The 69,474-nt window shown below is 55.0% G+C and overlaps 1 protein-coding gene and 1 non-coding gene across 6 annotated transcripts; one reads left to right on the top strand and one right to left on the bottom strand.

Moving 5' to 3' along the window:
- The first annotated feature begins 12,159 nt into the window (after positions 1-12,159).
- On the top strand, positions 12,160-67,294 carry CD82 (CD82 molecule). Of its 5 annotated transcripts, none has more exons than XM_065944075.1 (9): positions 12,160-12,278; positions 42,932-43,063; positions 48,032-48,104; positions 52,977-53,101; positions 53,251-53,325; positions 62,569-62,670; positions 65,478-65,684; positions 65,988-66,071; positions 66,371-67,294. In XM_065944075.1, the coding sequence occupies exons 2-9, from the start codon at positions 43,001-43,003 to the stop codon at positions 66,446-66,448; spliced, it is 807 nt and encodes a 268-aa protein (XP_065800147.1). In that variant the 5' UTR covers positions 12,160-12,278; positions 42,932-43,000; the 3' UTR covers positions 66,449-67,294. The 5 variants fall into 5 exon arrangements, with proteins under 5 accessions (XP_065800147.1, XP_065800146.1, XP_065800149.1 ...); XM_065944074.1 differs by lacking the exon at positions 12,160-12,278 and adding an exon at positions 12,538-12,699 and having other exon boundaries at positions 42,981-43,063; XM_065944077.1 differs by lacking the exon at positions 12,160-12,278 and adding an exon at positions 12,538-12,699 and having other exon boundaries at positions 42,937-43,063.
- Positions 15,319-15,441, bottom strand: LOC136176141 (small nucleolar RNA SNORA61). Its single transcript, XR_010664517.1, has one exon. It is a non-coding gene; the product is annotated as a small nucleolar RNA SNORA61 (small nucleolar RNA).
- Positions 67,295-69,474: the final 2,180 nt, after the last annotated feature.

Below are 69,474 nucleotides of genomic sequence, written 5' to 3'. Positions count from 1 at the left end.
AAGACGCTCCAAGAAGGCAGGACCCATGACTCTCCTCTCAGTGCTAGAATATTGCCCATCACATAGTCTACGCTCAAACATGTATGGAATGAAAGAATGAATGATCATTAAATGTGAATTAGTGTTAGGTGTGATTTTTGGCATTCGGTTGCTTTGCAACTGGTTCACATGTTAACTCTGCTTCCTAGAATGCAGTTCTCAGTGCTAGGAGAGCTGGTGGTAGAGGGTATTTTTGTTCTTAATTATCCTTATTGCAAAATTCAGACTGAAATCTAAGAAAGTAGGGAAAACCACTAGGCCACTCAGCCATGACCTAAATCATATCCCTTACAATTATACAGTGGAAGTGACAAATAGATTCAAGGGTTTAGGTCTGATAGACAGAATGCCTGAAGAACTATTGACGGAGGTTGGTGACATTGTACAGGAGGTGGGGATCAAAACCATCCCCCAATAAAAGAAGTGCAAAAAGGCAAAATGACTGTCTGAGGAGCTGAGAAAAGAAAAGTGAAAGTCAAAGGAGAAAAGGAAAGATATATTCATCTGAATGCAGAGTTTCAAAGAATAGCAGGAGAGATAAGAGAGCCTTCCTCAGTGATCAATGCAAAGAAATAGAGGAAAACAATAGAATGGGATAGACTAGAGATCTCTTCAAGACAATTAGAGATACCAAGGAAACATTTCACGCAAAGATGGGCACAATAAAGGATGGAAATGGTATGGACCTAACAGAAGCAGAAGATATTAAGAAGAGGTGGCAAGAATACACAGAGGAACTGTACAAAAAAGATCTTCACGACCCAGATAATCATGATGGTGTAATCACTCACCTAGAGCCAGACATCCTGCAGTGAGAAGTCAAGAGGGTCTTAGGAAGCACCACTATGAACAAAGTTGATGCAGGTGATGGAATTCCAGTTGAGCTCTTTCAAACCCTAAAAAATGATGCTGTGAAAGTGCTGCACTCAATATGCCAGCAAATTTGGAAAACTCAGCAGTGGCCACAGGACTGGAAAAGGTCAGTTTTCATTCCAATCCCCAAGAAAGGCAATGCCAAAGAATGTTCAAACTACCACGCAATTGCACTCATCTCATATGCCAGCAAACTGAAACTCAAACTGAAGTCACTCAGTCATGTCCGACTCTGTGACCCCATGGACATGAGGCTCCTCCATCCGTGGGATTTTCCAGGCAAGAGTACTGGAGTGGGGTGCCATTTCCACCAGCAAAGTAATGCTCAGGATTCTCCAAGTCAGGCTTCAGCAGTACGTGAACCAAGAACTTCCAGATGTTCAAACAGGATTTAGAAAAGGCAGAGGAACCAGAGATTAAATTGCTGACATCCACTGGATCATAGAAAAAGCATGAGAATTCTAGAAAAACATCTACTTCTGCTTCAATGATTATGCTAAAGCCTTTGACTGTGGGATCACAACAAACTGTGGAACATTCTTCAAAAGATGTGAATACCAGACCACCTCAATTGCCTCCTGCAAAACCGGTATGCAAGTTAAGAAGCAACAGATAGAACCAGACATGGAACAACGGGCTGGTTCAAAATTGGGAAAGGAGTACATCAAGGCTGTATATAGTCACCCTGCTTATTTAACTTATATGTAGAGTACATCATGAGAAACGCTGGACTGGATGAAGCACAAGCTGAAATCAAGATTGCCGGGAGAAATATCAATAACCTCAGATACGTAGACGACACCACCCTTATGGCAGAAAGTGAAGAGGAACTAAAGAGCCTCTTGATGAAGGTGAAAGAGGAGAAAAAACTGGCTTAAAATTCAACATTCAAAAAACTAATATCATGACATACTGTCCCATCACTTCATGGCAAATAGATGGGAAAACAATGGAAACAGTGACAGACTTTATTTTCTTGGGATCCAAAATTACTGCATATGGTGACTGTAGACTAGATAGCATATTAAAAAGCAGAAACATTACTTTGCCAACAAAGGTCCCTACAGTCAAAGCTATGGTTTTTCCAGTAGTCATGTTTGGATGTGAGAATTGGACTATAAAGAAAGCTGAGTGTTGAAGAATTGATGCTTTTGAACTGTGGTGTTGGAGAAGACACTTGAGAGTCCCTTGGACTGCAAGGAGATCCAATAAGTCCATCCTAAAGGAAATCAATCCTGAATATTCATTGGAGAGACTGATGTTGAAGCTGAGACTCCAGTACTTTGGCCATCTGATGCAAAGAACTGACTCATTGGAAAAGACCCTGATGCTGGACAAGATTGAAGGTGGGAGAAGTGGACAACAGAGGATGAGATGGTTGGATGGCATCACCAACTCAACGGATGTGAGTTTGAGCAAGCTCTGAGGTTGGTGATGGACAGGGAAGCCTGGTGTGCTGCAGTCCATGGGGTCGCAAAGAGTTAGACACAACTGAGTGACTGAACTGAGCTGAACTGATCTTGACTTGTTCCTGGCTTTGCCACTCGCAGCTGCGAGATCTTATTTATTACATGTAATTAAACACACGAGCCTTAGTTTCTGTCTCCATAAAACAGGGGTGGTAATTGTCCCTACCTCTGAGGGTGAGTGTGAAGATAAGATGAGATAATGTCCGGAGCTTGGTATGTGGTACACCCTACATGAGCAGGAGCTGCAGTGGACACTTGTCATATTCACAGCCACCCTGTATCATTTGGATAATCTTTCTATACTGGAAGAATTTCCCACATTACAGGTTCTGCCTCCCAGAGTGAACATCAGAACTCTTAATTCCCAGCCTTTCTGGAAGCCTGCAGGCCAATGGCCTTCGGGCCTTAGGTCTGACACTCACTCATAGACTTGCATTCGGAGGGAACAGGCTCCGCGAGGAGCTTCTGTATTTCGCTGTTGTGATGGAGGTGGTGGGCTCCCAAGGGCCTGCAGTTCCTGGGGCAGAGGGGTATCAGGTGGAGGATGCGATGGTGACAGTTGCCTTATTAGGCCAGTGCTGCTGCATGGTCTGGGCTTCCCTGATGGCTGGGTGGGTAAAGAATTCACCTGCAGCGCATGCAGGAGACACAGGAGATGCGGGTTAGGTCCCTGGATCAGGAAGATCTCCCGGAGGGGCATACGGCAATCCACTCCAGTAATTCTCACCTGAAAAAAATCCATGGACAGTGGAGCCTGTCAGGCTGTGGTCCACAGGGTCACAAAGAGTCAGATACGACTGAGCAACTAAGCAAGCAGAAGCACGCAGTGTAGTTTGAGGCCTTATTCCTGGAAACTGAGCTTAATTAAGCCTGAATCTCTAGCTAAGCCCAAATCCACTCAACAATTTAGGGGGATTTGCAAGTGCTGTTTAGTAAATTTTTCTGCGTGAACAACTAGACTTGACTTCCTGTGCCTTCAATGCCTCAGTCGGTAGGTCAGTTCAGTCGCTCAGTCGTGTCCGACTCTTTGCAACTCCATGGACTGCAGCACGCCAGGCCTCCCTGTCCATCACCATCTACCGGAATTTACTCAAACTCATGTCCATCACATCGGTGATGCCATCCAACCATCTCATCCTCTGTCGTCCCCTTCTCCTCCTGCCTTCAATCTTTCCCAGCATCAGGGTCTTTTCCAGTGAGTCAGCTCTTAGCATCAGGTGGCCACAGTATTGGAGTTTCAGCTTCAACATCAGTCCTTCCAATGAACACCCAGGACTGATCTCCTTTAGGATGGACTGGTTGGATCTCCTTGCAGTCCAAGGGTTCTCCAACACCACAGTTCAAAAGCATCAATTCTTCGGTGCTCAGATTTCTTTATAGTCCAACTCTCACATCCATACATGACCACTGGAAAAACCATAGCCTTGACTAGACGGACCTTTGTTGGCAAAGTAAAGTTTCTGCTTTTTAATATGCTATCTAGGTTGGTCATAACTTTCCTTCCTAGGAGTAAACGTCTTTTAATTTCATGGCTGCAGTCACCATCTGCAGTGATTTTGGAGCCCCAAAAATAAAGTCTGACACTGTTTCCACTGTCTCCCCATCTATTTGCCATGAAGTGATGGGACCGGATGCCATGATCTTAGTTTTCTGAATGTTGAGATTTAAGCCAACTTTTTCACTGTCCTCTTTCACTTTCATCAAGACGCTTTTTAGTTCTTCACTTTCTGCCATAAGGGTGGTGTCATCTGCATAACTGAGGTTATTGATATTTCTCCCGACAATCTTGATTCCAGTTTGTGCATCATCCAGCCCAGCGTTTCTCATGATGTACTCTGCATATAAGTTAAACAAGCAGGGTGACAACATATAACCTTGACGTACTCCTTTTCCTATTTGAAACCAGTCTGTTGTTCTGTGTCTAGTTCTAACTGTTGCTTCCTGACCTGCGTACAGGTTTTGCAGGAGGCAGGCCATGTGGTCTGGTATTCCCATCTCTTTCAGAATTTTCCTCCACGGAAGACACTTAAACAGTGCTGTCTCGGTCTCTGTGGGGTCTCTGGGTCCTGTGCGCACACGGTTTGTTTGAGCCTCTGAGCCTCTCCGTCGGGTATGGGGTTTGATTCTAAATGTGATTTCACCCCTCCTACTGTCTTGCTGGAGCTTCTCTGCTCTTGGACGTGGGGTATCTCCCCCATACAATGCCTACTGTGATATTATTTCATTGCCTACTCAATATCATTTCAATGCCTACCAAATATTTTTTCATCACCATTATTAAACAAGAGTCATCGATCTTCAGGGCCTTCAGACACCCGGAGGCACTGCAGGCCAGCTGACACTGGCTCCCACATCCCACGCGAGTTTCTGCGTCTGCGCTGGGTGAGGAATCTGCAGCTGGAACCTCCTAAGGAGCCTGATTCCACACCCGCCCTTGCCTGGCCCTCATGTCGGGCCTCCACTCTGCTCCTGGGAGCCTGAACTGACCGGAGGCCCAGGGTGGAGGCTGGGGACCCTAGCCTCTCACCGCACCCCCAGCCTTTCCTCTCCAAGCGTCTCTTGATTGGTTGCACTGAGAGCTACAGACACCAGAGGGCGCTAAATGCTCGTTTCAGAGGGAAGCCTGGGGAAGTGTTTTTGTTTTGTTTTCGTTTTAATTCCTACGTGGCTGCTAGTGAAAGCAATGACTTGGAGACGACTAACGAGTCCATCTTAACGCCCTACTGTAGCAAATGTTGCATGAACCTTGTCTGCAGCTTACAGATGAGGGAACAGACCCAGACAAGTGAAGATGCATGCTTAAGGTCATCTGGTGAGAAAGTTATCAGGGCAGGGATCCGAGCTTAAACAATCTCTCACAGAGGAGCAGTGTGCTAACACTGCAGCCTTCGTAGGAGGGTCCTGGAGTGAAGGGAAGAAAGTCCGTGGTGTCTTCTGGCAGAGGTCTGTGAGGCGGTGCTAGTACTCAGCTCTCGGTACGAACAGAGATTCCACCAGCCTGTGTTGAGCCCAGGCCTTGCAAGCTCAGCTGCCCACAGCAACCAGGCAGCTCACAGAAATGAGGCGAGCAAGTCAGGTAGGCAATAGGGAGAGGTGGGGACTGTGGTCAGCTGGGGGTGTACGTTACAAACAAAGGGGGTGTCATACTCAGGTCCACTAGCTATTGCCCTATCAGAAGGCACATCAGGGTGCTCTGGACTTTTCTGTTTCTTTCATCAGAAGTTGTACATCTAAATATTGTGAAATCCCCAATGATGAAATGTTCATGACAAATGCAAATTTTTTTTTCTCAATTCAATTCTCTGAGCTTTGGTGTCCTCAGCTTTACAATGGAGGAGACTCTCTACACCCTTGGCTTTTGAGGGGCACGGGAGTATTCTTTTTGGCCTTGCACCTACTTTAGGGAAGGATCTCACACTGGTCTTGTGCAGCTCCACCCAATGGCAGGTGAGAGCTGCCATTTCTGGTCCCCTTTTGGTAGTAGTTCCCCATCCATCTCCCCATCCAGGGGTGGAGGCATATTTAAAGACACTGAAATAGGGTTGTCCAGAGGAGCCTTCTCCGTTTTCTGCTTTTCTACTCTTCTCTGTGGGTACAGAGGCCATGAGAGATGGTCTCCAACAGGATCTACTGTGGTTCCAGGAGAAAATAATAAGGTTGACAATTTGTTGATTTTTATGTTTGCGTATCTTGAATATTTTAAATGATTTTTTTAAATCTTGTTTTTTAAAATTTTGATTTTGCATGCAGTTCAAAATATGCCAAATGGTAGCCAGGTGCTACCATTTATTTACTTATATTATTTATAATTGAGATGCCTACATCTCGATTTTTATTTATAACAGAAATGCTACCATTTATTTATAATATATATAATCAAGAGGCATACATCTCAACATTTATTTAGAATCAAGACGCATACATCTCAATTATTAATAAATAAACACATACATTGGCATGTGGGCTCATGACTGTTTGGGGTGCCCAACCCCTGCCATGGGGTTGACCTGATGCCCGAAAGTGGAAAACGACAGATGTAACAGGGAATTGTGGATGGGAGACATCCTTTAACAGTTTCAAACAGTTGCCCAAGTGCCACAGGTGTTTTTTTAAAAAAAAAAAACCTTAACTTTGTAAGAAAAGCACTACACGAACGCTAGTTATCAAATGAGTTGAACATACTCACAGCCGTTTTTAACTTGCCTGGTGCATGGTAAGAGCTTACGTTAAAAACGGAGGCTCTGGAGTCAATGTTGCGATCGTTCTTGGTGCTGTCGGGCACCCCTGCCCTGGTTTCTGGGTCAGCTTCCCAAATGTGCTGAAAGCCCCATGAGGCCAGGGCTGTATGGGATTAAGCCTCAGACCTTCAGATGGAGTAAGGGGCAGGGTGGGATCCAAGCAGGGGTCTAAATGATCTTTGTTAAAGGGCTGAGACAGAAAATTAAAGAACGAAAAGAAAGCAACCAATGGCTCAGTCCCTTTGTTGGGAACTTGGGGCTTCCCTTGTGGCTCAGCTGGTAAAGAATCTGCCTGCAGTGAGGGAGACATGGGTTCAATCCCTGGGTTGGGAAGATCCCCTGGAGAAGGGAAAGGCTACCCACTCCAGTATTCTGGCCTGGAGAATTCCATGGACTATATAAGCCGTGGGGTTGCTTAGAGTCAGACTGAGCGACTTTCACTTTCACTTTGGGTCCTGTCCCCGCTCTAACCCAGCTACAAGTGGCTTAGAGCTTAGATCCTCATCCAGTCCTTCAGAGAAGAAAGTAAAGGCCTTGGCCCTGTGGAGCCCATTCAAATGCAGGCATTACCATGCTCAACCATAGACTCAGGCTTCAGAAATTGCTACTGACCACTTCCTGGCCCGAGACTCAGGAAGAGGACACAGTAAGGAGCAGGTGTGTGTCAAGCAAGGGTGGCGCCCAGCTCCCTGGAGACCAGCATTTTTTCTGCTTCTCAGGCAGGAAGGTGGGTGTTTTTAAGGCCCCGGGGGGAGCTCTTTGATTCAGGGTGAGCCTTCGGAGATGGACCAGGTGGCCAACATCTGGGTGTCTGAGGCCTGCCCAGCTTGGGTCTTTCCCATTGGAGTCAGCTTCTTGCAACTGAAAACTGGGTTGGCTATAAACTCTCACTTCTTTTTCCTCTGTCACTTACTAATTGTATGACCCTGAGCTGGTTACTTACCTCCTCAGGGCCTCCATTTCCCTATCTTAGAAATGGGAATCGTAATAGTATGTACGTCCCAGGATTATTGTTACGAGGATCCAATGGTTGCTATTTGAGTTTAGAACTTTATAAGACATGGTTACAGGTTGAAGTTCTGAGGACTCTGAAGAAGGACGATCCTAAACAACCCAAACACTCAAGACTAAGTGTCCGTTGCCAGAATTCTGATTTGCTTGTGCACAAATGGTTGTGTGAGCACATATTGGGCACCTTTTCCCTTAAATCAGCTTAGTTTGGACTCAGTTCCCACCAGAGGACTTTCTACTACAGTCGTTCTGAGGTCCTGCTCGAGACAGATTGTATTTTTCAGATTGATTCTCCGGCCAACAGGAATACCTGCAACAATATTTTCTGTCCTGCAAGCGCTTCTAGAACACTGCAACCCCTCATAGAGAGAAGGAGACTATGCCCCTTCCCTTGAACCAGGTGGACCTTTGCCTCTACTAATAGGAGGGCCTCCCAGGTGGCGCTAGTGGTAAAGGACTTGCCTGCCAAGGCAGGAGACGCAAGAGACGTGGGTTCAATCCCTGGGTGGGGAAGATCCCCTGGAGCTGGGCATGGCAACCCACTCTGGTATTCTTGCCTGGAGAATCCCATGGACAGAGGAGCCTGGCAGGCTACAGTCCATAGGGTCTCAAAGAGCTGGACACGACTGAAGCAACTTAGCATGCACACACCGCTAATAGAATACAAAGGAAGTCATGCGACATGATTTCTGAGGCTAGGTCGTTAAACACCACAAAATGTCACATGCTTCTATCTTGATCTCTGTTAGCTCTTGAAACCCAGCCATCTTGCTGTGAGGAGGCCCCAGCAGCCCGCCAGACCTCATGCAGAGGAACAGGTCCCCAGCTCTAGCTGAGCTCCCAGCCGACAGCCGGTGCCAAGTTGCTAGCCAGCTGGGTGAGTGCGCCATCTTGGAAATGGATCCTTAACTTCCAGTTGAATAGGTTGATATCGCGTAGAGCAGAGAGAAGCCTTCCCTATGGAACCAACTCCAAACGGCAGATTCGTGGGCTGAATAAATGATTGGTGGTTTGTTACACAACAATCAGAAACAGATGTACCTCTTGCCCTCCATCTTCCCCCCACCCCCTGCAACCCCCAGAGCTGTAAAATGTCTTGGGCACTTACCTAGGCCCAGGCATCACTGAGACCCTGACATCCATGCTCTTGCACCACCCAAGGACCTTCAGATCTCCTGCTCTGCAGCTCTTGAGCCACCTCTGGAGTGGAGAATCTTTTGAGAGGCTGAAAACTCCACAACCACACCCTTTGGAAGTCTTGCCATAACCACCATCTCCCCTGCCTCCAAGTTGGTCATCTGCAGGCTTGCCTCAAGTCTTTCTAGAGTGGGTTTTCTTGCTCCTTTTCCTGCCTCCAGAACTCGCGGCTTCACCTCTGAAATGGATTGGAGAATTTCCCAAAAGATTTCTATCTGTAATTTCTCACTAGAGGTGGCTCAGTTCTCCGCCAGGAAAAATGCCCGAGGCAAGTTATGACAAAGGCTGACTCTGGCTGGAAGGAAATGCTGGAAAACCAACCCAACTTGATATTTCATTAAATAACTGAGACATGCATATATTCAATGACTGTCCCTTAAGCTTCCAGTGTGTGCCTGGAATTATGCTAGGTGCTGGGAAGACCAGGCTGAACGACAGTGCCACTCATCACCCTGGACAGGCGGCCACCTGTATCTACCCAGAGCCTGCACCCCAACACCTCCTCTATCATGCTTCAGGTATCTAAAACCTAGATAACGCTGCCTAAATGGCCCAAGCATAGTTTTAGGAGTTATATGAGCAACTTCTCCAGGTCCATCCAGGGGGACAGCATGCCCCTCATGCACCCCTAGAGGTGTGACTAGTGGTAGCTTAGGGAAGTTGTGTAGACAGAGTTTGGGTCCGGGGGCTGGGGTGTTCACAGGCCGGAGTCCTAGGCTACTTGTGACACAGGGCAGAGATGGCGCTAGGAAGAGAACTGGGGTGGGTGGCAGCGAGGGCTTGGGTCAGGGCCGACTTATTCCACATCACCACGTTCCTGCACAGAATTCCAAAGAGTACAAGGATTCTAAATTTAATATGGTCTTAGGGTCATTGCAAAGAATATTTCTCAAGGCAGAAGAACAGACATGTCTTATTTTCAGTTCAGTTCAGTCGCTCAGTCATGTCTGACTCTGTGACCCCATAGACTGCGGCACGCCAGGCCTTACCCTGTCCATCAACAACTCCCAGAACTTACTCAAACTCACGTCCATTGAGTCAGTGATGCCCTCCAACCATCTCATCCTCTGTCATCCCCTTCTCCTCCTGCCTTCAATCTTTCCCAGCATCAGGATCTTTTCAAATGAGTCAGCTCTTCATATCAGGTGGCAAAGTATTGTGAGTTTCAGCTTCAACATCAGTCCTTCCAATGAAGGACTGATTCCCTTAGGATTGATTTCCTTCAGGATGGACTGGTTGGATCTCCTTGCAGTCCAAGGGACTCTTGAGAGTCTTCTTCAAACACTACAGTCTGTTAAATGTTTAGATACAAGGTATATGGGCCTTGATTTTCACTATCAACATGTCAAGGTAGGTCTGTGGAATAGGACCAGTGCCCCCGGCCAGAATTCCTACAGGAGTCACTCTTCCATGGGTTGCAGAGGATGGTGGGGGGAGTCTGGGTAGAGATTCCAGAAGCTGCCTGCAGACTGCCCTCCATGTTGCCACTGCTGTCTCCATCTCTAATCTGGAGTGACAGAGACAGGAAGGGGTAGCAGATGGACAAATGTGATCTCATGCCTGCCTGGAGGAAGGGGGTAGGGTAGGACGATGGAATCCAGCTGTTTAGCCACCTGCCAATCACCAACACCCCCAGCTTGAGGGGAGGGGATCTGAAGCAGGGTAGGAAAGGAAGGTACTTTATGCCCATTTTGCAGGGATTGGCTAGGGTGGGGAGCGGCAATCCAGCCCAAGGCAGAATAGCACCATGGTTCTCAATGTGTGGTCCGTGGACCAGCAGCATCAGTATCTCCCAGGGCTTTTTAGGCTATTGGAACCTGCAGGAAAAGTGGTATCCTTCTGTAGGAAGGACAACACTATGGGGCATTTCTAGGCTTAGAGGACTCCCCAACCCCACTCCTCCAGCTTGATGTGGAGATGCTATGAAGGAGACTTTTTACTAGAAAGGGGACAGTTATTTATTGAGCAGGCAGGGTATCTAAGAGTGGCCACACACTTCATGGGCATTGCCACATTTAATCCTCAACGGCCACCCTCAAGACTGTTCCCATGATTTTCCCTTCCAAGGGCTCGGTCTAGAGAGGTTAATTAAGCACCTTCCTTGCTTTGCCTTGGGTCACAGGCTCCCAGGAGCCTCCCTGGTCTGTGTGATTCTCACATCACGCTAACTTCACCTTTACGCTGAACAGCGGTTCTCGTGTGACTTAGAATCTCCCTGAAGCCTTGTTAAAGCAAACTTGCTAGGCTCACACCTCAGTTTCTTATTCAGTAGACCTGAGATGGGGCCCCCAAACACACGTTGCTAACAAGTTCCCAGATGCTGCTGCTGGTCTGAGGACTGTGCTTCGGGAGCTACCTTGCTGGGCAGGGATCCAGCTCCCCAGCCTACTCCACCCATGCAACACCAGCATAATCATACCCTCCCCACAATGGTGTCCTTGTGAGATGTCAGTGAGATAATGCGAGCGAAAGAGCTTTGTCAGCAGGACAGGTCAAAGGCTCTAGTCATGACACAGGGACCCAAGACTGGCGATGGGATGCAAGTGGGGGTGCCACAGCCATCTGGAGATCTTTTGCCGCCCATCTTAACTCTGAGCCACTTCTTCTCCAGGGAGAAAGCCACCTTCTTTTTCTCTGCCTCTCCCTGCCACCCAGCTCATCAACCCACGCCTCCTCCCCTTACCTCCGGCAGCCTGCTAGAACTGTCTCAGTAGCTGGTTGGTCTGGGCTACTTCTCCAGGGGCCAGTCCAGACAAGCTGGTGCAGCATCAAGCCTTATGATTCACGGCCCTGGGGCTGGGTCCTGCTCACCACCCGTGTGAGACTCAGGAGGCCCGTGACTTCCCTTCTCTAAGCCTCAGGTTGCTCATCGGTAAAATGGGCGCAACATCTGGCCAGAGCTCTGTGAACTCAACGGCCAGTCCTTGTAAAGTACTCTTCTTAAGCCAGAGTTTGGCATAGAGCCTGGTCCACGGCGAGAGTTCAATCCGTGGTGGCTGTTAGTATTTTCAAACAGTGCCTGGGTCCAAGCTACGTCTTGATAGAGGCCCGGACTTGGAACGCAAACCGCTCCCACGCCGCCGTTTCCCCGTTGCACCCGGATACACCCGCCCTGGAATGCCAAGCGTGGGGGGGAAGGCGCCCGGAGGCGTGCCTGACCCGGGTAGGGTTGCCAAGGCAGAGCTGGATTAGAGAAGCGGTGAAGCGAGGGAAGGGGCGTTCCTGGGGAGTGGCCTCTTCCCAGGCGGGCTGGCGGAGGGGGACAGAGGCCCGGAGCTGAGGGAGGCAGAGGCAGGGATGCTGGGAGGACCTTCCAGCGGCCTGGGAGGAGCCTGGAAAGGTTGAGGAAGGCTGAGGAGGGGGCGGGACCGTTAGGTCGCGCTGAGACTGGGGGCTTCCCACCCAGCCCGGGCTGGAGCTCGGGGCCTGGGTCAGAGAGAGCTTTATCCAGGCAAGGCCCAGGGGCTGGAGGTGGGGTGGGGTAGGCCTAGGGAGGGCCCCATCCCCGGGGTGACCGTGGGGGCGGGGTCGACCGGGAGTGTTTTGGGGGGGAGCCGTAAGAGGGGCGGGGCAAGGGGCACAGCTCCACCCGCCCCAGGGCCCGAGGATGGGGGAAGGCCTGGCTCCCGCAGAGCCTGGGGGCGGGGCTGGGGCCCCGTCCGGAGGCCGAGAGGGCGTGTCCAGGGGCGTGTCCTCTGGAGGGGGCGGGGCCAGGCTGAGGCCGTTGAGTTCCCCGAAGACCGCCGGGAGGGGGACTGACGATCGAGCGACTGAACCCGGCGCTGCGCGGTCGGACGCGGAGGACTGGGGCGCGAGCGGGCGACTCGTGGGCTTGCAGCGCCGAGCAAAAAAAACAAAAGCAGAGGCGGCAGGTGAGAAGCGGGTGGGGGAGGCCCTCCGGCAAACCACGAACAAGGTTAGTCTTCGCCCCCAACTTCCAGAGCCCGCTCGGGGCAGCTTTCTCGGAACAAGTGACAGGTCGGGCCGCGAAGGCAAGCTGGTGGTTGATTGAGAAGGAACTTAAGTTGCCAAGCCCTGACCGCCACCCCCCCTCCCAGTTCTCCGGCTCCGCCGCGCACCAGCTGTGTGACCCCAGGCGCGTCCCCCCACTAACCGGCTTTGGACCTCTCGGGTTCCGGTGCAAGGAGGGGCTGGACCCAGGTGGACTCCGTGTTCCCACTGCCCTTTCTCGCTGGAAACCCTCGGAAGGTGAGGCCGGCAAGTGAGAGCGGACTGCAACAGGTATTTGAGATCGCGTCACCCAGACTACAGTCTGTTTCCCTGTAGAGTGGCACTGAGCAAAGAGAATTTCTCTGCGAGCTTGAAGCGCATTGCTGGAAGGGTCGCACTCGTTCCTCCGATGGGACTTGAAGTCACAGGCCTGGGAAAGTTGGGGGGCCGAGGGGGCGTGGTGACCCAAGTCGGGGAGGTCTCAGCCTCCCCTTACCCCACCCCTGAGAGCCCAGTAAGACGTGGGGTGGGAAACTCAGCCGGACTTTGCCCTCCCCCTCTCCTCAGGGCTTTTCCAGGTGAGCTGGCTTGGGAGGCCCCTGGCGGAAGCTAGGGGACAAGTCCTTATCTGGGTTAGTGGGGAAGGCAAAACTCCACCAAACGTTGGGCCCAAAGTCAAGCCCAGAGCTTGGGGCTCTTGCTGCATGCCAAGTTCCTTCTTGGGCTGCAGGTTTCTGTCCCTGGTGGCGGGCGGTAGGTGCTCTGCGTTGGGCCAGAGTAGCTGGTTCGGTGGTCAAGGAGTTGGGACCGCATTGGTTTGGATTCCAGTCACTTTTCATGCTTCAGTTTCCTCATCTGTAAAATGGGCATGGTGATGATACGCAACAGTAGTGGTGGTGGTCGTTGTTTAGCCGTTAAGTTGTGTCCGACTCTGTGGACTGTAGCCCGCCAGGCTCCTCTGTCCATGGAATTTCCCAGGCAAGAATACTGGAATGGGTTGCCATTTCCTTCTCCAGGGGATCTTCCCGATGACCCAGGAATCGAACTTGCGACTCCTGCATTGGCAGGCGGCTTCTTCACCGCTGAGCCACCTGGCAGGGAGGACTTAATACAATAATGTGTATACAGTGCTTAGCAAGGCGCCAGGCACCCAGGGAGCCCTCCCTGCGTGACAGCTGCTCTGATGTGGATGGGCAGGTGATAGACTGGCTTCCTGCCTGGGAATGAGACTGTTTTTGGAGGGCTGGCTGAAGCTCTTCCTGACCTTGTGAGAGCCAAGACTCGCCACCTGCCACCGACAACACTCTGTCCATTTTGGGGTTGGGGGGAGGTGTCATCTAGGCCAAAGACTGGCTGAGTTTTGGGTAATACTCTTGCAGTCGTTAGGTGTCTGGTTAAATAAGCCCCCAAATGTTTACTTAACATCTATTATATATCAGATGGAGCTAGGTGATGTGATGCAGAAATGAACTAGCCTTCGGGTTCTGCACTCATTTTGAGTTGCTCCCAGTGGGGTCCCTATCCTCACCATGCCTCTGCTGGAGAAGATAGCTCACACCCAGAGCTCAAGGCCAGATGAGATGTCATGGATGTGGAACTGCTCTGGTGGCCAGAATCCAGCTCTTCCATTGCATGCTGGGCTCAGGGTGGAGGTGAGGGGCAGTGTGTGCACCTTTTATCTGTTTGATCAGGGTTGGGCCCTGAAGGTGACTGACTCCTCGCCTCTCCTGGCGAGATGAGCCCTATACTTTGGAACCAGCTTGAAAAGCCCTTCTGGAGAAGGGGACAGCAACCCACTCCGGTGTTCCAGCCTGGAGAGTCTCATGGACAGAGGAGCCTTACAGGCTACAACCCATGAGGTCACAAGAGTTGGGCACGACTTAAACCACCATGGGACAGAGTCTGATTGAGGGCTGTTAATTATGTGGAGGGGACAGCATGTGTAGGTACGGGAGGGGTGGTGCCCAAGAGAGGTGGGACCCTAGAGAAACCAGGGCAGGGGGTGACGGGGTGACGGGGCTTCCTGGAGTTGTCGAGACTTGAACAGGACTTTCTGCCTGCGCTCCCAAGTCCTGCTTGGGCTTAGATCAACGTGGGGCCCCAGACTCCCTCTCTAAGCTTTTGAGTGGCATAAGATTTAAGAGTTTGGTGTGGTGGGGAGGGAGAGGGGCCTGTAGGTGTTGCCTGTGTGGTGGGGGGACAGGGAAGAGACGTTCCTTTCCAACAGTGCTTAGTAAGCATCTAGGGGAAAGTCCTCCCACCACCCCTCCAGCCCGTGTGATGAATGATGGATGATGACATGCTGACCCCATCCTTAGTTGCTTACAATCTGGTAAAGAACTTGGACAAGGGAACTCTGATAGGAGACAGACGAAGAGTCAAAGGGATCTTCAGGAAAGTTTCTGGAACAGGTGAAGTCTTGGGTGGGCCTTAAGGATCTCGAAGGTTTCAGCATCCACAGCTAAGGCTGTGTTTTGGGTAGAGGGGAATGCCTCGAGGAAGGTAAAGGGGTCAGCATGTTCAGGGGAAGTTTTTTTCAACCTTGTTTGAAAGTAGCCCACATGCTATGCAGCAGATCCTATAAGCACAACTTCAGTACCACTGTGCCTCCTTTTATGACCACCAAGATCAGGCTTCAGATTTGATGGAAAATGGAAGAGGGGTCAGGGAATGTTGAAGAAACTGCTCGCTTGATCAGGTCTGACTGAAGAGTTGAGACTCGGCCGGAATGGGAAGGGGGAATGGTCGGTTGCCTCAACTCGTGGAGGACTTTGAATGCCAAGATGAGATGTTTGGATTTGCTTTATAGACCTTGAGGGCTGCTAAAGATTTTCGAGCAGGGGAGTGACCTCGTCAGAGTGGCGCTTTAGGATGGACAGTCTGCCAGATGTGTTGGGGTTCAGGACCCAGCGATCAAGGGAGAATGAGCCGATGGCTGGCGGTAGTGATGAGGAAGGATGGGCCACAGGGGCTTCGGGGAGGTCTGGGGCTGGGGTGGGGGGGGGCACAGTCAGAGGGGAGGGACGAGCGAGTGTCCCAGGATGTGCCCTGTGTTTCTTTCTATCCCAGCCTAGATCGAAGAGCATGGCAGGCACTCAGGAAGGTGGTTGGGTTGGGCTGGGTGGGTAGGGACGCCGGGAGGGTGATGAGTGCTACAGAGTGATAGGGAGGGAGTCGCCCAAGAAGGCTCTGTGTTTGCCCATGCAGGACAGGCGTCTGGGGGGGAGTGGAGGGAACGTGAGCCAGTCATCAGGGGGCAGGGGCTGGAGAGCTGGCTGGCTGGAAAGAAGTGCCTGCAGTCCCTCCCCTCCTCGTCCAGCCTAGGGAGGGCTGGGGTGAAAGGTGAGCCAGTGGGAGCACACATTTCTCACATCACAGGGGGATTTTTTTGGTTCCTCCAGGGCTCCTCTGAAGTTTTGGCAGTGTGGGGCAGTCCCCTCTCTCTTGAGACTTCAGAGTTTTGAACCACTGCCTGGAAGCTCCTCCCCACCTTCTCACCCCCCAACCCTGGGGACGCAGCCCCTGTCCCCCTCTGAGACCCAGACAGCCCCTCCCGGCGCAGAGGGGGGCAGCCCCAAGCCCCAAGCATTCCTTTTGAGTTGTAGCATCTGGGGCCCGCTGGCACCTTGTGGTTTTGGCTTGGCCTTGACCCCTCTCTCCAAATCTTTAAACCCACTTTCTCCACCCCACGGGGAACTCAGGGGGCGGTTACAATTTCACCGAGAGCATCAAAGGGTCAGGAGTTGGCTGTGTGAGAGGCAGGCAGGAGGGAAGAGCCTGGGCCCCTCTCTAGGACAGGCTAGGGCCGGGGTGTGGTGGGGGGCCAGTTTAATCTCAGCAGGAACTGTCCTGCCCACTGGCTTCCCCTCCCGTAAGCCTGGCTCTGAGGAACCAGGAGGGAAGCCCAGAGGTAAACATGGGCTGAGCGTCCTGCTACGCCGGCTTCCCTCTTCCCCTCAACGGCTGCTGCTGCCTGGGAGGAGGCCAGCCGCAGGCCCAGGGCCTCTGTGACGGGCCCACTTGGTGTCTGAGGGCTGCCTGGTTCCTAACTCATCCCTGGGGTTCCCCCGACACCGTGGTTTTCCTGTGAGCAGCAGATTCACTCCGGGCTGACCTGGAGAGGCAGTTGAGGGGAGGGAAGAGGCCTGCAGTCTGCGTCTTAGACTTTGTCCTGGTTCCTCTGTGTGACTTTTCAGAAGTTCCTTCTCCTCTCTGGGCTATCCTTTCCTGCTCTGCTAATGACTTATTCTTTACTTGGCTCTCAGGAAGTTCTGTAACACCAGACACTTGTAAAGTAGGGTACATGTGAGTGTGCGCGCGCGCGCACACACACACACACACACACACACACACACACACACAACACAGGGTTGGTACAGAGTGGAACTGGGCAACTCTCAAACACACGGCAATCGATCCCACTTCCTAGCCTTGCCTACTACCTCTGACCTGAAGCACCCTTGCTTCTTTCTGCCTGTCCACAGATTAGGAATATAGACCAGCATGGTGGTGAAGAACTGGAGCCGAAGTTTTGGTCCTGCCCGTCCCTAGCTACGTGACCCTTTCTGAGCCTCAGTTTCTGAATCTGTATATTGGAGATAATAATGCTTACTACTTCATAGGGTGACATGAGGATAAAACAAAAAAAGCTGCACGTGAAGCGCTTAGCAATTTTCTGCCTGCACATGGTGAACCCTCCCTCAACGAGAGCATCCACTGCCCTTATTTTCTACATCTGGCCAGTCTTTCCAGGCTGTACCAGGCTGCTCCTCAGGCCCCCGGAAGCATTCACCAGAGCCCCAGGCTTCCGAACAGGCCCTCTGTGCCCCCCCAGCGTTCGTGTGCACGTGCCCCAAGACACCAGTCATCTCCACCCATGTGATGTCCTTTCTGGGGGTCGCTGGGTTTCCCCAGCGTGACGCTAAGCTTCCTGAGGGAAAGTGGGTCTCCACGTCAGTGGCAGACTTCCTTCGAAACCCTTCCTTGCCCTTCCCTTCTTCCCTCCGTGCTGGTCTACATGGGGCCCTCACCTCTCTGCTGCTGTCTGGCCTCACATGGAGTGTCCCTGGGAAGCCTCCCAGTCAGGGAAGGCCCCGTCCATCTCTGTGTCCCAGCTGAGGCCCAAAGCCTGGCCCACAGCGGGCACTCAGGAATGGAGGTTGAATGAGTGAGTGATTCTCCTCAGGGTGGCCCAGTGGGACCCAGTTTGAGCCAGATCCTCGGTGACTCCTGGGCAAGGGTGGGGCCGGGACGCGGGGTCTCATGCCCCTGCCTTGCCCTTCAGGACTGTCCACCCCGGGCCTGGAACTGGGGTCCAGGGAGGTGGGGACAGGGTGGCTGTTGCTTCAGCCCGGGCTTCAGCTTCCCTTGTGAGGCCCGGCCTTTCCCCTCCTGAGAGGGGAAGAGCCCAACTTCCTCCAGCCCCAGGCTGGGGGGACATCTCTGGCCTTTAGTGAACCCTGACTCAGCCAGAAAAGCCACCTTCAAGTCAGCAGTTATTTGTGCCAGGTGCCCCTGTCCTGTGAGGCGCAGGCTCAGGGCTGGGGGATGGGAAGATGCCCTCCCAGACCCCTGCTCCCCCCAACATTGTCCCCGGAGACCACCCGGTGGGGAGCTCTGAGAGGCCTGTCTGCTCTCCCTCTGGCTTCTTTCCTGACTTCTTTCTTTGCCTTTCTCTGGGCCCCACCCCTGACGTTCCCTGCTGTGTTGAGGGGTGATCCAGGATGGGAGTTGCTGAGGATTCTAGACCTGGGTTCATAGCACCCATGCAGAAAAGTGGATGAAGTGCTGGAAACGGGACGTTAGGAAGCCCAGGTTTGGTTCCTGGCTCTGCTGTGAAGTGTCAGCGGGCTACACTTGTTAAGTGGTCCAGGGGGCTGGTCCCCTAGGCCAGTTCTCTTGCTTCTCAGGCAGTAAATGCTCCAGAAGCCTGCCAGAGGTCCAGCTAGCCTCAGCCCAGGACAGTGGAGAAGGAACCATAGGCAACATCGTGGACTCTGGAATCGGACTATCGTTTCTGCTTCTGCTGTTTACCTGCGGGGTGTGAGCTTAGGCACACCCTAAGGGTCTTAACCCCTCTGCCCATCCGTTTCAGCATCTAAAATGTAGACAGTTGTAGTATTTATTTCATAGCGTTGCTTGAGAATGATACGAGTCAGGGCATGTGAAGCCTGTGTGATACGTGCCTGGCACACAGCGAGTGCTTTATATTACTATGTTTCAGCTGTTTGGGGTAATGCTGCTATTACTCATGTGCTTGTGCTCAATCGCTTCAGTCATGTCTGACTCTTTGCGACCCCAGGGACTGTAGCCCGCTAGGCTCCTCTGTCCATGGAATTTTCCAGGCAAGAATACTGGAGCGAGTTGCCATGTCCCACTCTGGGGAATCTTCCCGACCCAGGGATTGGACCCACGTCTCTTGCGTCTCCTGCCTAGGCAAGTGGACCCTCTACCATTGTGCCTCCTGGTAAGCCCCTAGGGAGCAGGATTTAAGTCTTTGGGGGCAGTCTTTGGTGAATGGCTTGAGTCTGGGAATCTGGAGGCCTGGGTTCTGATCCCAGCTCATCCTTTACTTGCCCTGTGGTCTTGGGCAAGGGATAGCCCTTCTCTGGCTGCAAAACTCTTATTATCATACATTTGGCTGCACTTGGCTTTTGTAAGAGAAGCCCATGCGATATCACAGTGGGGAGCTGCAGGGTTTTATTTAGGGAAAGGGCTTGTGGTTGCCCACCCTGTTCTCCTGCTCCGAAACAGTCATTGGAGGTGGTCTGGCCCCCACAGTGTCATAGAGACACACCAGAAACAGAATGACCGGGTGCCCCCCCCCCACATGACTGCATTCAACAAAGCTAAAAAGCAGATGAATACATTTATATACAACATAATAATGGGATTATCTAAATCAAATTACAGGCTTTTTTTTTTTTTGCTTTTCCCCATTTTCTGACTCTTCTGCAATAAACCCTCATTATTTTTATGCTCAAGAAAGAAAGAACACACTTACACAATAAAACTCTCAAAAAATGTACTATACATATTTAAACAGAAATGCATTATGTGAACTTGGGGATCACATTGAGGGTTTTGTTGTTGTTAATAAATCATATTTATTTCAAAAGGGGGTGGGGTGTTGGTTTGAAATGAATGTCAATTTGTCAAGCCTCAAAAGACTGAGGGAGTGTCTGTGGAGGAAGCCAAGAGTCAGGCCTGTGCGCGAGCCCACTCCAGCCTGCATCGTGTGGACACGCCCCGAGTGCTGCCAGGGGTTGAGAAAGCATTTCCACAGTCCTTCATTCCAGAGGGCTGACTTTCCTCACTCGTCAAATAGGTATGATAATAATAGCAAACAATTCAGAGCGATGCTGTGAAGGTTACAGGAGCTTCACACTTCAAGTTTCGAGGGAAGCCCTCTCCTTCTGAATTTGGAACCAAGTGAAAAGCGCAGTTGACAAAGATGGAGCTGCAAAGGAAGGCAGGAAAACGTGGCTTTAGATCTGGTGCCCGGAGGGCTGACTAACTCTCTTCCCTGGAACTGGCAGAGTTACGCGTCCGGTCACAGGAAGCTCTGAACAGGAGCCAGCCTCTCTGCAAGAGCTGGTAGTGTACAGGGGAGTAGCCCAGGCGGAATGCTCCCAGCAGGCAACCTGGTTCACGGAGAAGGGGAGACCCCCACTGAGCCTATGGCGTAATCTCCGAGATGAACCAATCAGACGAGCCGCTGCTGGGGGTCCTGGCCTGAAGCGAAGAAGTGGGTGGGGCCAGGCCTCCGGTGCTCAGCCTGCACGGGTGTTCAGGGAAACAGGTGGAGAGAAGAACATGTGTTCCGCCTCAAACCTACAGGGCGCTTCTAATGATACCTGGTAGGCAAACACTGATTAATGTTCATTTGACGTTGCTGACATTAATGTTGGCAATGAGTAATTCTACTACCGAGGCTGGAAAATCACTCTCCCACTCACTGTCTTAGGAGATGGAATATGAGAATGCCGTTGCAATGGGACACGATGAGACGTCCTTACGTATAAAGGAAACAGAAACTCAGTGGGGGTGGATATGACGGCTTTGTCTGAGATCTCGCCGCAAGTGAGTGGGTGACCAGCCCTGGGTCACCGTCGGGCACGTAGGCAGAGAGGCCTCCGTGGCCTGACCCCTGGCTTCTCTGAACTCACGGCTGCAGGAGGCCATGTCCGAGGCTCTCCGATGCCCCTCTGAGCCCTTCTCTCACCACTTTCAGTGAGGATTAAATGAGATCATAGTTCTGGGTGAAACAGTGGTGGGCCCAGCACAGAATGCACCCTCCTTTCAAGCCAGAGGATGATGAGGGTGATAGTGACGAATGAAGGCTGCCCTTGCCACCCCTAGGAAATAACAGAGTCCTCCTTCCCCAAAGACTGGGGTCCCTGATCTGGAGCGAAGGAGTTTTCTGGGGCTATTTGGAAATCTGGGGTCAGGAGGGCCTTGGGCCTCTATGGGCTCAGTCTTCCATCAGACTGTCCGAGCCCAGCCTCCACCTGCGTGTGCTTTTGGCCAAGAGCGAGGGCAAAGCTGGGGGCTTGTGACTAAATTCACAAGATCATATAATGCTGTCTTGTGAGCGGCATTATAGTTCCCTGAGTCAACCTATCTGCCCCGTCTGATCCCTTGGACAACATTCAGCCTTTGCTTGCACACCTCAAGGCTTGGAGAACTCACTGCCTTTCATCTCTGGACAGATTGGACTCTTAAAAAATATCGTGTAGAATTTGAACAAACCTATCCTCCCTTCCATCTGTTGGTCCTGATCATGGTTGTGGGGACCACTTGGGGACCATGCGGAGTATGAATACTCCCTGAGTGTGTGTGGGGGGGGGTGGTAACCAAGCCTCCCTTATAGCACCCTCCCCCTCTGCCCCCAGGTCAGTGATTCTGATGAAGGGAAGAGACATTTCTATCAACTTTTTATTGTTGTTTATTTTTACTAATTTTTATAGGAGTGTTGTTGATTTTACAATGTTAATTTCTGATGTATAGCAAAGTGAATCAGCTGTATATATAATCCAATATCCATTCTTTTTAGATTGTTTTCCCGTATAGGTCATTACAGAGTATTGAGTAGAGTTCCCCGTGCTACACAGTAGGTGCTTATTAGTTACCTATTTTATATATAATAGTGTGTGTATAACAATCCCAATCCATTTCTGTCATTTAAAAAAAAAAAAAAGCCCTTCATCTCTGCCTGAACTAATGGGCCCTTTAAAAAAAAAAAAAACATTTTCTAATTACTGAAGAAATAGTTTTGTGGAAAAAGTTTGAGGGTGAAGAACAGATGCGAAGGAGGAAATAACTGCTCAGAGATAAGTCCTGAGAAGGGCTTGGTATTCACACACACACACACACACACACACACGATTGGGATCTCACATATGAACCACTTCCTGTGCTGTTGCTTTTAGGTTAACACTGTAAAAGGAGGATTTTTCCATGCTATTCAATATTCTTCCACAGCGGGTTTCCCAGCTCCATAGCATCACACCACGTGGATCTGCCGTGACCCAGTTAAACATTCCCCTGCTGATACACATTTAGGCCGTTTTGAATTTTTCATTCGTGCCCACATTGCCATGGTGACCACCTTGTCCATGTGTCTGTTTTGTTCTCAACTTGAGTGATCTTCACAGACTGAATTTTTCAAAGTGGCTTTCCTGTCAGATGATTTTTAAATTCAAGGTCTGAGGACCAGATTCTCAGGGAAAACCCTCTCTGTGATATGTACCAGGGTGTATGTCCCCCCTCCACCAACATTTAGCTCCAGGTCTCCTGAGGGGGACTTCCCTCGTAGCTCAGTTGATAAAGAATCCGCCTGCAATGCAGGAGACCCAGGTTCGATTCCTGCGTCGGGCAGATCCCCTGGAGAAGGAAATGGCCACCCACTCCAATATTCCAGCCTGGAGAGTCCCATGGACAGAGGAGCCCGGCAGGCTTCAATTGATGGGATCACAAGAGTCAGGCACGATTTAGCGACTAAACTGCCACCACCTGAGGGGAGAGGCACTGTCTGTCCCTCGGTGCTGAGCAGGCTCACGGAGGGAAGCGGGCAGGCTCTTGGGGCATGTATGTGGAACAGTCAGTCAGAGACGCAGAGAAAGACAGATACGAAAGAGCTTTTCCTCTATGACTGCAGTCTGACTTTTGACCCTCCTGTCGGGGAGCCTGGCGTGTCATTAACTAATTATGGGATCTTTACTATTTAATGACCTCTCTCCATGGTGACTCCTTCCCAACAGCCTGCTGGGAGTCAGGGAATGGGAGATGAGTCTGTGGGAGGAAGTTTCTCTGGTATAGGAGGCAGGTCACGGGGTGTTGCAATGGTTCTCAAACCCTGACGTACATCAGAGTCTCCTGGAGGGTTTGTTAAAATGCAGATCGTACAGTTTCTGGTTCCGTCCGTCTGGGGTGCAGCCTAGGGATGTGTATCACTGACATGTTCCCGGGACGTGCCGCTGCTCTTGGTGTGGGATCATAGTCTGAGAATAATGGAGTAGTGGGTTAGGGCAGAGAAGGCTCTGCAGTGAATTTCAGCTCCTGGGGTTGCTGCCGGTAGGAACCTTGGCTTCTTTAACAAAGGCTGGTGTGAGATCTGAACTCAGCTTGCCCCTGCCCCTAGCTCATCACCCTTCTCCAGAATGCACTATTACATAACTGTGTGCAAGAGGAGAAGATACTCACCACCATCCCCACTTTATGAAAAGGAAAACTGAGGCTCTGACAGGTGACCTGATAGGTCCAAGGAGAGCCACCAGGAGGCGCTCTAATTTAGGACCCCTGACGTCATCTTTCCATGCTCCTCCTGAATACCCACCCCCCTCCCCCAAAAATGCGCATGCTGTCTGTGGGCTTCCCCGCGCAGGGGTCGTGCAGGAGCAGAGATGCAGTCCCTGGGCCCTGTGCCCGCCCTGGGGGACTGACTCCACGTGAGGGGATGGGCAGCCAGGTTCCCCCACATCGTCTCTGAGCCAGCGTCTTGCTCCACATCTTACCCCCACTGACCATCCAGTAATGTGACCTCCTGCCGAGATCTCGTGTCCTCCAGCCAGTTTATGTTCCCAGTTATGGTTCTGGGCCGCTCCTCTGGGAGGCTGAAAACTTTTCTCTGGTTGAGCCCGGGCGCTGTCTGGCAGGCACAGCAGAGGAAGGGGAGAGAGCCCCATGTGATGTGTACCAGGCCTGGCCCTGGACACTTTGCAGCCATGCTGTCAGGTCACCCTCCCACCAGGCCCCTCCTACCAGTAGAGGTTATCATCACACACACACACACACACACACACACACACACACCCATTTACAGATGAGGGAACTGAAGCTCCCAGGGCTGGAACGACTTGTCCAAGATCACAGCTGGAGGCGGCAGAGCAGGACTTTCATTTCCAAACCCCAAGGCTGGGCCCCCTGGTCTGGAGTGGGAGCAGGTCCTGGAAGGAGCTGGGATGTGGGGGACACAGCCTGTGCCCCACCCACCTCCCATGCAAAGAAGGTCAGCCCGAGCGACGGGGCTCCCCGGGGACTTGGGGTCTTGCAGTGAGAGGACTCTGGCCCAGCCAGCAGGAGCCATAGTTCAAATCATGTTCAGGTGCCCCCTGGCTGTGTGACTGTGGCAAGTCACCCTCTGCCTTGGGGCACCTGGTCTTCATTTCTCATGATGATACCTTATGCTTTATAGCTTTTAGCAGAGGGCGTTTTCTCATCTGCTTACTCCTGCAAGCCTCCCAGCCCCTTATGAAACAAGCAGGGGGTGGTGAGTACTGGGCCCATTTCACAGACCATGTCAGAGGCGGTAAGTGAGATGCCCAGGATCCGATGGCTAAGGAGGGCCTTGAGCCAGGACTTGAACCCATGTTGTCTTTGCTTCCCATCTTGATCCTGGTCCAGCACCCCAGCTGCCTCCTAAGTAAGAAGGGAGAACTCTGGGCTCCTTCTGTTCTCAGCTCAGGATTGTGGGTCCCAGGACTCCTAGTTGGGCTGTTGCCTCTTGGGTGACAGGGGCCCAGGACTCCAGGAAAGGCTGGCCAGAGATCCTCGCTCTGGGCTGGGAACCATGGAGAAGGAAGATAGGGCTGTCCAGGCTACCCCTGTTACGGGTTCCTGCCCAGGCCCAGGCATGTGAGGTTCCTGGTGGACAGGGGGCGGTCTGGCCAAGGTCCTCCTCCCACTTCAACCCCTGGTCTCCCTGAGGACTGTACCTGCCCTCCAGATACACCATGCAGAATTCTCCAGATCTCAGGACTCAGCTCCCCTGCCCTCTGGTTCTGCCTGAATGCCTTCAGCTCCTCCTCTCTCCTGGTCTGAGTCTTCCTCATTCCCTCCAGACCCAACTCCCAGCCACCTTCTTCCCTGTGGCCAAGCCAGCTTCGCTGTCTCAGGTTCTGTCCTGCGGGTGAGCTGCCTCACAGGATTAGTTAATGCTCCAAGGTGGCAATGAGGGCAGCGACCGGCTGCTGTGGGCCCGAGCCGCCGGGGGTCTGCGAGCGCTGGGGACAGCCGAGCCACCCATGGTCAGCCTCAGACCTGCTTCTCTCATAGTTTGCCACCATGAGCAAGTCACTTCTCTTCTCTGGCCACTGGCTTCCCTCCAAAACTAGAACGCCATCTTCCTCACCGGTCACTGTGAGGCTGGCATGAGATGCAATGGATCAAACAATGACCGCTGATGTCCAGTGAGTTTGAGGCTCTCGGGAGACGCTGGCCACTCTCCTTTCCCTGCAGTCAGCTTGGGTTTCATTCCTCCTCCACCACCCAGCCCAGGGGCTGGATGTCTGGTTGGGCCTTGGTGTCAGGCCTGAACTCTATCTGCTCAGGATGGGGGGTGTTCTCGGCAGATAACAGGATGATTGGGCAGACAGAATCAGCTCCCAACAGGCTCTGCCAGCTCCACATTGTGACCCTGGGCACGGTACCTCTTGAGCCTCAGTTTCCAGGCCTATGGAAGGGGCGCACACCTATGACCTGTGTTCCCAGGGTCACACGGGGCCTCGTGGGAGAGTTGGAGGAGTAGGGGTGGGAATTCAGGTGGCCTGAAGCGCTGTGTTCTTCCTCCCAGGAGCCTGGAGTCTGGCCAGTCACAGTTCATTTCCATGTCCACTTTCCTCCTGCGACACAAACAGTCCCCGTTCCCTCTGGCCCCCCGGAGGCTGGCCAGGCTGCTGTGTTCCTGGCTCTGGGCCTGGTGTGCAGGGTCGCCAGCCCTCGGGGCTCCTTTCTCCCTGGGCAGCCCAGGGAGCCGGCCCAGGCCTGAAGCCCCGCCTGACGGGAGGAGGGTCCCTGTGCTGAGAATTTCGGAACCCCGTGCCTGGTCCCTGTGGCTCACGGCGGGCACAGACCCTAGCAGCAAGCCCCTTTCCTTTCTACTTCTGTCCGTCTGTCTGTCTGTATACCCTCCTCCTCCCAACTCCGTGTGGCCCAGAACCTTCTCACAGTGATAATCATCGCCATACTTCCCTTGATTGTGCGAGAGCATTTTTATTCCCAAGCCTGTCTCCTCCCTGTAAGGCAGGAGTGCACTGCGGTTATCCGAGGCAGGGTGGGGGGGGACTCTTCAAAGCCCGCACTGGGGCCTCATGAGCTGTCCACCCAGCCTCAGTGGGCCTTTGTGTCTTGGCTGCATTCTGCCGCAGGCGTGCCCCCGGAGTCGGGAGTGGGAAGTGGGTTGTGAGAAGGTGAGGGTGGCAGAGCCCTAGATCTCCAGGGTCGGGGTGGCAGGGACCCTGCTTTGGGGGCTAGCAGAGGGACTATCCCCAGGGCTGAGGCGGGACAGCTGAGGTTGATGGAGAGGAATGAGTGTGGAGCTGGCTGGGCTTTCGTCTTTCCTCCCCAGGGCCCGAGCCGGGGAGATTCCAGGGGGCTGTTTGGGACCTGGGTGCTCATTTTGGTGGCTTAGGTGCTGCTGCCTGAGGTCCCTCATCCGGCTTCAGCTCCTTTAGGCCTGGGAGTGAGTCCAGCACCTCTCTGGTGATAAAGGCCCAGGCTGCTCAGGAATCAGCATGCGTGTGTCTGTGTGCACCTGTGTGTCTGTGTGCCTGTGTCTCTGTGTGTGTCTGTGTGTGTGTCCCTGTGTGTCTGTGTGCCTGTGTCTCTGTGTGTGTCTGTGTGTGTGTCCCTGTGTGTCTGTGTGTCTGTGTGCCTGTGTCTCTGTGTGTGTCTGTGTGTGTGTGTGTGTCTGTGTGTGTGTGTGTCTCTGTGTGTGTGTCTGTGTGTGTGTGTGTCTGTCTATGTGTGTCTGTGTGCGTGTGTGTCTGTGTGTGTGTGTCTGTGTGTGTCTGTGTGTATATATGTCTGTGTGTGTGTGTGTGTGTTTGTCTCTGTGTGTGTGTCTGTGTGTATATATGTCTGTGTGTGTGTGTGTGTGTTTGTCTCTGTGTGTCTCTGTGTATATATGTCTGTGTGTGTGTCTGTGTGTCTGTGTGTGTGTGTGTGTGTGTGTGTGTGTGTGTAGGAAGAGGGGGGTGCCTGTCCAGGCACCGCTTGGCACTCGCTGAATCTGCGGGAGGCCGAGGCTGAGAAGAGCGGGCTGAGGAGGGAATGGGCCTTGGTTGAAGGGTTGAAGGCCGGGGGGAGAAGGGTGGTGCGGGCTGGTCCATCCAGGAGGCCGCAGCGGGAGGCAGGGCTCTCAGCGACAGAGGGTCTGTCTGTCCTTCTCCGCCTGTCTTTCTCTCTCTCTCTTTCCATCCCTGCCTGTCTCCCTCTCCCGCCTCTCTTTTTACCTCCCCTGCCACCCGTGCCCCACCAGTCTCCTGTGCCTCTGAAGCCAGGGCATCTCTGGAGGGCCTAGCAGGGGCTGAGGGGCCACCCTGGCCGAGCCCAGCGGACGGGAGCTGTCCCGGCCCTGCCCCTCTGCAGTCCCGGGGGCCCTGGGTAGGGAGCCCCCGCAGGCTGCGCTGGTCTCCCCTGTGACCCGCTTTCCCCCAACTGCCGCCTGTCTGGGCCGGTTACACGCCCACCGGGTGGGGTGGAGCCCTTCCCCCAGCCTCGGGGGGCCTGGACCCCTGCAGCGACCGTGGAAATGGGTCCCCGGGCTCTTCCTCCCTGGAGCCCGTGCCCACCCTGGGGAGGACGGGTGGTGCTGGGTCTGGGGCCCGTGTCCGCGGTGAGGGCCCCACACACTCTGGGTGTTCGGAGGCCCTCGGGATGTGCGAAGAGAGACTTGAGATCTGGTCTCAGAAATAGGAAGAGGGGAAGGCTGGCGCAAGCCCCCGGCAGACAGACGGACAGATACTCAGGGGAAGAGACAGGTGAGGAGGATGGTCTGCAGGGCAGAGCAGGGACGCCCTGGGGCCCTGCCCTGGCCCCGCCTCCCCGGCTGAGCCGGGTGGAAGAGCCTGCTCCATCCCGCCCTCCTCCTCCAAATTCTTGGCTTCACAGACATGCCCTTACCCTCCTTCCTCTTCCCCATCTTTTCTGCGTTTCCCCCCAGGACTCGGGAGAGAGCGCGCCCCTATACCTGTGTGTGCAGCTCTTTGCCATCACTGTGTCTCACTCACCTCTCTCTCTGTCTGTGTCTCTTTCTCCATCAGATATCCCCAAGGTCAGGCTAGCTCTTAGGCCCAGGAAGGTGCTGAGAACTACAGCTTGGGAAGTAGGAAGTATTAGTCCACTTTTCAGGTGAGCAAACTGAGGCTCAGAAAAGTTAAGTGACACTGAGGTGTGGGCAGAGCTAGGGTTTGAACCCCTATCCGCCCGATGCCCATCCCAGCTACTCAGGCCGAGATGATCAGGGCTGCCGGATAGTGCCCCGTGTGCATCTGCGTAGGAGAATGTTCTGGGAAGACTGCTCGGAGGAGGTGGCATCACCGTGGCCCCATCTCTTCCTCCCCGAGCCCAGGGCGGGGGTGTGTGTGCTGTGGCTGCTGCCATGTGAGGTCCCTGATTAGAGCTTCCCCTCCTTCTCCCTAATCACCTTGCTGAGGGCCCACACCCAGCTCCCAGTCTCCATCTCCGCAGCCCCGACTCAGAGGTTAACCCCTCTTTAGGCACCTGCCCCCAGCTGGCCAGACCCCCGGGTGGGTAGGGTATGCGAGCTGGGACCTGGTGCCTCGGCAGAATGTCTTCAATTGGCTGGGTCCAGGGGCTGGGCTGTGAAACCCAATGAATGTAGGTTGGGCCTTGGCGAGCTTACTCTAGTTTTCTATCATGAATCACTGCATCTCTGCAGGCAGTATGGTTATGCTCAGGGCCTCTGGTCAGGCTTCGGGGTTCAACTCCCAGCCTGTGGTCTGTGTAAACCATGGGCTAGTCCCTTTGCTACCCTGAGTCTCCGCTTCCTCAACTGTAAAATGGGTTAAAAGCAGTGCCTGCCCCGTGGGGTCATTGCAAGGATACACTGTGCCATGTGGAGGACTGAGCAGAATCTCTGGCAGGTAGTAACTGCAAGGAGGCTCGCTTTTGTGATTCTTGAATTCTGGGGGCTGTGTCCTAAAGAGCCCCACAGAGGGAGAGCGGGAGGCTGGGTGGAATCACTGGGCCCAGCTTTATGACATTGCTGGTGTCTAATTGCTCACTTTCCTGTCTGTCCCCTCTCCAGACTGAGCACTCCCTGGGGGCAGGGTAGGTTTCATCCATTCATTTCCTGCGTCCAGTTTGGGCCTGGAGTTAGGGGCTCAATGAACTGCATGGACTCAGGATGGAAACCTAGCAGACATGGCCACTTGGGGGGCCCTCTGGGAGGGCAGCCACTCAGGCTTTCTGACCCATGCTGCTGCTGCTAGGTCGCTTTCAGTCGTGTCTGACTCTGTGCAGCTCCATAGACGGCAGCCCACCAGGCTCCCCCGTCCCTTGGATTCTCTAGGCAAGAACACTGGAGTGGGCTGCCATTTCCTTCTCCAATGCATGAAAGTGAAAAGTGAAAGTGAAGTCGCTCAGTCGTGTCCGACTCTCAGCGACCCCATGGACTGCAGCCCACCAGGCTCCTCTGTCCATGGGATTTTCCAGGCAAGAGTACTGGAGTGGGGTGTCATTGCCTTCTCCGTTCTGACCCATGAGCTGTTCTTTTTTATTTTTGACTGTACTGGGTCTTCGTTGCTCCTGTGGACTTTATCTAGGTGTGGTGCTCAGGCTTCTCGTAGGGGCGGTTTCTCTTGCTGCAGAGCATGGGCTTAGGCAAGCAGGCTCAGGAGCTGTGGTGCATGGCCTAAGTTACCCCAGAGCCTGGGGAATCTTCTTGGACCAGGGATCGCCCAATGTTCCCTGCATTGTCAGGCGGATTCTTAAACTCTGGACCACCGGGGAAGTCCCCATGAGCCATTCTGGAAGTCCCCTCTTGTTCTGGGAGGAGGAGGTTTGCTGCCCTCTTTGAGGTCGCCTCTGAGGATTAGTCCTGGGTTTACTCACGTCCTGGGGGTTCTGTCCGGCCCTCTGCGCCCACGGCTGCCACAGTTGCCGGGTGTAGGGTAAGAGTTCCACAGCCGCTGTGTGCTTGTCAGACCTGCAGACACCTGGCCCGGCTCCTGGATACTCTGATTCCATGGGCTTTGATGTTGGGCTTTTGTGACCCCACGTGAGAAGGCTTGGCGGTGGGAAGTGGTGTCACAAAGCAGGTAGGACATTGGACTCCAGAGTTGGAGGGTCTGGGACACAAAGTTCAGTTGGGCCACTGTCCTCGGTGTGACTGGAGAAGGTGCCACCACCTTCCCGAGCCCCAGACACCCCGCTTATAGGACAGAAGCCATGCTCCACACGTGGCAGGGGATTGTGGGGTTAAAGAAGATGAGATCAGTGAAGCACCGCTCAAATGGGGATGCTTTCATAAATGTTTATCTCATCAGCCATCCCTCTGCCTGGGATCTGTTTCAAGTTCTTGGGTGATAGTAACTTTCCAGGGGCAGTTTGTAGGAATCTCTCTGCACCCCGCATCTCAAGGGACAATCTTTATGCATACCCTCGTCCTGCCACGTGAGGAGGGGACATGGCATACTTGCTTCCTAGGGTTTGGCAAGTTGATTCCACCATCTTCCTGAACACGCTTTGATATCCCCATTTTATAGATAAGGACACTGAGGTTCAGGGTGGGTAGGCAGCTTGCCAAAGGTTACATGTTGCTGTGAAATGAAATTGGAATTTAAGTCTCTCTCAATTCAGAGTTCATACTGTGAACTGATTTATTATTCTGCCTCCACACCTGGGGCTGGGTAAGGGTCCTCAGAAGCTGACTGGCTCCCTGAGAACCCACTTGGGAATCTGGGTCTTCTTGTTAGGGCTCCTAGACTCTGGGGCTCCTGGGCATCCTCTCATATAGTCCTAAAGATGGTTGGATGGCATCACCACCTTGATGGACATGAGTCTGAGCAAGCTCTGGGAGCCGATGATGGACAGCGAAACCTGGTGTGCTGCAGTCTATGGGGTTGCAAAGGATCAGACATGACTGAGTGACTGGACTGAACCGATCCCTTTAACTTAGCATTTCCCAAGTAATGTTCCCGAATGGCTGGCTATCTCCTCAGCCCCTGGGAACAGAGCCCTGGGAGGGTCACCTCAGACCAGGCTCATCCCTGCCTGTCCACCCCAGGTACTGAGCATATATGTGTATTTCTCCACATGAGTCATGGTGTGAAACAGGTTGGGAAGTACTGACGGCTCTAGCCAGCCCCCCTCCTGCTCTGTACGCGTACACTCCCCAGAAGAGTGGGGATTCAAGGTCCTCTTTGTGTCTCGGTCTCTTCCTCGTAGGAATGAAGGCTGAAGTAGGTGATGTCAAAGGCCTTCCTAGCACTGTGAGTCTGAGTGTGTAAGCCTTAGCTCCCAGGGTTAGGAGGGAGCAGGGTTTGCATGGGGCCCAAGCAACCTGCAAAAAAACATAGGAAAGGGAGTCACAGAGAGGGAAAGATCAGAGGCTATGGTTCAGCCTCAGCTTGGGTCTTTGGCTGCATCAGGCCTGGTGGGGAGGTTGCAAGATTAGAAGGGTCTGCTCTTCCCTAGGCTGCACCCTCCGTCAGAGTGGCCTCTTCTTCATACCGAAGGCCCTCTGGTTGTATTGCTTGGGCTTCAGAGAAAAGCACGGAAGGGCCGCATCTGTTGGCCTCATCAGCCGCCAAAGGAACAGCGTGGCCAGGATTGGTGGGGCTGATCTTTTCCTTCCTGACAGGAAGCCAGGAGTCAGGTTTTGGAGCTGGGGTGGGATGGGGGGTCAGGCAAGCAGACCAAGGTACGGAAGGGTGGGGTCGGCGGGCTCCAGCATCGACCCCCTTCGCTTTGGCAGCAGGTGAAGAGAGAGGAGCTCTGGTCTCAAGGCAGACCTGAGTCCAGCCAGGGCTTAGCCACTCACTTGTGTGGCCCGAGGCAAGTCACTGAACCTGAGTCTCAGTCTCTTTATCTGTTAAATAGGGGTGATGATATCTCAAGGGTTGTTATAGATTAAATGAGGGGTGGTGGGTATGGGCCGATACAGACGTGGTGCTGTCCCTCTGCTACTGCGGTCTGGCCGGGTGAGACAGACAGAAGGCCCTGAGCTCTGGCTTGGGCTCTAGGAGATCAAACCAGTCCATCCTAGAGGAAATCAGTCCTGAATATTCAATGAAGGACTGAGGCTGAAGATTCAATACTTTGGCCACCTGATGTGAAGAACTGACTGCTTGGAAAAGACCCTGATGCTGGGAAAGATTGAAGGTGGGAGGAAAAGAGACGACAGAGGATGAGATGGTTGGATGGCATCACCGACTCAACGGACATGAGTTTGAGCAAGCTCCAGGAGTTGGTGATGGACAGGGAAGCCTGGCGTGCTGCAGTTCATGGGGTTGCAAAGAGTTGGACACGACTGAGCGACTGAACTGAACTTGGGCTGTAAAATCCTGGGATTCCTGGGAAGGTCTGATCTGGACGTGTTTATTCCACCCCACAGTGGTGGTTGTGGGGTTTGCTCACTTGCGTTGTGAGGAGCTGATAGTGTCCCCAAAGCTCTTTACACGCCTCATCTCAGTCTTCCAACAGCCCTGTAAGATGGGAGGCCCTGTAAGATGGGTGTCCTCGCGTTAGAGCTGAGACTTTGGGCTCAGAGAGGTTGAGTAGTGTCCTCGCTGGTGGTCACACAAGAGGAAGCAGAGCTGGGATTCACACCGAAGTCCTGAAAGAAGCTAAGATTCTAATCATGCTGTTCTTTAGTCGCTCAGTCGTGTCCAACTCTTCGCGACCCCATGGACTGTAGCCCACCAGGCTTCTCTATCCAGGGAATTCCCAGGCCAGAATACTCGAGAGGGTTGCCATTTCCCCTGGAGAAAGAAATGCCAACCCACTCCAAGGGCCTCCTAATTTTCCAGTTGCCCAGGGTAATAGCTTTTCATTTTTCTGTTCTAACAACAAGGGGAAAGGTACGACCCAAGATTGAAAAGGAGGATATAGGGAGGCCAAAAAGCCAGCCCCCTCCAGGGAGGCAGCATGGGTTTCAGGAGACACAGCACCTGTCACAGGTGAAAACAAACACAGCCACCTTGGCCCATCTCTTTCCTCGGGCAATCGGGACAAAGTCCAGAGGACTGCAGAGCTAGGTGGCCAGGAACCAGCTTGCAGGTGGCGTTATCTGTTGACGGGCGGGCTTCCAGAGCTGAGCAGCCAGGCCAGGTTTGCTCTCTCCTCTTTCTATCCAAGCTGCCTGGGCTCCCACGAGATCAGTTGTCCAACTCACCCAACTGGCTGGACACCCAGGTCTCAGGCAGGCCGCTGAGACACAGCCCAGAGGCTCAGAGACAAAGGCCCTGCCTCCATGGAGGGCAGAGGCCTCCTTCCTCAGGTGGCCCAGCCCCGCCCTGCTTCACCCTGCCCCCCTGGCCTGAGAGCAGGGTAGTCACTCTCTGGCACTCCCCTGCACGTATCGAGAGGCTGGCTCGAGGCCCTGCAGAGGGCTTTGGGCTGTTAGTCAGGAAATCAACAACTTCCGGATCATCATCATCATCATCATCATCATAATTGGTGGCATTTATGAGACACTTACTAGGTGCCAGGCACTTTACAGACACTAAATCATGTAAGACTCACCAGAGCCCATTATTAAGTTCATTTTACAGGTGGGAAAGTTGAGGCACGGGGCTGAAGTGCTTGCCCAAGACTGCACATTTAGTAAGATACGGCAGCTTTGGCATCTTCGGGCAGGGACAGTGGGAGGAGTGGGCCAGGGGCCCTGCATGGATCGAGCCCTACTATGCGGAGCCCGAGTCCAGTTCACCCTCACACCTGTGAGGGGTGGGTGGGTTTAGTCTCTCCATTCACTGATCAGGAGGCAGCTCTGTAGACTGCATGGCCCAGAGGTAGCAGATACAGGGGTGAGAACCAAGGACGACTGTGTGACGCAGAGTCAGTTCTCCTGAAATCTCTATGGGGAAGGCCCGGGGAACTGGGGCAGGCAGCAGGTGGAAAGAACAGTGCTCTGGACCAGGAATCTCCAAGTCCTCCATGGTGTGCTCAGCTCCGAGTTTGCTATGGGATCTGTAGTCTCCTGTGTTCTCCGGCCCCTCCAAGAAAAGCAGTGATCTGAAAAGTCTCCTCCTGCACGGCGGATATTGCGCTGGGATGAATCACCCTGGGAATATGTCTCCAGGAAGAGCCGAGGATGGAGCAGAGGTACAGAGAGCTTCACGTGAGGTTCTCCCTGGCCAGGGCCTGCTGCCTCAGGACTCCCAGGCCCAAGACATCCCCACTCAGAGCAGGGGGACCAGGCCACCCTGAGTCTCGATGCATGAGAATCCCCTGGGAAACTTAAAAAAATAAAACCCTAGTGTCCAGGAGGAGAAGAGGAGGACAGAGGATGACATGGCTGCTTGGCATCACTGACTTGATGGACTTGAGTTTGAGCAAGCTCCGGGAGTTGGTGATGGACAGGGAAGTCTGGCGTGCTGCAGTCCATGGGGTTGCAAAGAGTTGGACACGACTGAACAACTGAACTGAACTGAGTGCCCAGGTTTCACCTTAGAGCAATTAAATCAGGATTTCAGGGGCTTGGGGGCGGGGTTAGCAGAGCAGGCACCAAGGTTTAGAGCTAATTCTAAGGTTCGGCCAAGATTGGGGGCCACTGCTTTAGCAGTCGGGAGATGGGGGAAGTAAGGCCCTGGCTTTCCAGGGTTAGTGACCCCCTGAAACCAGAAGAAAGCATGTGCCTGCCTGGCTTCATGCATCTTTCTAGAGAGAGGGTTCATGGTTTCTGTCAGCCTTTTCTGACCCAGCAGAGATTAAAATTCAATCTCTGGGGAAGGGAAGTAACCCCTTCCTCACAAGTCAATGATGTTATATTTAAGCACCAGGGACTTGCCTTTTCATACTGTTCATTCCAGTAGTCACATATGGATGTGAGAGTTGGATCAAGAAAAGGCTGACTGCCACAGAAGTGATGTTTTTGAACTGTGTTGCTGGAGAAGACTCTTGAGAGTCCCTTGGACAGCAAGGAGATCAAACCAGTCAGTCCTAAAGGAGATCAGTCCTGAACATTCATTGGAAGGACTGATGCTGAGGCTCTAATACTTTAGCTGCCTGATACGCTCGGTTGCTCAGTAGCGTTCAACTCTTTGCGACCCTAAGGACTGTAGCCCGCCAGGCTCCTCTGTTCAGGGGGTTTTCCAGGCAAGAATACAGGAGTGGGTTGCCACTCCCTCCTCCAGGGGATCTTCCCAACCCAGGTCTCCTGCACTGCAGACGGATTCTTTGCCATCTGGGCCACCAGGGAAGCCCTAGGCATTTGCTGCAAAGAGCCAACTCACTGGAAAAGACCCTGATGCTGGGGAAGACTGAGGGCAGGAGGAAAAGGGAGCGACAGAGAATGAGATGGATGGCCTCATCGACTGGGTGGACATGAGTTTGAGCAAGCTTCGGCAGTTGGTGATGGACAGGGAAGCCTGGCGTGCTGCGTCCATGGGGTCGCAAAGAGTCGGACACGACTGAGCGATGGAACAACACCAAGAGACCTGCAGCTGCAGGATCAGTCGGTTTGCCTTATTTCCTCTAAGGAGCTGTTCCTGACTTCCCCAGACTTTCCTTTCCTTTCCTTCTTCCTGCAGATACACACGGAAGGCTTATGGTGTTCCAGGCACTGTCCTGGGCTCTGGGTTACCAGGTAAATGAGACGGATGCAGCCCCTCCCCTGAAGGAACCATATTCTATTAGAAGCACAGAACTAACAGAATCATATTCTATTCTAATAGGGGCTCCGGTCACGGTAGTGGAGCGTGAGGTGACTGCGGTGAGCAGGGCCATGTGATGGGCCCAGGTGTCCGAGCTGCACCAGGGGACGCCCCCACCCCACACCCAGGAGTCTGATGGCCTGATTGGGGCAGGGGCCAGGGGCTGCATATTAGCATATTTTGATTCCCACATGCAGCTGGAGCCGTGGCCAGCCAGCCAGCCAGCCGTGTAGATCAGGTGTTCAGGGAAGGCCTCTCGGGGGGATACCTCCGCCTGCCCGGAGGAAGGGAGGGAGCCAGCCTGGGTCTTTGTGGGCAGCGTGCTCCTGGCAGAGGAACTGCGAGGGCAAAGGGGCTCCGGTGGGCAGGGACCTGGTGTGCAGACATCAGGAAGGAGCGGCCTTAGGAACGAACCTGTGAGCAGGATGGAGGTGCTGAGGATGGAGGCGGGGCAGGGCCAAGCGGGCAGGGCCTCACTGGCCACAGAAGAGTCTGGATCTCACAGAGAACGCCTCGGCTCCGGCACGGTTGGAGGGTTGCAGGCCAGGGAGTGACAAGATCTAGTTTGCATTTTCCCAGAGCCCTCCCTGCAGTGGGCATGATGGCCTGACAAGAGCAGGAGGTGGGGCGGGGAGCTGGGAGGGTCAAGGGTTGGAGGAGACCCATCTGGCTGTGGGATAAAGGAATGAGGAGGAGACCCGAGCGTGGCTCTCGGGTGCCCTTTCTGAGCCAGCTGGTGGGCCGAAGGGCCGTTCATCTCCCCATCTCTGAATCCTGCAGCACTCAGAGTTCAGGAGCCCCAGCCCCAGGGGAACTTCAAGAGCCTCGGGCTTGGCGTTTCCTAAGATGTATTCCAAGCGATGTTAGGCTGTTGAGTGATGGATGGTTTTCGGTCAGCGGTGTTTACTGCCGGGTGCCTTGGAGATGCTAATAGCCTAATGTGACCCTTGGGAAGAACTGGCACTGCATAGACTTGGTGAGAGGGGAGTCTCTAGTTCCGAATGGTGCGTCTTCTAGGACTTGTATTCCGAAGAACTACCCTGGAAACTGCCTCTGCTCTGGTCCCAGCCTGTCACTTGACAGTTGAAGAGGCAGGTCTGGGTGGGGGTGGGAAGGACAGTCTCCTGGGCTGGGTCTCAAGCAGGGCGTCCCTTCAGAGCAGGCGCCAAGCTTGAACCCCCAGACTCGGGGCCTGGAGGGGCCACAGCACACCGCCCCCCGCCACTTGGTTTCCGCAGGGCTGTTCAGGGACACCCGGGTTCCAGGGTCAGGCCGGGGGTTCCTCTGTCATCAGGCAAGGGATAAACCAACCTCCCACTCTACTGGGGTGGACTCACAGGGGCTCGGCACAGACGAGGGGTTCTCCTAAAGAAGGGTTCTTCCCCATGGGCTTCCCCCCTCCCTGCACCAGGGAAGGTGAAGGAGCCGTGACTGTGGGTCCTGGCAGGCAGAGCTGGCCCTGCGTGCGCCCCTACACATCCCCCACCCCACCCCACCCCTTGGGACAAGACAGAAGAAGTCTGAAAAGGGAGTCTCAGCTGACTTGGGGGCAACGGATCTCAGGCCCCCTTTGAGTGACCACGCATCTGACAAGTCCTGGTTTTCCATGTGGAAGTTCCTTCCCCTCCCCTTCACCTCTCTCTCCACCTCTCTATCCATCTGCCCACCAGCTCTCCACTCACCCCTCCCTCCATCCACTCATCTGTCCATCACCCACCTATGCCTTCATCCATGCACTCATCCCCCCCTGCATCCATCTAATCTCTCATCCAGCAAATTTTGGATGAGCCCACGTAGACCTCATAAAGAATACATCACTTTTCCCCTCAAGATAGCACAGTCCATAGGGGAGATGGACAAGTAAGTAGAAAATGACTGTACAGCATCATGAGTTATAATAGTAACTTCCATTTATTGAAAGCCTCCTTTGTGCCAGGCATTTTACCCACATTATCTAGTTTAATCTCTGGGCAGATCTGCCAAATGGGTTATATGTTTCTTCTTCTCACAGATGAGCAAGGTGAAGTTCAGAGAGGTTAAGTCACTTGTCCAAGGTCACACAGCCAGGAGGTGATAGAACAGCCTTCAAACCCAGGCAGTCTGATGCCAGAGCCTGTTGTGGGAACTGCTGGAGTGGCCAGTGCTCCTGGAAGGAAGCAGAGGGGGAGCACTCCCAGCCAGCCTGTGTGTTAGTGGGGAGTGGGTGGCGGTGACGGTGGTGACAAGGATGGCCAGAGTGGGTTTCCTGGAGGAGGTAGATGTCTGAAGTGAGTGTTGAAGTTTGAGCCGGAGTTAGTAAAAAAGCAGTAGTATAGTAATTTCATTGCACAAATTGATTTGGCATAGAATTTATATGTTTGGTCAATTTAAATCAAAGTTGCTTAGAAACGGTCCGTTTACCTACTCTAAAGTATTCCATGAAGTCAGCAGCTCCTTCCTGCTGCTCATAGAGCTATCTGTGACGGTTCCCTGGAATTTTCCAAAAGAGATGGGCTTGCATCTCCTTCCCTTGTTTTGTGACTGTCAGGACGTCCTCATAGGAAAGCATGGGCAGACCTTCTCGTGTTTACAGAAAGTGTATACAGGAAAGCGTAACCTCCCTGTTTGTCTAATTTCATGTGCAAGTGAAACGCTCACCCATCGCTTCTCGGGAAAGTGCTGATGGAGACGCTTCCCCAGCTCCAGCTCATCCAGCCCTGACTGTGCCAGGCGCTGACCTCACTTTTCTTTATAACACGGGCTTCCACTGCGCAACGAGACCCCGGGAGTCCCTTCTCTGGCCATGCATTGGCAGAACGAGGTTGAACCCTTCTCTAGGGATCCTGCATCTTCTCCTTCCTGATTATTCAATTTCTGCCGCCCAGCTCGCTCTCCGCCAAGATCCCAAGCTATCAGCAGTCCTGGTTCTTGCCATCTCTTCTAGACACTTGTGTGTGTACCATCTGCTCCCCTGCGCCAGGAGCCTGCAGACTTCCATAAAAGGCCAGGCAGGGAATGTTTCAGGCTTTGCAGGCCAGTGGTCTCTGTCACAACCAGTCCACTTTGCCATTGCTTGTGATAGCTACCATGGGCAAATACATAAAAGGGTGGGCATAGCTGGGTGCCAGGACAGCTGTATTTATTTGAATTTCGTGTGTTACAAGATGTTTTTTTAAAATTTTTTCCCACCTACTTAAAATGGTTCCTGGTCAGGGAAGATATGATTTGGGGCTTCCCTTGTGACTCAGCTGGTAAAGAATCCCCCTGCAATGTGGGAGACCTGGGTTTGACCTCTGGATTGGAAAGATCCCCTGGAGAAGGGAAAGGCTACCCACTCCAGTGTTCTGGCCTGGAGACTTCCAGGGGTCACAAAGAGTCAGACACGACTGAGAGACTTTTCTACTTTTCTAACTACTTAAAAATGTAAAATCTGTTCTTAGCTTGTGAGCTCTACAGCATCTAGAGGGTGGGTTGGATTTGATCCACAGGCCCTAACTGGCCACTCCCTGCCTTACACCAACCCTTGTTCTTTCCTTTTGGATAAAGAGACTGAGGTTCAGGCCCCTAGAGTGTGACCCCAGGCCCTCGGATTCCGACTTTGGGGTCTCCTCGGGGCTTGGTGGTCGTTGTGGTCTCACTGAGGTTGTCACCCTGTATCAGGGGCAACCTGGGCGTGTCCCCAGCCTGAGCTGACTTCCAGCCCTTCGTGGGACCGCCCATCTTCTGCCCAGCATGGACGACGTGTTCATCTCCTGCTCCCTGTTTCTCTAAGGGGTAGTGCCAGCACTCGCGGGGCAGAAACACTCTGTATCCTGGATCTCGGTCGACAGGTCCAGGAACCACCCATCACCCCAGACTCTAATTCTCAGCCCCTTCTCTTCCCTCAGATGAGTCTCAGGTAGTCTCTGGGCTTTCCCTGATTGACCAAGCTACCTGTCAATCATGTAGCTGCCTGTCAAGCATCTGAATCCATCCAGCTGCCTCCTGGAGAGGAGGAGGTGGCCTCAGGGGCCAGGAGGCCTGGGTTCTGTCCTTGCTGGTTCATTTACCCATGACCTTGGGCAAGCTCTTTCACCCCTCTGAGCTCCAGTTTGCTCATAGGATGCTGAAGGGCTTACTTTGCTGAACCCCTAGTATAACTTGAGTGCGTGAAGAGAGACCAGCGAGGTTGCCCATGTTATCAGGGAATCCCAGTCGACTAGCCTCTGCCTCCTTCTTGCCTGCAAACCAGAGCTCCTTTGAGCAGTGGCCTTGGTGCTCACCACCTACTTAGTGAAGCCCCAGCCATTCCCAGACACCCCCTTCTGCAGTCAGGGCCGCTCCTGGGAGGCAGCACTTCACGGTCCTTGGGTCAGAGCTATCGTGTGTGCTCAGTCACTTCAGTCGTGTCTGACTCTGCAACCCCATGGACCGTAGCCCACCAGACTCCTCTGTCCATGGGATTCTCCAGGCAAGAATACTGGAGTGGCTTGCCATGCCCTCCTCCAGGGGATCTTCCCAACTGCAGGATCAAACCTGCATCTCTTACGTCTCCGGCATTGGCAGGCGGGTTCTTTACCGCTAGTGTTAGTTGCTCAGTCGTGTCTGACTCTCTTTGCGACCCCGTGGACTGTAGCCCACCAGTGTCCTCTGTCCATGGGATTCTCTAGGCAAGAATACTGGAGTGGCTTGCCATTTTCTTCCCCAGAGGATCTTCCCGACCCAGGGATTGAACCTGGGTCTCCTGAGTTGCAGGCAAACTCTTTACCATTTGAGCTACAGGGAAGACCAAAAATGAAAGCGAAAGTCGCTCAGTCTGTCCGACTGTTTGTGACCCCATGGACTATACAGTCCATGGAATTCTCCAGACCAGTTACTGGAGTGGGTAGCCTTTCCCTTCTCCAGGGGATCTTCCCAATCCAGGGATCAAACCCAGGTCTCCCACATTGCAGGTGGATTCTTTACCAGTTGAGCCCCCAGGGAAGCCCAAGAATACTGGAGTGGGTAGCCTTTCCCTTCTCCAGCGGATCTTCCCAACGGAGGAATTGAACCAGGGTCTCCTGCATTGCAGGCAGATTCTTTACCAACTGAGCCACCAGGGAAGCCCTTCTTTACAAGTAGTGCCACCTTATAAAAATCAATAAAAAGCAATACCATGTTCATCAAATAGACTGGAATATGGTAGTTCTAGGGCTTAAATACCATACCACTGCTTAAGGATCTCTGTGACTCGGACGGGTTGCTTCACTTGCCTCCCCCTGCCCCCAGCCCCCGCTGGAGAGGAAGACCCGCCACACCTTCTGGGCAGGTCGTGAGGACTAAAGGGATGACACACACCGACAGCTGCCCGGAGTCTGTGCTGTTCACGGGGGAGGCCAGGTGGTGGTTTTTGTTTAGTCACTCAGCCACGTCTGACTATTCGGCAACCCTATGGACTGTCCATGGAATTTCCAGGGCAAGAATACTGCAGTAGATTGCCCTTTCCTTCTCCAAAGGGATCTTCCCAACCCAGGGATCAAACCCGAGTCTCCTACATTGGCAGGTAGATCCTTTACTGCTGAGCCACTGGGGAAGCCCTGGCCAGGTGGTTACCCTTGTCTAAAAATCGCCCCTTTCTGAACACCTGCAACCCTGCAAGGCTGCCCTGGAGACCCGGCCTGAACGGAGGATGTGAAGCCAGAAAGGGCAGAAACTCCTTTCCATGTTGAACAGTGCCGGCTGGCATCGATTGCCAAAGGACCGACCATTTCCACACTTCTCCAGTTTCACAAGAATGCAGCCAGCATCGCCACTCCCCGAAGTGGTGGGGTTCTTCTTGGGAAGGGATGACTTAGCCACAGGCGGCTTGGGGCTGAGCCTGGGGCAGCCCCTCTGCCTTCACAGGCAGGAAATTCAAGTAGAGTCGTGGTGGGCAAGAGAAGCGCGTCTCCTTTGGCGAGAGGCTCTTTCTTCTCCTGCTGTTTTGCTCTGTGCCAGTTTGCTAAGTGCCTGTGGTTGTCAGGCGCTGCCTTGGGAGGGGAGAGAGAAGACAATAGCTCTCCTTCATGGGGAACACCCCCAGCAGGCCTTCCTGGGGCCAGGCCTGGCTTCAGAATCTCAGATCTCTGGATCTCTTGACACTAGGCGAACCCTTGTTTTCTCCCCCTCTGAGCCTGGGGGAGGCCCCAGGTGGAGTTACCGAGGCTGGACTTCCCTGGCTCTGAGTCACTGCTATTCCCACATTTCTCAGACCCAGGCCTTGGACCCTGGTAGCCTGGAGGGGTGTTCAGTCTAATCTCCCCGTGCAGCAATGAATTCCCGTAAGTTGTTATTCGGATGTTGCTTGCATGCCACTTGGGATAGGACACTCACTACCACCCAGGTCATCTTTTCCTTCCTTGGACGGGTTTGTTCCATGTTGTGCTTGAATCTCCCCCCTTAACTCCTCTACCCCGGTCCCTGGAGGTGTAGAAAATGGAAGCTGGGCTCCCATTTGGCAACAAGGATGGATTAGACCAGGGTGAGGGGACCTCCACGTGGACCGGGGAGTCACAAGGCTCAGGATAGCCTTTCACCCTTGCAGGAGGAAGAAGGGATGATGCGCACGCCTCGGGCCCCCTGTTCCCTCTGCTCCGTGGCCTGCTTCTCCCCACCCTCCACGGGGCAGTGGGAACAGGGTCTGGTGCCTACGTCCCCACCCCCAGGCCAGCTCGGCCCCTGCAGCTGTCCCAGGCCAGCTGTCTCAGCCCCAGCTGCCTTTGCTGGCTCCCTTGGCCCTGTGGGGCCTGAAGACTGGCCGTTAGTCATTCCTGGTTTTCTGACCTCAGAGAGCCTGAGGGTTATCATTCATAACTTTCCTATAGGCCCCGGCCCTGGTGGAGTGGCTGAGCCAGACCCTAACTGCCACCCACACCCTCACCCCACCGCAGCATGGCTTTGGGCCGGTCATCTAACCTCTCGGCCTCGGGGTCCCCTGTAATAGGACCTGACGTCGTCCGCACCTACCTCGTGAGGTTGTGGCAAGGGTGAGCGGGGGTGATTGAGGGTCAGTGGCTCTGGGGTGTCCGTCAGCGTCTGTTCCCTCTCCTCCCCCCAGCCCAGGTCCTGCCCAGCACTGACCAACCTGCCCTCTCTCCTGTCCCCAGCGAGCTCCAGGACCGACGGGATGGGGTCAGCTTGCATCAAAGTCACCAAGTACTTCCTCTTCCTCTTCAACTTGCTCTTCTTTGTAAGTATGACCCGCGCCCACCACGGCCTCCGAAAAAGACTGTCTTCCTGGGGGCATCCTAGTGCAAGACCTTCCAGCCTGGGGCTGGTGGTGGGCTGGGGCCTCAGGCAGACCATTGGAAATGGAAGCAGGTGGGGGTGGAAGGAGATTCCCAGCGTTCCCAGCTGGCGCAGAGGCAGAACACTGGCCCTTGCCCCAGCCTTTCCCTCCCTCGGAGCTCCGCTGAGGCCTCGGGGGGCGACCTGGGCGGGAGGTGGGTGAGGGGAGAGCGGCATGTTCCTTGTCCGGTTCTGACTGCCCATCCTCCTCCGCCCGCCCTGAGGAATCTGCCTGCGGCAGGTCTGGGTCTCAGCTGCCCCCGCCGTTCCCCCACCCACATGGTGAGAGGTGTCCCCCGCTGCCCTGAGCTCCCAGAGGGTGGGCAAGAGGAGGCGGGGCTCTGGGCCAGAGTGAGGACCCCGTCGCCCCTCCCCAGGCCCACCCTGCTGGCCTCACGGGCTGCGGGCCGCCCAGCTGTAGGCTCCGTGCACATCTGGAGCTGCTTTTCCCGGGGCCTTGGTTTTCCTCTCTGGTCTGGCACGGGAGGACTCCTCCTGCCTCGGAGTTGCCAGGATGATGGAATGAGTGTGTGTGTGTGTGTGTGTGTGTGTGTGTGTGTGTGTGCACGCATGCGCGTGTGCACACGCTTATGGGTGAGTGTATATGTGTGTGAGTGCAGTGAGATTACGTGTGAGTGTGTAGGGGGTATGTGAGCGTGTGTATGTTTGTGTGAGTGCACGTGGGTGTGTGAGTGAATGCGTGAGTGGTATGTGAGAGTGTGAGTGTGTGATGGGGTCGGGGTGGGTGGAGCGTGGACTGGAGGGACCGTTAAAGGAGTGGTGCTTCAGGGCTGTGGCCTCTCATGCTATTGCTTCACCCGATACTCTTAAAATTTTTATAGGATGTTTATTATGACTCGATTTTATTTTAAAAAGGTATGTATACATGAATATTTTTGAGAGGAACAGAAAATACCTCTAAATGTTCGTGTTGGGATTCCTGAGATTTTTGGTCTCATTCTTTTTGCTTCTCTGCATTTTTCAAATTTTCTACAATGAATTCCTTGTGGAAAAAAATGTTTTTTTACATTACAAGCTACACAGGAGTATAGAAAGTTTGGAAAATAAAGCATCATTCTAAACTCCGTCTCATAACTTTAACCCAACACATAGATGTTTAGAGGTGTGTTGCTGGCACACAAGCATGCACACACATGCACCCACATGCATGCACAGACTTGCATGGGCATGGATGGCCCTGGTGCTGCCTGCCCTGCAGCAGGCCCACCTTCCCCGCCTCAAGGATGCTGCTGAGGCCGCAATGCCGCTCCGGCCCTCCACTGATGGCTGCAGGGCCCAGGCACCTGAGTTTCCCAGCTCGGTGGTCAGGGCCCTCCCAGCGGGGCCAGGCTTCTGGAAATTGGCTGCCCACACAGCCAGAACCACGCCTCCCCTGGCAGGCACTGTGCTCCCGGGCTGAGGCCCAGCTTTAAGGGCCAGTCAGCCAGGATGGGGGGTGGAGTGTGGGAGCTGATGGTTCTGTTCCCGGGGCTCTTGGGGCCGGAGCGGGGAGTCTGGGCTACAGCCTCGGAGGTTGCAGGGCCTGGGGACACAGAGACACAGACACCCCCTCTCCTCCCCATGCAGCAGGAGGGAGGGAGGTAGGGACTTCACGGAGGAAGGGAGAGGGGTTGAGGGTTTGGGGCCAGGGTGTCCCTTCCACTTCCAGGCTTCCCACAGAACCAGAGCCTAGACGAGCTTCCCTCGGGCCGCGCTCTGAGGGTTGGTCTCGCTCCGTCTCCTCCCAGCTGCTCCAGGACACTGGCAGGAAGCAGGTGTTCCCTCCCCGGGTTCCTGGGCCCAGGAGGGCTCATCAGGATATGGAGGGGGGCTGTGGTGGGAGAGAGGGGGAGCTTTCTATCTCAGGAGGGTGAGAGAGAAAAGAGAATGAAAGGAGACTCTGTGTGTGTGTGTGTGTGTGTGTGTGTGTGTCCATTTACTCATCCACCAAGGGTATACTTGACCGCCCTGTGTATTCAGATTCCATCCTGGGTGCCAGGTAGACATTCACTTGGTGGAGGAGCCGTGGCTTCTGTACTCGCGGGGCTCGTGGTCCGAGGGGTGATGGGCTTCCGTCAAATACTGGCTCAAGTGGACAATAATACTGCAGTTGCGGGAGATACTGGGAATGAAGGACATGGTCCCTAAGAGAGCAGATAAGAAGGCAACTGGCCTTGTCGGGGCAGTCAGCGAGAGCGCCCTGCAGTTACGCGTGCGGCTGGGGCGCACGGTCCCCCAGCAGGACCGGAAGTCCAGCAGCGGGGGAGTGGGTCCCAGCGAGCCTCTCTCAGCCCTTCCAGGAAGGATCTGGGTCTGTGTTTCCTGCACAGCGGGAAGCGGTTACGTGATTGAACTTGTGGTTTGGCAAAATCACTCTGGCTGCCGTGTGTTCTCACGTATGCACACGGGTCCACGTGTATACCCTGGCCTACCCTCCCTTATGACCCCGAACTCCCCAGAAAATTACCCCGTCATCAACTTTTCTCAGAGTTAAAGAAACTTTGAGGCTGCGGGTGCCGTGGCCTTTCTGATGGTAGGATGCTGGCCTGGGAGGTGCCTGGCTCCTGTCAGGAGGCTCTGGTGGGTCTGCAGAGGGGTGTTCATGTGGGGTGTGCCCCGTGGCCCCAGTCTGGGTTCATAGAGAAAGGAGGTGTCATGGTGCTCGGCCCCCTGACCTGGCCTCGCTCCCGGCTGTCCCGTGGCCTGGCGCGGATCCAGCCACACCTGGTGGGCGGTCAGGCCGTAGTCCCCAGACCTGCAGAGGAGCCGAAAAGATCGTGCCAGGCACTTTGCTCCATGGGCTCCTGGAGACGAGCTGAGCCCAGCTGGGCAGTCTGGGATTTTACTCTATTGGGGGTAAAATATTTGCCCAGAGGGAATTTCCCGCCCTGTCTTGCATTCTCTGTTTGGGAGGGCAGTTCTTCTTGCAGCCCCGCCCCGTGAGTGCAGGTGAGCAGATGGGCTCCTTCACGCGGGTGTGAGTGCAGGGCAGACCCTGGGCCAGCCATGCTGGGGTGCTTGGCTAGGGTGGGGAGGGGTTCAGGAGTCTTTGGAAACCTAGCCGCCAGGCCCTGTCAAGCCCACCTTCCTCCCAGCAAGTTGTGTGGTCTGAGATGCCCCCCACTTATGGGTGGACCCTCGCCCCACCCTTTCCCGCACCCCACCCCCAGGGTCCCAGGAGTTTTCCTGTCTTTGGGGGCTGGCGTTCTGCGCCGAGGCGCAGGAGAGACCCCCAGAATCCCTGACCCTGGTTTGCCGCCACGTGACCAAGCTGTACATTCAGACCTGACGTTGAGCCCCTGGGGGGTGAATTGGGTGACCTCGGGCAAGGTCAGGACCCCAGTTTCCCCGTCTGTAAAATGAGGACAATAACAGGGCCCATCTGACAGGGAGAGAGGAGGCGACAAGTGAGCTGCTGGGGACAAATGTCGGGAGGTCATTGTTCTTTCCACTTCCTGGCCGCAGCTGCTGTTGTCCTTAAGGGGTGTTGTCTTTAAGGGTGGGGCGAGCAAGGTACTTGCTTTGGGGTCAGCAGTAGCCCACCACATTGGGGCCCTGCGCCTTTTCAAAAGGCAAAAGCAGTTAACACCAAGCTTGTCTTTATTTAAAAGACTGATATTTTGTTCATCATGAATTTTTTTCCCCCATGAGGTTTTGTTTCTTAAAACTGATCGCTATAAACTCATTTATCTTGGTTACTGAGTGGTTTTGGTGTCCCCTGAATTTTTCCCTGTGAGGCAAATGCCCATTCACCTTACCCAGGGCCGCAGCTCTGGTTTTTAATAACTGTAGAGCAAGACTGACGAAGCCCGTGAGGCCAAGGGGCTCATTCCAGGCTGAGGGCTTTATCAGCAGCTGCTGGCCTAGCCCCTGAGATTATGGGATGATGACTAAGGCCAGAACCCAGGGCTGGTGGTAAAGGGGCATGATGACATGCTGGGACCCTGAAGGTGGGTTATCCCCAAGGAGGACCCAGGCCAGACCGCAGGGGAAGACCAGTCTTACAGGTGATGCAGCCCTCCCCACCTCCATCCCCTTAAGGGAATCTGTGCTTTGGCCCTGACTGTGGGCCCTTGTCCACACTTAGCTGGCTTGATGGGAGGGTGGATCTTGGTGGGGGTTCCACCTGGGAAGATAGGCTCAGGTTGTGGGTCTGACCGCTGGTGCAGGGAAGGGAGGCAGGAAATCCCTGGGTCTGGACCTACACGGCCACCGCCCACCACACACGCCATCCCTTTCCTTTTCTAATCTTGTATGTACACAGTCTGATTCATGAACTCAGTCTCCCGCTGAGTCCTCTGCACCTGGTACAATAGGTGCCCAGGTCCACAGGCTGCATGCAACCCAGCCCACCCCTCAGGGAGCTCACAGTCCAGCCAGAGAGAATGCGGCAGAGTTAAACCCAGTGGGTTCAGCGGGTTTAAGAAGGGTCCTTTGGTGGCTGCCCTGCAGCTGAGGCCCCTTAGTTGGCTGGGGGTCAGGAAGTCTTCCGTGAAAAGTGGTCTTGGAGCCGAGAGATCTGAGGACAGGTTGGGCTTCAATGATCAAGTCTGCGGAGGGCTCCAAGTGCCCCGGAGCCTGGCTTGTTGGGAAGCCCCCGCCCCCAATCTGGGGAAGGGCCAGAAGATGAGTAGGAGGGTCCCCTGGCAGGAGGAGGCACCCCCAGAGCCAGCACCCTTGGTTTGACCGCACCCAGTGAGGAGGGACTCCCCACTCATGGCCTGCTCTCTGGATTGCTGGAGTTGGTTGCAGCTGGGGTTCGGGGTCTGAGGCCACCCTGACATCCTGGGCTGGGCAAAGTTGGATGTGGCCCACCCTACCCAGGGACAGCTGGGAGGGGACCCCATTAACTGCTGCTTTCTTCTTCCAGGTCCTGGGTGCGGTGATCCTGGGCTTCGGGATATGGATCCTGGTCGACAAGAACAGTTTCATTTCCATCTTACGTAAGGACCCCTCTACTCCCCGCTGGCCCAGCTGCCTCTGAACGAGGGGCGGGGCAGCAGTCAGGGCTGCTCCCACAAATATTTGACCCTAACAGCCCGTCCCTCCCTTTTTCAGCTGCCCTCGGGGCCTGCCTTGCCCAGGTCCCGCTGCTGACCACTCTGCCCCCCGGGCCTCTCCGCAGGGGTTTTCAGAAGGAATTTTCTCTCCCTCTCTAAACAAAGCTGCTGTTGTCTGGAGATCGCTGGGGGATGAGAGAGGCTTGTTCTCCATCCTGGCCCCTTCCCTCTGCCCTGAACTTGAGAAAGCCTCTTATCTCCTCCATGCCCCCACTTGCCTGCTCAGCAACACATGGGCAGTCGTGCCTCCCCTTCCCAGTTCAGAAGGAAAGCCAGGAGCGGTAGGTCGTCAGGTATGCACGAAGCACCTACTAGGTGCCTGGCCCCGGCCAGGCGGGCCAGGCAACTGCAGTGATGAGGAGGCGCCCGGCCAGCATCTGCCGTTTGCAGTCACAGTGCGCCAGGCATGGGGCCAAGCGTTTGGTGTAGATAAACTGCCGTAACCTCAGAGCAGCCTCGGGCAGTAGGGACTTCCTGCCTTTCAAATGAAGAAGTGAGGCTCAGAGAGGCAACATCCCCGGCCGAGGTTCACCCAGCCTTGGAGTGACGGGTGTGGGACTCGAACCCCCCAGAGCTTTAGTCCAGATGGTAGGGGAAGCCCCTTGTCTCCCTCTTGAAGCTGGAGGGGAAGAAGCCCAAGGCTCCCCTGCCAGGACAATAGGAGGCCTTCTCTGGTCTTCTCGCTGCCTCCTCCAGGAAGCCTGCCGGGCTTGCTGAGCTAGCCTCCAGTGGACGTCCTGAGGTGGGACGGAGGCAGAGAGCAGAGTCCAGCGACGCCACGCCCCTCAGCGAGCGGGTCCTTGGCTCACTTCCCCTCCCAGCAGCTGCCCGGGGCAGCAAGTTTGGACTCAGGCCCGTGACAGCTGCTTGATTTGAATGAAACAGAACCAGGCTAGGACGGGTGATGGAGGGGGCCCCGGGGGCTGAGCCTCCCCTCGGACGCAAAGGGAAGGGAAGTAAGGGTGATCCCCCCTCCACCATACCCACTGCTGTCTGGGGCTGTCAGTCCTGACTTCTGCTGGAGGGGGGAGCGTGGACTGCTCCCCATCGGGGGGCTAAGGTTTGGGTTTCCTGCTGCAGCCGGGTACCCACACTCCCCACGCCCTCCCCGCAAGGAGGATGGGACACGTTCTCCCTGGCCCACTTCCTCGGCCCAGGCTCCCCGCTTCCTGGGCCGGGGTGCACACCCAGCGGGCACTGCGCCTCAGGGCAAAGATTCGGCCCAGCCCGCCCACTGCGTTTCTGCCCTCTGCACCCCACCCGCCCGGTACTCCTGGGGTCCTCCCTGTTCAGGGCTGAGAATCTCAAACTGGCCAGGCTTTGGAGGCCCCCTGGATGCACCCGAGTGATTTTACAGATACCAAGGCCTGACCCCACCCCAAGGGATCTGACTCCAGGCGTGTGGGTGGAGCCCCAGAGCACCCAGGCTTTTAAAAATCTTCCTGGGGGGTTCCCCGGGCAGCCAGCGTTCAGAAACACTAATTTGTTAGCCCAGTCACCATACCCTTGAGTAACTGAGGCTCGGAGAAAGGGCAGAAGAAGACTTGCTAAGAGTCTCGCGGCAAGTGAGAGTCAGAACCGGGAGCCTGGCCCCGTGTGCCAGGCCTGCGTGACACAGCTCTCCCCTTACGGCATCGAGTCCTCACTGGGAGTCCCTGGGGCTGAGCATTACTAGCCCGTTTTACAGCGGAGGAAACTGAGGGGAAAGGTAGTAACTTGTCCACGGGCAGAGCTGAGGCGGGGGACCGGTGGGAACCAGGGGCATGGCTCCTGAGCCCCCAAGCCCGAGCCCCTGACCCCCGGGCCCTGCGGCACGCCCTGCCTTCAGGAGCAGAAGCCAGCACGGCGGGTCAGGACGCAGAGCCCCCAGCCCGATGCCCGGCTTCCAGGCCTGTCTCTGCTATCTACTGGTTGTGCGATCCTGGGCAAGTTACTCCACCCTCTGTACCTCCTCATCTGCAATATGAAGATAATAATAGACTGTGTCATAAAGTCCATCCTGAGAAATTAGGCAAGTTAATGTCTGAACGTGTTGAGAAGGGTTTCTAGTAAATCGTAAACCCTACATAAATGATTGTTAAATCAGTTTATAATACCATCTGATCCTTAGAACATCTTTAAGAAGCCGGAATTACTAGTTTTATTTCACAGAGGGAAAAAAGAAAAAAAAACAGAAACCAGAAGCCCAGAAAATGGCCTGCCCACAGCCCACAGGACTCAGAGCCTATTAGCAGCAAAGTCGGGGTTACGTAGCAACTGACTTTTCGTGGTTCTTGGTCACTTTGGGAGGTTTGGGCTACTTCCTGCCCACTTTGTTGGTACCTCTGAGACCCAACAAGACCGAGAGGATGCAGGTCTTGGAGCACGGGACCTGGGCTGTCCACGTGCCCCCTGCCTAAGTCAGGTTGCTCAGGTCAGGACCAGCCTGAGGCCCTGGAGGAGGACAGGGACTGGCCCTGGCAGAAGGCTCTGGGAAACAGAGACCCCGCGCCCTGGCTGGCCTCCCCGGAGAAGGCCCTGAGTGCTGGCGGCAGTGGCAGACTCTCAGACCCCAGCCCTGCCCCTGGGGCAAATCTGCAGCCTTCTAGCTGCTCTGGGCTCTGACAGGCAGATCAGGGTGTGGAGCCACCTTTCCTGGGTCGTGGTAGAATTTCAGCAGCATGGTTTGGATAGAGGGCCTTCCTCGGGGCTGGCACACCGTGGATTCTGTGGATGTGGGGGGAGGAGGACTCACTGGGAGGGCTTGCTGAAACCCAAACCCAGGAAGTTTAAGAAAAAGCAAAATTTGACCGCCTTCCCCTGCTCTTGCTGGTGGCTGAGAGCCTGGGCAGTGAGGGCCTGGAGTAAGAGGGAAGTCTCCTCACTCACCCCCCCCCCCCCCCCCCCCCCCCCCCCCCCGGCGCCTCTGATCAGCTTCTCCGGGTCTGCTTAAGGAGCTGGGCGGGGTGGTCGCCCTGTCCTGATGCCTGTGTGAGGTGGGCTGGCCAGGGTGTTTCCTCAGCTCCAGAACCTTCTGTCTGTGCCCAGGAAGTGGAGCTGGATCACCCCCTCCTACCCACCCACGCGCCACCTTTGTGGTCAATCCTTAAGGGCCCACACGCCCCCTCTGTGGCCGAGGTGGGATCTCAGCCCCTCTGAGGGACCCCCCTGCCCCGGGAGTCGTGGTCGGTCAGTCCGTTGGCAGCTCTGGCCGTGCCCAAGTCATCGGGAAAGCACAACCAACAGGCAGATTCCGGGTCGTCTCCGGCAAAGTCCGCCCGGCTGCGGTGGACCCAGGAACCTCTGGAAGCACCCCCGCCCTGAGGGTGCTTCACCAGCTTCCCTGCAGCGCCTGGGGCTGTCAGAGGAGAGTGCCTGCAGCCGCCTGCCCAGGGGAGGCGCGCCCCCCACTCCCGGCACGTCACAGCCTCGGGGTTCGGGGAGGACTCCCCACACCCCACACCTGGGGGCTGGAGGAGGACGTGAGCTCTTCCCTGCGTGATCCGCTGGGATTCTTGGGGATGCTGGTCGAGACTTCTGACCCCCGTCCTCCTGGGGGGGCTCATCGTTGCCATTGGCGCCGCCCCCACCCCCACCACGCGCGCACCCCCGTCAGACTCCTCTCTTTCTCACCTTCTTTTCCGTCTTCCCGTGCACCGAGCCTCCTCCCACAACAGGCGTCTGCCCTGCTCACTCGACCTTAGCCAGCCTCAGCGTCTTCATGGCCTTTCACACCCCCCACCCCACCGCACGTCCCCTTTGTGGGGTGGGGACCTCAGCAGGTTGACTGACCGCTGCATACCGAGCAGTTGCATAGCGCCTGGCATGCAGTGGTTCCCGGCAATCTCTGTGGGCTGAACAAATGAAGGAGGGACACACCGGCGTCAGTACGCACTCCCCGCGCGGAAGTGGAAAGAGCCTGGCGCTGGGAGTCTTGTTCAGTTGCTGAGTCGTGTCCGACTCTTTGCGACCCCATGGACTGCAGCACACCAGGCTCCCCTCTCCTTGCCTCTCTCCTGGAGCTTGCTCAGACTCATGTCCATTGGGTCAGTGATGCCATCCGACCATCACATCCTCTGTCGCCCTCTTCTCCTCTCACCTTCAGTCTTTCCCAGCGTCAGAGTCTTTTTCAGTGAGTCTGTTCTGCACATCAGGTGGCCGAAGTATTGGGTCTGCCTGTTTGCAAATCCCAGCTCTGGCCCTTACTGATGAGCCTTTCTGAGCCTCAGTGTCCTCATCTGTGAGATGGGCACGCTGGTGCCTGCCGGGCAGAGTTCTGGCAGACGTGTGAAGCCCCGAGGCATAGCGAGTGGACAAGAGGGGCCGCGTTTGTTGTTTGTGGACACAGAGGAAGGTGGTCAGTGCCTGTAGCCCCAGCGGAACCTGCCAGTCTGTTTTGTTAATTCAGCAGTGACTCCTACAACACTTAGCTGTGCTGGACGCTGTCCCCGGGCGGGGTTTCAGCAGGGACCGGTCCCTGCCCTGGTGCAGCTTACAGGCTCCTCGGAGTCGCAGACCATGAGCCAGAGAAGCCAGGAAAACTAGAGTCTTTTCAGTCCCCTAAGTGCTAAGGACAAAAAGTAAAGCAGGGATGGGGTGGGGCGCGCATCTAGGGGAGGCCACCTCCAAAGCGGGGGAGGGAGCAGGTGCCTGGCTGGATGGCTGACCCCAGTGTTCCGACCCCACGGCAGGGGTGTGGCTGCAGCCCTGCCCCGATCTTGCACTCAGCAAGGCTGAGACAGGCAGGCTGAACCCAGTGTCCTTCTCCCCTGGCAGAAACCTCCTCCACCTCGTTCAAGGTGGCGGCCTACGTCTTCATCAGCGTGGGGGCCCTCACCATGGTCATGGGCTTCCTGGGCTGCCTGGGTGCCGTCAACGAGGTCCGCTGCCTGCTGGGGATGGTGAGTACGGTTCCCCCCAGCACTGCCCACCCAGCGCCCCCACCTCATCCTGCCCGGGGGGCCCTGGCCCAGTCTGGGTGGGAGCATCGAGGTAAGGGGGGCGTGGTGGGGACCCTGCTGCTGACTATGTGTCTGCTCTGCGTCCCCAGTACTTTGCCTTCCTCCTGCTGATCCTCGTCGCCCAGGTGACTGCAGGGGTCTTCTTCTACTTCAACATGGGCCAGGTGAGCACCCACCCCGACTCTGGCCCCACCCCTGACCTGGGCTGGACTAGCCATGTGGGTAGGGTTGGGGGTGGGGGTGGCCTGGGGGTGGAGGACAGACAAGAGGCCTTGTGGTTGTCACGGAGAAACCCAAAGGTGGGGAATTCCTGGTATGGTGTTTAGGACTCCATGCTTTCACGGCCAAGGGTGTGGGTTCAGTCCCTGGTCGGGGAACTAGGATCCCCCAAACCTTGTGTCACAGCCAAAAGAAAGAATAAAGGAAACTCGCAGGTTCCAGGTCAGCCTCCTGGGCCTCTGGTTCCCTGTGGTCACATGGCAGAAGGCTAGAAGGGAGTGGAGACAATACAGGTGGGTGGAGTCGCTGCTGGGCCCAATATTGACTGGACCCCACCACTTCCTAGCTGTGTGGTCACTGACAAGCTGCTTGCCTCTCTGTTCCTGTTTCACCTTCTGTAAACGGGCGTCATTAATAATTTAACTCTCGGGGTTGCTGCAGTGATTCAGTGAGATTATCTTAGCAAAACATGTAGCACAATTCTCAGCATCTCGTCCGCAGATGAGGCCCAGGGAGGAGACGGTCCATGAAAACGTTATTCCCATGTCAGAGGGAAGACCCTCAGTGTTAAGGAATAGAAAATCAGACATACTGGGGCTTAAACTCTAAGGACATATGTTGTTGATTTAACCAGAAGTCAGGTTTGAAAACTCAAGAGGCCCTGGTTCTGGCTGTCTGTTCAGCATCCTCATCATGACATCTTTCCTCCATCAAGCCACTTACCTCATGGTCACAAGATGGCTGCCACAGCACCAGGCCCAACATCTGCTGCTGTGGCCAGAAGAAAGGAAGTGGGGCAGTGCCAGCCACGGCCATCCCTTTTACCCAAAAAGCAAGCCCCCAACCAGTCTCCTCCAGACTGAGTTTTAAAGGCACTCCTAGCTTCAGGGGAGGCTAAGAAAGTGAGTATCGAGCTTTCAGACTCTAAAGACAGAGACACAGAGAGAAGTAGGCTGCCTATTGGCCGCTGGGTGTGCCAGTTGATTGTGACCGTCACAGTTAGCATTATGGGGCACCTACCCTGTGCACTTGGTAATTTCTAGAAGCTTTACGCTCATTATCTCATCTCGTCCTCCCAGCAGCTCTTGTAAGTCTTATGTTGATGGGCCGGGAAGCAGATGCTCAGAGAGATGATTAACAACGACAGCATCAGTAACAGTAACGATAGCCCCTTATCCCTGATCCCTACTGAGCACACACCAGATTCTGGGCTCAGTGCCAACCACTCTCCATGCCTTCTTTTCCTGGGCCTCACCTCCTCATGCTCCAGGTGAGGGCCCAGGCTCCATGAGGCCAGTCGGAGTTCACCCTGGGCCTGGCTGAGGCTGGATCCTGCCTTTCCTCCGGACTACAGTTCTCATCTACCCACAGGGCTGGCAGAGCCAGTGGCCATGTGGACTCCCACATTTTACCACTTGAAGGTCACGTTGCCACAGATCTTTCAGCAACATCATCAAGTAATACTTCATAGAATTTAGAACAAGCCTGGTACTAAGCACGTTGTATATACTGCATTTATTTGTTCCTCAGAGCAAGCCTTTGAGGTCACGGGTATGAGTACCCTCATTTTCAGATGTAGAACCCAAGGCACAGAGAGGTTAAGTCACTGGGCCAAAGGTCACACAGCTAGTAAGTGGCAGAGCCAGGGTTTGAACCCAGGCAACCTGGCTTCCTGGTTCATGCTGGTGAAATTTTCATTATAGTGCTTCCTACCTGAATCAGTTTTGCTTATTTATAATCTACCCAGTCTGTTTCCTGGGAGCACTGGAGCTAGCTTCTAACATAGGCATAGAGCAGCTAAAATCAATATGAGAAAGATCAGAAGACACACCAAGAGAGAAGAAAAATGTTATTCCTGAGCTGGGGGACAAGATACTCATGGGAGCTTAGAGCTAACTTGAACACTGAGCTTCCTGGCAGCCAAGGTGAAAGGGAAATTAACAGTTTAGTAGATGAAAGGAAGTTGGCTTGGTCACCAGACAGAAAGCCGATGTTGAGGGAAGGGAAGCTATTCTCCCAGTGCAAGGGTTGCAGGATCGGGTCTTCATTTCCACCCGTGAGGCACTTGGGCTTCTCTGGGCCCCAGTCAGTGGCACATTACCAAGAGAGTGGATGAGGACTGGTCCCCAGAGAGCAGCTCCTGTGACTCAGAAGCTAGTCAAACGGTGCTGGGCAGTCCACCTCTTCACCCCCGTGTTGTCCCCTCTCACAGTAATAAAGACAGTGTCCATCTCTGAGCACCAGTCACGTCCCAGGGGCTGAGCTAGTCGCTTGACACTCATTTTAGTTTTACTGGCATTTTCAGGTTTAAGAAACTGGGGCCCAGGAAGGCAGTGACTTTTAGCCCTGGTCACATGCAGTTCAAATGCAACAGGGCGGAGATTCCCATCCACTCCCACCCGAGGCCTGTGCCTCCCTCTACTTCCACGCTGCCTCCCTCTAGCTGGCATAATCTGCTTGGCTGCCAACCAGGAGCCATGCCCCGGAGGCGACGCCCAGCCCCAGAGCAGGGCTGGTTTGGAGAATCAGCTCTCCTGACTCTAGTCCAGGCTGTGTGTGTCACGGTACCCCGCTGTCCCCTTCTCTGCCTTCCTCCAAGCCCCCAGACTCCACGCTTCACGCTCCCCAGCCCCCAGCCCCAGCCCTCCTCCCCTTGGCCCACCTCCTTCTCTGGAAAGCAGGGGGAAATTTCCTGACTTCGCTGGGGAAGTTCTGGCGCCACCCGATTGCCCGAGTTGGAATGAATGATTTATTTTTTCTTTCCTAGCACATTGTAAATCCCAGTGGGAGACTAAACATGCCCTTGGTGGTGTTTATTCCTGCAGACGAGGCCCAGCTGGGGAGGTGGGACTTGGGTGAGCCTGAAGGAAAAAGGCTTTTTGGAAGGCGACGGGCCTGTCTTCCCCCTCTCTCCAGGCCTGCTGGGCAGGTGGGAGGGACTGAGCCCCTGGGGTCTCCCTGAAGTGGTCTCCAGTGTCTTTCCTCCCAGCAGCCACTGTTCCCAGGGTGGCGGCAGGGGAGGCTGGGCGCCTCGGGCAAAGCACACGCCTTCCAAGCCCTGGGGTCTGCGTCTATCAACGGAGAATAGAGCTGGTTGGCTTCCCCCAGCCCCAGGGCTGCTGGGAGCCCAGACTTCAAAGCCTGTAGCAAACAGTGTTGGCCCAGGCCCTGGACCCCAGACTCAAGCTGCCCATGTCGGAGCCCCGCTCTGCGGCCTCGGCAAGTTACTGCCTGTCTGTGCCCCAGTTCCCTCCTTTGTCAAGCAGCAGCAATCCTGCAGGTCCACTCTCCCTTAGCCATAATTCCAAAGTCCAAAAAACACTTCGGAAACCCAGTGTACCACTCGCCGCTCATTTGGTGGCAAAATCGAGTCCGGATAGAAATGAGCTTGTTGATGGCCTTGGCTTACCCCCTTTAGCTGTCCCCTGGGAAGTACAGAATGGGAGAGATTGTGGGGGTGACACGCAGCCCTCTGGCCCTGCCTAAAATCCGACCGTTTCTCGGGGCCGGAGCGCACTGGCCCCAAAGGCCACCTTATAAGCGGGGCACCAAGGATAGAGAGTGTTGACAGATGGGAAGGGCCTAGTGTCTGCCTGGCCTAGGGCAGATGTGTGCTGGCGTCATTGCAAGAGTTTCTTATTATTGTCACCATTGCTGACTTCACTAATGCCTCGTAAGGGCTCAGTGAATGGGCAGCTGTTCCTATTGTCAGCAGTACTAATGTTCACATTAGCAAGGGCTATGGGAACCAAAATTTAGGTATGGAGTAAAGATTCCCCTGGCTGTCTCCTTGTCTGATCATTACCCAGCCCCCATTTAGTGGGAAAAGCTCAGGTCTGGGTTCGCCGCTGCCTGCTGTGTGGCCTTGGACATGTTACTCAGCCTCTCTGAGCCCCTGGTGACCTCTTGAGTCATTCCCAGCTCGGTCACCCTGGGATGCTGGCTTGTTCTTTCTGGGTGGTGGAGGGCGGGCAGGAGTCAGTGCAGAAGAGGGTGAACTAGTAACCGGTTCCCAGAAGGTCCTGGGTGCCGGGCTGGGTGCACACACACAGGCCGTCCCACTGACCTGCTCCTGGGAGGCCGCTGAGGCTCTGAGAGTTTGTATCGGGGGCTTCCTGGGTGGCTCTGTTGGTAAAGAATCTCCCTGCAGTGCAGGTGGCCCAGGTTCAGTCTCTAGGTCGGGAAGGTCCTCTGGGGAAGGGAATGGCAACCCACCCCGGTATTCCTGCCTGGAGAATTCCACGGACAGAGAAGCCTGGCAGGCAACGGTTCATATGGTCGCAAAGAGTCAGAAAGGACTGAGGGACTAATAGTTTCACTTTCAGCTTGAGCAGAGGCCTGAGGACTGAGAGCGCGAGGGGAGGAGCTCGCGTGGTCTGGGTGGTCGCTGGGGCGGAGGCGGGGGCGCGGTGGTGGTGACGGGCTCAGCTGGACTGCTGTCTGCTCTGCAGAGAGGGTGGCCGGCCGGGAAAACCATTATTCCTTTCCTCCTCCTCCCCTCTCCCATGCAAGAGGCCCACAGTAGCCAACCAGCCAGTGCCCATAGGAGCGAACACACAGGTGATTCCTCAAGGAACACACAGTTCCTTGAGGGCATCGTGTTTGGAGACAGCCCTCCCTGCGTGGAAACCTCCTGGTGACTAGCTTGGGTTTCCACTGCCACCGGGAGGTGGCTGGAGCCAGGACGAGGGTGGCGGTGGAGGTGGGTGGTGGGGACCTTTCTCTTCCCTTTCGGGGAAGGGGAAGAAGGCACCCAGACTGTCCTTCTGGAAAGGGATTCTGGAGACCAGTGGGGGCAGAGACTGTCAAGCACCCGCGTGTCTGGCTCCAGCAGCTGACTCGGGCCCCGCCCTCAGGGAGCCTATCGTGGGGGCGGGACAGACGTACATGGTGTGGCCCCCTGCTGAATTCTTTGGCAACTGGTTATGTAGATGGCAGCCAGACTTTCAGCAAAGACCTAGGTGGTCACTGAGAGTGAAAATGCTACCCCTTCCACATCTCCCAGGGCAAAGGGTCCTCATTTCTTACCAGGTTCCCAGGATGAAGCCTCAAAGCGCTTGGCAACCCCTTTTGTGGGTACAGGGGGAGGGGGCAAGAAGGTGTGGGTCCCTTTCATCGCACGGGGACCCCTCATTGTGAGAGGCAATTTGACACATAAGAGCTTGGAGAGAGGGCTGATCACCATCCCAAAGAGCCTGCAAAGAGCCTGGAGATTTACCCTGGGGAGGAGGGGGTCTCAAACATCTGAATGATGTTTGTCCTGGGAGAGAACGATTCGATTTGTTCTGTGTGGTCCCAGCTGGGACTTGGGAGGGAGAGGGAGGATGGAAACCCATGGCTAGGTCATTTGGGCTCAACTTAGAATGAACTGGCTGAACCAAGACCCTCCCCTCAATGTGCTATTTTGTGTAGTACTGAGTTCCCCATCACAGGGAGCATTTAAGCAGAGCCTGGAAGAGTACAAAAAGGATTCTGACTTTTGGATGATATGCTGGACTCAAAGATGTCTTCTGATTGTACCTCTCTCAGAAAACTCACACTACAAAGTGACATAAAATCATAGCATGGGGTGGGGGTGGGGGAGGAGAGTTATCCCAGAGGATGGCAGGGTTGGAGATGGTGGGTGGCCTGCTGTGATAGGATCTCAGGGTTCTGGAGATGCACGTAGCAGGTGATGGTTGTATGCCCACAACTTGCCAGCTGTCTGACCTTGTGAAGTTGTTCTCACTGTCTGAGCCTTGGTTTTCTCTTTGGGGAAGTGGGGAGGATGGTATTGGACAAGACTAGGGCTGGCTTCCTAGGTGTGTTCACTGAGCAGCCACACAGCATCCCACACTTAGAGGGTTTCTGTGCTTGGGCTGATGTCTTGAAATTCCTAATCATTTTGAAGTAAGGAGCCCTGCATTTTCACTTCACACTGGGCTGTAAATTATGCAGTCATTCCCGGGCAAGCCTCTCTATCACATGTAGCAGTAACCCAGCTGAAACTGGCCTGCCCTGGCTGCAGGCTCAGCTGGATCCAGGCTTCTAAAGGCTGCCCCCGGCACTGTCTGTCTTCATCTTCAGCCCTGCTCACCTCCGTTGGCATCCTCCTCAGGTCAGCTGTCCCCAGGGGGCTTGGGGTGGCCACTCAGGCCCTCATCCCACCAAATTAGCAGAAAGCGAGGGCCCTCGGGCATGACCTTGGGTCATTTGCCCATCCCTGAACCACTCGCTGTGCCAGGGTGTAGAAGGCGCTGAGTGGCAGCCTGGGTTTTTGCTTGCCCCTGGCAGCGAGGAGGCAGGACTCCTCAGCGCATGGTGGGTTTGAGGGGTGCTTACTGCTAAGGAAGGGAGTTGCTGTTTGAAGAAGGGAGAGTGGACATGGGGCAGGCAGAAACCACAGAGAGGCCCCTGCAGGGATGAAGTGAGATGGCGAGCTGCTTCTCCCTGCTCCTCCCTGTCTCAGGAATAGCCTGGTTGCCAGGGTAACATCCCCGGGCTCCCGACACTGCCTCCTGGGCTTTGGGGTCCCAAGGCCTCAACTCCGAGCTGAATCAGCCCCTGCCACTGTGGCCCCCCGTGGGGCAGTTCGGTCCCTGGGCCCCATTCTGGGCTGGAGGATGGATGTGGTGTTTCCATGGAAACTACCCAGCCTCAGTGGAAACCACCCAGCTTCCAACACCTTCTCATTTCTGGGGGCTGAAACAGGGAAGTCTGAGCTGTTGTGGCAACCATGCTGAGTATAAATAGAGCCCAGGTCGGTGGGGGAGGGCCGGTGGGAGGATGTGGGGGGAGACAGCTCTCTCTGCAAGTGCCCCTGGGGACCCCCTTCTTTCCACGCCTCAGGGGTCATCTGCTCACTGGGGAGCCGAGGTGGAGTGCAGAGGGTAGGGGCAAAGAGACTCAGATTCTGCAGCAGACAGCCCTCGCTGCGTGACGTGGGCCAGCCTCTGAGCCGCTCTGGTAGAAAACTACTCGTTGCAGTGACCTCAAGGGGTTTCATTCTAAACAAGGGAACTGAGATAGCTTAAACTGACACCTAGGCAGCTTTTAATTATTCGTTAAGAGAATTTAAAGTGAGTGGTCCTTGTCAGCACTGGAGAAAAGACTATGTCCACGTCTGTGAGTTAACCTAATGTCCAACTTTACATTTTACCTTCTCCATGTGGTTCTGTTATAATACATTGTGCGTTGCGTTACACAGCCATATGGTCTGCAGATTTTTGTAGACTTCCATAGATTTTGACCAAATTAAACATATTAAAGATAAAGTGCTAAAAAAAAAAAGAAAAAGAAACTGCTCTGACCTATTGCAAGCAATGGCCATGTGGTTTAAATGCTGATAGAGCTCAGTGGGTAAAACCTTGGGTTCTGGACTCAGTCAGACCTGGGTCCAAATCCCGGCTCTTCACATGTTGGCTGTGAGACCTTGGGCAAGTTAATTAACCTCTCTGGGCCTTGTTTTCTGCCTCTCCATAATACCTAGGCCATGGATCTGCCTGGAGGGATGGTCAAATAAGGCATTAAAAGTCCTTAGCACGGTACTGGTAATAACAAGCTTAGTCCAAGTTGGCCTCTGCTGTTGTGATTAGTTACTGACAGGCTAGCTTTGCAAGTTGTAGACCTCTGCCAATGAAACCGGAGAGACATTTGACTAAGAAGTTTATGGTTTAGAGAGGGACAGAGAACGATCCTGGGGTGGGCCGGGGGTGGCGCTGCCTGGGAGGGGGCTGGTTTCCCAGGGCGGGTGAACGGCGGGGTCCGGGCCCACAGGGCAGTCTGGAGGATGTGGGTTCTTTGAGCGCTGCATTCGTGGGGAGCTGGAGGAAGCCCCTGCTAACGGAGTTCTGAGCTGGCTCGCTCTGAAAGCCCCCATCTGGAGGCCCCTGTCCCATCTCCCCGATTCCACTTTCTCAGGAACTGAGGGGCAGGCATGGGGCCGTCCCCTCGGTCTCCCTGCTCCTCTCAGGCCCCTTGCCCCGAGGTTCTGCGAGGACAAGAGGTGACCGTGAGCAGCCTGTTCCAGTCGGGGCGCCCGGGAGGTCCCTGAGCAAGGTCCGCAGGTGGGGCCGGTTTGGGTCTCACCTGCCGCTGCACAGTGGATTGGTTTCTGAAAAGCTGCCATAGTGAGATCCTCTACTCAAACCTCAGGAAGAGGCCTTGGGGGCCGAAGCCTTTTGATCCCTGCCCCTCACACCCACCTTCTTTATAAACGAGTGTTTCCTCTGCGGGGTTAGCAAAAAGCAGGTGTTTCCCTCTCCCCCCACAGGGGCCCGACATTCTGAGCCAGCCTAGGCAGATGTGAACTTTGGGGGGGCCCTGAAGCTGGGCAGGTGGCGGGGTTCCTCGTGTGTTCATCCTCCATGCTCGCCGCACACTTCCCCTGGCCAGGCTGACTCAGGCTCAGTCCCCGCCCCCCCACGGAGCTGATGTTCCAGTTGGGGAGAGAGACCATAGATTCTGGAGGCAGAAGGTATGCTATGACGAGGCTACAAGGAAAAACCTGCAGCGTGCCTCCCCTCGTAGGATACAGGGGGCCTGGCAGGGGATAGGGAAGGGCTGAGATTTTCCTGGGCGGTTCAGGAAGGCCTTTCTGAGGAGCAGCCATTTGAGGAGAGCTCTAAAGAGAGTGGGAGAATGAGCCACGTTCATATTTGGGGGAAGAAGATTTTAGGCAGAGGGGACAGCAAGTGCAAAGGCCCCAGGCAGGAGCGCGCCTTGCCCAGAGACCTGCGTAACTGAAAAGGAAGGCGGAAGAGCAGGGATAATGAGGTCTGGAAGCAGCAGGGCCAATTTGGTAAAGCAATTATCCTTCAATTTAAAAAGTTAATTAATTAAAAACAAACAAAAAGAGCAGGGCCAAAAAGTGTAGGGCCTGTGGGCTGTTGAGAAGACATTTCTCCCGAGCTTGGTGAGACGCCCGCCGCAGCAATGACGTGGACAGTCTCGTCTACAGGCTCATGTGCTGTTGAGTGCTGAGGAGACGGTCAGGCGGGGGTGGCTGACCCTGACTGCACCGGGGTCGGGGGTGCTTGCGCCCAGGGAGGACCAGGAAAGTGCTGGAATGGGTGACAGCATGCTTTGAGCAGTGAGCGTGGCCCCAGCGTTTAGGGGCATGGCGGAGAGGCAGCTTGAGCACGTGTGACCGGGGATGGGCTCGCGCGTTTCGAGCATGCTGACCGCGGTCCGTGCTCTCTCCTCTGCAGCTGAAGCAGGAGATGGGCGGCATCGTGACCAAGCTCATTCACAACTACACGGACGGCTCCGGGGACAACCTGCAGGAGGCCTGGGACTACGTTCAGGCTCAGGTGAGGGGTGCGGGCAGGCCTCCGGGTGCCCGTGGGCCTGGGGTGCCTGACGGACAGAAGCCGGCGGCTTGAGTGTGAGCGTGTGTCTGCTGGGGTCAGGGGCTCCTGAGCAGCCCCTCTTCCTGCCCGACCTCCAGTCACCCCCACAGCTCTGGGCCCAGGGGCCTTGGGCCCGGAGGCTGATCTGGGATTCACAGCACTCTCCCCACCCTCGGCCAGAGAGGTGAGGCAGTCCTCCAACTGTTCCGCTCAAGCCAGGCTGGGCGCTCCCCCTGGAGGTTACGAAACCACGTGTCCAAGCTGAGAGGCTGCACAGGGTGAGATCCGCCTCTGCTGAGCTGGCATGGCAACCTTCCGGGGCGAGAGGAATGTCCTATTCAAATTTTGATCCAGGTGGTGGTTATGTCAACGTGGGTAGAAAAGTTCATCAAGACGCATTTGTTCACTTCAGTGTGAAGTGAACTTGCTCAGTCGTGTCTGACTCTTCGCGACCCCATGGACTGTAGCCCACCAGGCTCCTCTGTCCATGGGATTCTCCAGGCAAGAACACTGGAGTGGGTGGTCATTCCCTTCTCCAGGGGATCTTCCCGACCCAGGGATCGAACCAGGTCTCCAGCATTGCAGGCAGACACTTTACCATCTGAGCCACCAGGAAAGTCCAATACACTTTGGAGTATTTCACCTCAGTTAAAGTGGAAGAGAGAGACGGGCTGACTGACTGACTGGGTTCCCAGCCTGCCCTGATGTCCATGTTCCTGCCTTGATGTCGAACCAGCCACCGCCCACTGCAAACACCCTCGGTGATGCGATCCCAGACGCCCCCCTTGGTGGTCCCGGATGTTGTCGCGCTCGCCCGGGACCTGCCCTCCCCGGCGGTAGCCTCCCCCTCTGTCACGAGAGGCCCTGCTGGCCCTGCCCGACCGCTGCCTTCGGGGAGTCCTGTGGGCGTGAGGGGCAGGGAAGGGGCGGCACAGGAAACCCTGACACCAGGAGACCCCGGGGACTAGGGGTGGGTCTCTGCCCTGGCCTCGTGGGCACGTCCGTTCTCCGAGCAGTGAAGAGGGGAGGGAGACACTTCCTGGCCTACACGCGTCACCGAGTTTTGGAGACACGGGGGGCCTGTGTCACCTGAGAGGCTCCAGGCGCACGGGAAGACATTGTCATCCCACCTTTGGTTTGATCCACAATTGCCGAGAGGCTTTGCTGAGATCAGAGGGGGGGGGGGGGTCCCAGGATAAACAAGTGTCAGGGGAGGAGGTGGGTGACTGGGGGAATTCCTGCCGCAGGCAGGACCTCCGGGTGACTTGATGTCTGTCAGAGGCTGCTTGGGATGGCGGTAAGGAAACAGAAGGCGAGTCGGGCTGCCAGGGGCTGAAATACAAAACTCAGCTACTTCCTGGCCAGGCCTTCCCTGACTCAGTCTCCTCATCTCTAAAATGGGACTACCAACCCATGCTCACGCATGATGAGTTTATAAAGGCGAGGCACTTAGCACGTGGCCTGTGAGTGGTGATGTTTAGTTAGGACGCCTGGGGAATTGAGACACAGTAGGTGTCCTGCAGGGGGCCCTGGTGCAGAGCGACCGAGAGACGCTGCCTCACTTTGCGTGGGTGTGCAAGGGGCTGTGGGTGCCCCTCAGAGGTGCCAGCCTTTCTTGCTGGAGAGGAGGCAGCCAGCAAGAAAGGAGCAAGGTAGAAGATAGAGCCTCAGTGAGAAACTGACCGGAGCGGGGCAGCGCCTGCGTGTGCCTGGCACGCCCCCTGCTGGCCACCGGGCTGCCGTGCAGGACCCCGTCACTTCGGACGGCAAGGAGGCCGGCAGGGAAGCGCCCGCGTGCTGGGCACGATGGCACGCAGCGCACCCCTACCCGCCCCTCAGCCCTAGCGGAGTGGCTGTCATCACCCCATTCTCCAGATGAGGAAACTGGGGCGCAGAGAAGTGCAGTGACTTGCCTGTGCGCAGGGCAGGGCTCACATTCGACAGGGCCCACCCCCAACTCCGCTCTGCCTTCAGGGGCATTTTCTGGACACAGCCCTCGCCCCTGAGATTCTGGTCCCGTCGGCAAGTCGGGAATTCAAGTCCACCTGTGATCTGAAGCCTCTTGGGGTCCCCTTCACAAGCTTTCTTTGCCTCAGGATCATCTTGAGCATTTTCTCCTCTAAAAAGGCAGATGTGCATCTCCCTTTTCACTCTGGCAACCGCGAAGCTCAGAGCCAAACCTCAGCTCCAGCCTGTGCTCAGAGCCTGCAGGTGGAACCAGCCTCTCCTGGGCGACTGCCGTGCCCTCCTGACCTGGGCTGGAGGCCTTGCCTGCCTGGTCCCTTTTCATCCTCGTAACAGGTCGACTTAGGGAGTTAGTTAGTTTCCCCCATTTTCCAGGTGGGAAAGTTGAGGTTAGCACTTTGACCAGAGCTGAGTAGCTAGAAGGTGGCAGAACTGAATTGGACCCCGGTAACCTGACTCGAGCCCCCACACCCCCAGTCGTATGCCATCTGCCCTCCTCATGTCCTGCACACCCATGTCCTTTCAGCTTGACCGTCCCTTCTGTTGTTTTATATTTTTGCTGCTTCTGATTTTGTTTCCTGCTGTTTTCATAGTTTATGGTGTATCCTGAGAGCCCCTTTCAACTCCTCGTGGCTCACAAAGGCCAAAGTGAAACCTAAACTCTAATCCTGGGAGTTTGGCTGAGGCTGGGGGGGGGGGGGTCGGGGGAGGGGGAGTTGGGGGACAGACCTGAGCTCCTGTCCAGGAAGCCCCCAGCTGAGTGGGCGGTGGGCTCGAGCACCCTGTCCTGTCCCCCCCCCCAGGTGAAGTGCTGCGGCTGGGTCAGCTTCCACAACTGGACAGAAAACCCCGAGCTCATGAATCGCCCCAACATCACCTTCCCCTGTTCCTGCAAGAAGAGTGATGAGGAGGACGCCCTCGCGTTGCCGCAGAAGGGCTTCTGCGAGGCGCCCTTTGGCAACAGTACCCAGAGCGGCAACAACGCTGAGGACTGGCCGGTGTACCAGGAGGTGCGTGGGTGGTTGTTTGGGGGGGGCTCGGGGCGCGGTGGGTTCAGACCCTCCGACCCCCGGCCTCACCTGGGCCATTGCTACATCGACCTTTCTTCGCAGAGCTATTCCTGCCTTCCTTTGATTCCTCTGCTTGTCATTTGCACCTTCATCTTTGTGTTCATCAGTGGGTCCATTCGAGGACCACCCAGCCCCCGCTCCACCGGTCCTCCGGACTGGGGGTGGCCCCCGCCCCCGGCGATCCTGCGTGTCGGGGTGACGCGGCCCATCGTGAGGTGACGTGGCTGTGTTCTCTGCTCGTAGGGCTGCATGGAGAAGGTGCAGGGCTGGCTGCAGGAGAACCTGGGCGTCATCCTCGGCGTGTGTGTGGGCGTCGCTGTCATCGAGGTCTGGGTCCCCTCCCTTCCAACCTCCACCCCCGGGTTGCCCCTTCCCAAGACTGGCCCTGCTCTGCAGACATCGGGGTGGAGGGCGGGGTGGGCTGAGGCCCATCAGCTTCTAGAGGCCCCGTGGTAAGCCTGGCCTGACCCCTGCCCCTCGCAGGGCCCTCTGCCACCTGAGTCACGGGTTGGTCCTGAGGCTCTAGCTGAGGACCAGCTTTGTGCAGGTCAGGCCCTGTGTGCTGACCCCGACTGCGGGATGCTCCTCCGGGGTCCCGCCTCTGACTGTCTCCCTCTCCCTCCCAGCTCCTGGGGATGTTCCTATCCGTGTTCCTCTGCCGGCGTGTCCATTCTGAAGACTACAGCAAGGTGCCCAAGTACTGAGGCGGCTGCTGTCCCCACCTCCCTGCCTGTCCCCCCAGCCTCAGGGCTCCTAGGGGTCTCTCCTAGGCTCCCCCGCTCCAGGCCCGCCTCCCACCTCACTGCCAAGACCCCTTGTCCGTCTCGTGCTGGCTGGAAGTTGGGGGGGCTTCCTGGGGCCTGGACCCCCTCTCCTTTGCTTTTTTGCTGTCAGCCTTAAGCTCCAGCTATTCTGTGGCTCCTCCACACACTCCCTGTCTGCCAGGGTTGTCTTAGCAACCCAAAGGAAACGCTCCCTGCACAGGTGGGCTGGGTTTCCACCTGCCTTGGGGGCTGTATATATTGTATGGGAGAAAGTGTGTTAATAACTGGGGCGGGGGTTTGGATAAGGCACCCTGGGTTGTCACTGCCCACTGCGTGGGTCAGCTTTGCTTCCATTCTGATGCTTCTGTCCTTGGTTTTTCCATTTTCCTCGAGGTAGTGGGAGAAGGTGGGCTTGACCTGACATAAGAGCGGCACCCCTTCTCCAGCCTGACCCAGCCCCACCCAAGCAGCTCGGGCCAGTCTGGGCCACGCTGTGAGGGCAGGGCCCGCATGAACTGGGCTGAAAGGGGGCAGCCTGGGCATGAAGGTCTGGACTGGCCCTGGGTCTCTTAGGGAAGCGGGAGTGAGCCCTCCCAGTGTGGCACAGAGCTGGCCCTGCATTCACCAGGACCCTGAGCAGCCCAGGGAAGCGAGGCTGCTTTCTCCTGTCCTCTGTCCCCCAGGGAATGGGTGGGTAAGGTTGTGCCTTGAAGGGGAGTGGGGAGGGGCCCAGGGCACAGTTCTGTAAAACACACATGACTGATTATTAAAGAGGATTTGTAACAATCCAGCCTGCCGTGGTGGAGATGCTGCTTCCGAGGGCAGGGACGGAGGACCAAAGGGGCGAGCTGATGTGGATGGGGTGGCCAGGCCTGCGGGAAAGAGTGGTGAGCGCCTCCCTGCCATCCCCAGGACAGGGGGTCCTTTAGGGGCACCTCTGGCCCTCGTTCAAGCTGGCACACGAGAAGTGTGACACCTGGCTCTGACCCGTTTGCCTGGCTGCCGGCCTGCCTGGGGTTTGATGTGTGTGTTCAAACAGGTGTAGATGGTACCCCTAGGGTACAGGTGCCCCCAGAAAGTGACCCAAAGTGGGCAGAGTGCGGAGGTGGGTCAGTGAAGCCACAGAGTAAACTCTGCCTCTTTCTAGAGCATCTGTTTCTGTTTGTGTGCTTACAAAAGAAGGAAACATTTTCATATTGAAGAAATGTGATGGAGTAAGACGTGCAGAATTCAGGAGGTTTTGAAAGATTCAAGAAGCATCTTTAAAGGAAGCTCTTACTTGTACTTACTCGAGTAAGGAAGTTGAGCCCCAGCACACAGCCCTGCCCAGCGTCAGGAAGCTTGGGGGCGCTGTGCAGACACTCTGCCCTGGCGGCTGCTTTAGGAATATGAGCGCGGGGAGTCCCCTGGGGTGAGGGTGCGGTGGGTCTGGAAGGCTGGGGGAAAGGCCCCTCTAGGAGGTCACTCGCTCCACCATCTCCTCCCCTCTGACTCCTCTGAGGCCCTGGAGGCAGAGGAGGGCGTGGGTGGGTGCGGGGACTCGCCTCCCTAAAGAGGGGCGGGAAGAGCGGTGGGTAGGGTGCTTCAGCAGGAGCCACCAGGTGGCGCTGCTGCCCCATCCCAGGAGCCTGGTGGAACGCCGGGGTGGTTCCCAGGCTGGTGGGTCTCTCCCTGGGGTACAGCTGGTGAAACTGCAGATTCCAGGGCTCAGCAGGTCAGAGGCAGCAGATCTGGGCTGGGGAGAATGAACCAACATCTTGGACAGCCCTCCAAGGTGATTCCTGAATCAAGTCGCTTTCATTTCTCAGGCCCTGACAAGAGGTAGCTTAGAGATGCTCCCTCCCCAAAAAGAGGCGGACTGGAGGGTGGGCCTGGGGCAGACAGTGCTTGTCTATCCAGGAAGTGGGGCGCACACCTTAGGAGCAGCCGAACACTTGATCTGAACCTAATTAAATTCTTGCCAGAGGCTTTCTGTGGCTAAAACCCTAGGCAAATCCGAGCTGGGGCCCGTGGGAGGTATCAGACACAGCCCTGGGCTGAAGAAACCTTAAACCCCAAGGTGCGGTTTACCATAATCGGGGATTCCCCTGGGGCTCTTACCCAGCTCAGGGGGCTGAGGGCTCCCAGTGAAGCCACTCCAGCTGATTTGATTTTGTTTTTTTTATAATTCGCCTCATTCCACAACGGAAGTACATATAATAAAACATAAAACAATAGAGAAAATAATAAATTTATGAAGAAGCTCCAATGCTTTGGCCAACTGATGGGAAGAGCCGACTCATTAGAAAAGACCCTGATGCTGGGAAAGACTGCGAGGAGGAGGAGAAGGGAGAGACAGGATGGCGTGGTTGGATGGCATCACCGACTCAGTGGACGCGAGTTTGAGCAAATTCTAGGATATACTGAAGAATAGGGAAGCCTGGCGTGCTGCCGTCCATGGGGTCGCAGAGTCAGGCATGAATGAGTGACTGAACAACAGCCACCACAGTGAAGAAGCATAGCCCTGAACGAAATAAACACAAGTTTGAGTTGCCCAGCCTGGTGATGGCTAATGCATGGTGTGCACAGTGTGTTCCCCGTGGCTGCACGAACAGCAGACATCACTAGTTGATCATCCATCTCATTTTCTTAGCCCAGATGTACTCAGGCTATACTTCCAGCTGATATCCCTCATTGCAGCCTCTGGATCCTTCTCAGCTCAGCACAGGTGATCAGTCTAGCTAGAATGCAGAGTGAAAGCAGTTGCCAACCTTGAGGTCTAGTTGTTTAGTTGAACCCTATATAATTTTACCTCTGAGCTTCCTGGTGGTCAAAGCAATAAAGGGAAAATTTTCAGCTATATAGCTTTAATTTCTCAAGGTTTCCTTAGCTTAGCCACTAGGAAGACTGCAACTAGAATTCAAGACGGCTCAGTTCAGTCAGTTCAGTCGCTCAGTCATGTCCAACTCTTTGCAACCCCATGGACT

The sequence above is a fragment of the Muntiacus reevesi genome, chromosome 9 (genome assembly GCF_963930625.1).
Source record: "Muntiacus reevesi chromosome 9, mMunRee1.1, whole genome shotgun sequence".
Taxonomy (NCBI): Eukaryota; Metazoa; Chordata; class Mammalia; order Artiodactyla; family Cervidae; genus Muntiacus; species Muntiacus reevesi.
The sequence above is the reverse complement of the archived record's forward strand: the minus strand, read 5'-3'. Positions and strand labels throughout refer to the sequence as shown.

Coding starts and splice junctions, on each gene's coding strand:
- CD82 (XM_065944075.1), top strand. CDS start 43,001: ATGGGGTCAGCTTGCATCAAAGTCACCAAGTACTTCCTCTTCCTCTTC. Junction 65,685..65,987: donor ACTGGCCGGTGTACCAGGAG/GTGCGTGGGTGG, acceptor CTCTGCTCGTAG/GGCTGCATGGAGAAGGTGCA. Junction 66,072..66,370: donor TGGGCGTCGCTGTCATCGAG/GTCTGGGTCCCC, acceptor TCTCCCTCCCAG/CTCCTGGGGATGTTCCTATC.